The 71,265-nt window shown below is 49.6% G+C and overlaps 1 protein-coding gene across 3 annotated transcripts; it reads right to left on the minus strand.

The window, feature by feature from the left end:
- Positions 1 to 19,633: 19,633 nt before the first annotated feature.
- Positions 19,634 to 51,349, minus strand: SERINC2 (serine incorporator 2). Of its 3 annotated transcripts, XM_054555840.2 has the most exons (11): positions 51,262 to 51,349; positions 43,494 to 43,544; positions 30,118 to 30,279; positions 29,101 to 29,291; positions 28,563 to 28,642; positions 28,059 to 28,196; positions 27,148 to 27,317; positions 24,899 to 24,989; positions 24,434 to 24,575; positions 21,125 to 21,346; positions 19,634 to 20,248 (listed from the first exon to the last, which is right to left on the minus strand). In XM_054555840.2, exons 2-11 carry the CDS (start codon positions 43,542 to 43,544, stop codon positions 20,113 to 20,115), a joined length of 1,383 nt encoding a protein of 460 aa, XP_054411815.1. In that variant the 5' UTR covers positions 51,262 to 51,349; the 3' UTR covers positions 19,634 to 20,112. The 3 variants fall into 3 exon arrangements, with proteins under 3 accessions (XP_054411815.1, XP_024113442.2, XP_054411824.1); XM_024257674.3 differs by lacking the exons at positions 43,494 to 43,544; positions 51,262 to 51,349 and adding an exon at positions 40,620 to 40,747; XM_054555849.2 differs by lacking the exons at positions 43,494 to 43,544; positions 51,262 to 51,349 and adding an exon at positions 39,874 to 40,058.
- Between the last annotated feature and the right edge of the window lie 19,916 nt (positions 51,350 to 71,265).

A 71,265-nucleotide genomic window follows, 5' to 3' on the forward strand; every position in this document is an offset into this window, starting at 1 on the left:
ACTCTTTCACTGCTATTCCCTGAGGTTAAGAGCCCTGCAGGTCAGCCCCTGAGGGCCATCTGGCCTCCAGCCCCTGGTGTTTACTTCACCTCCTGCCTTTCATGGCAGAGGAAAAAGTTAGCATTCATTGGAGACTTAACAGGGTGCAGTGAAACCAAACCTTTTCAAGAGCTTACCCATCAGTCTGCCCTTGTTCATCCCCGAGCAGATGCGTAGTGGTATTGCAGGGGACTATTGCTGGGTACTCTGCCAAGTAATTAGAACAGCACTCATGCTCTAGTCCAATTGGCCATCCTTTTCACCCTAGCATTCTGTCAACACGATTGAAAAAAAAAAGAAAATCATAAAAGGAGTGCCTCACATGCGTCCTTTGACCCCCATGTTTACATAAATGCTATTGGAGTTCCACCAGGAGTACCAGATAAATTTAAAGCCTGAAATCAAATAGCTGCAGGATGTAAGCCAATATTTTGGTGGGTAACAATTAATAAAAACGTAGATTGGATAAATTACATTTATTACAACCAACAGCAGTTTATTATAAACTACACTAGAGATGCTATTAAAGAAATAGCTGAGCAATTAGGGGCTACTAGCCAAATGGCTTGGGAAAATAGAATAGCCTTAGACACAATGTTAGCAGAAAAAGGAGAAGTGTGCATCATGATTAAAACTCAATGTTGTACCTTCATCCCAAACAATATCACTCCTGATGGAAGTATAACAAAGGCATTGCAAAGTCTAATTGCTCTATCTAATGAGTTAGCCAAAAACTCAGGAGTAAATGACCCCTTCACAGGGTGGCTAGAAAAATGATTTGGTAAATGGAAAGGAATTATAGCCTCAATTCTTACTTCTCTTGCAGCTGTAGTAGTATAGTCATTCTTTTCGGGTGTTGTGTCATACCATGCATCCGTAGGCTGGTGCAGAGGCTCATAAAGGCAGCACTTACTAAAAGCTCCCTTAATTCTCCTCCACCTTATTCAGAGAAGCTTTTTCTTTTAGAGAATCAAGCAGAACAACTAAGCCAAGACATGTTAAAGAAGTTTGAAGAGAAATAACTGTAAAATTTCAAGATGGGGGATTGTTAAAGATAGTGAACTCCAAGTTTCTTTTCAAAGAATCAGTATGTTAGTATGTTCAGCTCATTTATTCTTTATTCTCCATTTTAAAGTCTAGCTTCCTGGTTCTCTTGCCCCCCCTTGCCTCTAGTTTCAGTAAAAAACTTTCCTGCCAGTTCTAATCAGCAGTTCACATCTGTTCCCCTGGTCACCTGCTTTGACCTGAGTCACCCCGGCCACCTGCTCCATCCTGAGTCACCCCTGTTACCTGCTCTGACCTGAATCATCCTGAGTCACCTGTTCTGTAACCGCCCTTCCTGCCAAACTACTCACACTGCCACTCTGGCTCATACCCCTGCTCTCTTTAAAATAGCCCATTGGAATTAGCTTAGACTGTGCAGTCCAATCCTAGCTAATAGGAGAATGACACAACAGCAGGGGTTACCTGCATCAAGAATAAGAACCACTTCCCTTCTCTTGTTTAGGCATGCTTTCACCATTACTCCATCTGTGAGTCACACCCTTCTGTAGAAGTAAAAATTGCCTTGCTGAGAAAATTAATGTTCAAGTGCTATTTCTTTGTGGCATCGAGGAACAAGCATTTGTTTCTAACACCCTGAACAGACCAAAAACAAGCAACAGGATTTAAATGGTAATAAAAAGTTACCTAAAAAAAAGTCCAGGATCAGACAGATTCACAGATGAATTCTACCAGACTTTCAAAGAAGAATTGGTACCAATCCTATTGACACTGTTCCACAAGATAAAGAAAGAGGGAATCCTACCTAAATCATTCTATGAAGCCAGTATTACCCTAATACTAAAACCAGGGAAGGACATAACCAAAAAAGAAAACTACAGACCAATATCCCTGATGAACATAGATGCATAAATCCTTAATGAAATACTAGCTAACCAAATCCAACAACATATCAAAAAGATAATCCACCATGATCAAGTGGGTTTCATATCAGGGATGCAGGGATGGTTTAAAATACGCAAGTCAATAAATGTAATACACCACATAAACAGAATTTAAAACAAAACTCACATGATCATCTCAATAGATGCAGAAAAAGCATTTGACAAAATTCAGTCTCCCTTTATGATTAAAACCCTCAGCAAAATCAGCATATAAGAGACATACCTCAATGTAATAAAAGCCATCTATGACAAACCCACAGCCAACATAATACTGAATGGGGAAAAGTTTAAAGCATTCCTTCTGAGAACTGGAACAAGACAAAGATGCCCACTCTCACCGCTGTTCTATTTAACATAGTACTGGAAGTGCTAACCAGATCAATCAGACAAGAGAAAGAAACAAAGGGCATCCAAATTGGTAAAGAGGAAGTCAAACTGTCCCTGTTTCCTGATGATATGATTATATACCTAGAAAACCCTAAAGACTCCTCCAAAAAGCTCCTAGATAAATGAATTCAGCAAAGTTTCGGGTTACAAAATCAATGTACACAAATCAGTAGCTCTCCTATACACCAACAGCAACTAAGCTGAGAATCAAATCAATAACTCAACCCCTTTTACAACAGCTGAAAAAAAACTCAGGAATATACCTAACCAAGGAGGTGAAAGGCCTCTATAAGGAAAATTACAAAACACTACTGGAAGAAATCATAGATGACACAAACAAATGGAAACACATCCCATGTTCATGGATGGGTAGAATCAATATTGTGAAAATGACCACACTGCCAAAAACAATATACAAACTCAATGCAATTTCCATCAAAATACCACCATCATTCTTCACAGAACTAGAAAAAATAATTTTAAAATTCATATGGAACCAAAATTCATTTATAGCCAAAGCAAGACTAAGCAAAAAGAACAAATCTGGAGGCATCACATTACCTGATTTTAAACTATTCTATAAGGCCATAGTCACTAAAACAGCATGGTACTCGTATAAAAATAGGCACTTAGACAATAGAACAGAATAGAGAACCCAGAAATAAACCCAAATACTTACAGCCAACTGATCTTCAACAAAGCAAACAAAAGCAAAAAGTGAGGAAAGGACCCTCTCTTCAACAAATGATGCTGGGATAATTGGCAAGCCACATGTAGGAGAATGAAACTGGATCCTTGTCTCTCACCTTGTACAAAAATCAACTCAAGATGGATCAAGGAGTTAAATCTAAAATATGAAATTATGAAAATTTTAGAACATCAGAAAAATCTTTGTAGATATTGGCTTAGGCAAGGATTTAATGACCAAGAACCCAAAAGCAAATGCTATAAAAACAATGATAAATAGGTTGGACTTAATTAAACTAAAGAGCTTTAGAACAGCAAGAGGAACAATCAACAGAGTAAACAGACAACCCACAGAGTGAGAGAAAATCTTTACAATCTGTACATCTGACAAAGGACTGATACCCAGAATCCACAACAAACTCAAACAAATTAGCAAGAAAAAAACCAAACAATCCCATCAAAAAGTGGGCTAAGGACATGAATAGACAATTCTCAAAAGAAGATATACAAATGGCCAACAAACACATGAAAAAATGCTCAACAACACTAATGATCAGGGAAATGCAAATCAAAACCGCAATGCAATACCACCTTACTTCTGCAAGAATGGCCATAATAAAAAAATAACAGATGTTGGTGTGGTTGCAGTGAAAAGTAAACACTTCTACGTTGCTGATGGTAATGGAAACTAGTACAACCTCTATAGAAAACAGTGTGGAGATTTCTTAAAGAACTAAAAGTAGAACTACCATTTGATCCAGCAATCCCACAACTGGGTATCTACCCAGAGGAAAAGAAATCATTCTATGAAACAGATAACTTGCACACGCATGTTTAAAGCAGCACAGTTGCAAAAATGTGGAACCTACCCAAATGCCCACCAACCAATGAGTGGATAAAGAAACTGTGGTATATATATATGATGGAATACTACTCAGCCATATAGGAATGAATTAATGGCATTCACAGCAACCTGGATGGGATTGGAGACTATTATTCTAAGTGAAGTAACTCAGGAATGGAAAACCAAACATCGTGTGTTCTCACTCATAAGTGGGAGCTAAGCTATGAGGATGCAAAGGCAGAAAAATGACACAAGGACTTTGGGGACTCAGTGGGAAAGTGTAGGAAGTGCGTGAGGGATAAAAGACTACAAATTAAATTCAGTGTATACTGGGTGACACTGTCAAACAGCTTAATCAAGTCTCATCTGATGCCAGACCTACCTCTGACCTTCTTAGTCATATGAATTAATAAATTTTCTTTATTTTTTAAAGCAGTTTGAATTGGGCTTTGTGTTGGCTATACTTCAAAGCATCCTAAATGATACACGAGGTCATGAGCCAAAACACATGTTTAATCAATCCATACAACAAACATTTAATCAGCACCTACACTACACCAAGTCATTAGACAGACTCAAAGGTTAATAGAGGCCAGATGCAGTAGCTCATGCCTGTAATCCCAGCACTTTGGGAGGCCAAAGTGGGTAGATCACTTGAGGTCAAGAGTTACAGACCAGCCTGGCCAACATGGTGAAACTCTGTCTCTACTAAAAATGCAAAAATTAGCCAGGCGGGGTGGTGCACACCTGTAGTCCCAGCTACTTAGGAGGCTGAGGCAGGAGAATTGCTTGAACCTGGGAAGTGGAGGTTGCAGTGAGCCAAGATGCCAAGATCGTGCCACTGCACTCCAGCCTGGGTGACACAGAGAGACTCTGTCTTAAAAAAAAAAAAAAAAAAAAGAAGGTTAATAGAACTCTGCCCTCCTGGAACCCACTCCATCCAGTAAGAAAGACAGAAAAGAACATAATATCACCATACTTTGTGTGGTGTGATGTGATGTGATGGATACATTGGGTCAGCACCTTCTTCCAGCATGCTATGCCAGGATCCCTGGCAGCCAGGACTCTGGCAATTAAGACTCAGCCAATCAGATTCACTGACACAAGATGCAGAAAACGGAAGGAAGGTGAAGGCCATCTTCCTGTTACTTTTGCCATTTCTGCTAACAACACAGTTGTGGAGACATCTGGTTTTTCTGTCGTACAGTTGGTAAAGATGTGTTTTTCCTAGCTTAGTGGACATCAAGAATAAGACATGAACACGCATTTATTCTGCTGCCAAGGACTGTGGCAGGCGTGGTGTGACGGTGTGGCACATCAGTAGCAGCCTCCTGATAATGGCGGCTACCTAGTGGTAGCTGTGATGCATTCTGGAGCCGGTGGCTTTCTGATTACAGCGGTTTTCTTGATGGCCTAGTCCTGGGAGTTGTTCATGCAACTTCAACTCAAAGTCTGTTTCTTCAGCCTTTGGTGAAGTCTTTATTATTTAAACCAGTTTGAATTGAGCTTTCTGTTGGCTATACTTCAAAGCATCCTAAATGATACACAAAGCCATGAGCCAAAACACATGTTTAATCATTTAACACCCTAATAAACTCCTTTCTACCTAAACCAGCTAATGTGGATCATGTTGTATGACACCACCATTTAACCTTCCAAAGCCACACCATTGGATAAACTGTTGACACTCCCTTTCACCAGCTTACCTCCACTCATTTCCAATCCATCACCAACCCCTGTTGATTTCACCTCCATCCTCTTCCTCCACCACCACTACCCTCATCCAGGCCACCACCATCTCCTCTTGGATTGCCAGTATTCTCCTACACATTCCCCTGGATCCACTCCACCACCAATCCATCGTCCACAATGCATCCAGAGTGAGCATTTCTGAAAGAAAATCTGAGGCTTGTTGAAAACCCTCCAATAACCAAAACAGAGAGCCCGGACACAGTAATGCATATACAACCACCTGATTGATGACAGTTCTCCTGTGGGAGGGAAGGGATTGTCTTTTCCATAAGTAGTGCTGGGCCGATATGGAAAAATATGAACTTTGATTTCTACTTCACACTATAACAAGAAGTAATGAGATAGATCATAATCATATCCCTAAACGTAAAAAGCAAAACAATAAAGATTCCAGAAGAAAAAATAAAATAATATCTGACCTTGGAGGGAAGCAAAATTTTCTTAATAAGGGCAAAATAAGTATCATAAAAGAAAAGATTTAGGCCAGGTGCGGTGGCTCACGCCTGTAATCCCAATGCTTTGGAAGGCCAAGGCGGGAAGATCACCTGCGGTCAGGAGTTCAAGATCAGCCTGGCCAACATGGTGAAACCCCGACTCTAGTACAAATATAAAATTTAGGTGGGCGTGGTGGCATATGCCTGTAATCTCAGCTACTCGGGAGGCTGAGGCAAGAGAATTGCTTGAACCTGGGAGGCGGAGGTTTCAGTGAGCCGAGATCGCGCCATTGCACTCCAGCCTGGGCAACAAGAGCGAAACTCCATCTCAAAAAAAATAATAATAATAATAAATAATTTTAAAAACTAAAGAAAATATTTAAAAATTAGACTTCTTTGAAATTAAGAATCACTGTTCATCAGAAGACAACATAAAGAGGGTGAAAAGATAAGACAGAGACTATGAGAAGATATTTGCAAAATATATATCCACCAAGGATTCACTTCCCACATAACTGCTACAAATCAGCAGGGAAAAAACCTCCCAATTTAAAAATGGGCTAAAGAGTTAAATAGGCACTTTACACACAACAAAAAAGGATATTCAGTCCAATAAGCACATGAAACAGTGTCCAACGCCGGTGGTCATGAAGGAGATGCAAATTAAAATCACAAGATACTTCCATACCCCTGCTTTGGACCTCAGCTCACCCCTTCCGGAGTGCGTGACATTGGCAGTCTTTCTATCATGGCCCTTGACACATTTACAGTGTACACATGTTTGTGTGGCTACTGGATTTACGTCCATCTCCTCCACCAGATCTCAGCCCCCAAATGGCAAGCGTGACAGCTGCTGCTGATCCTTGTGTAAACAAGGCCTGCTATGGAATAGGTGTGTGACACACAGCTAGTGGATGAATGAATGAAGGAAGGAATGAAGAAATGAAAAAGGCACCATCATTGCCATTTTACAGGTCGGGAAACTGAGTCTCCTTTGTTTGAGAAATTTGTCCAAAGTCCCATTACTCGCCTGTGGTTACTAATGCACTTCAGGGTTCAGATCCTACTAGGGAGCAGATGAGTTGTCCTGCCTTGGTTATTGAAAGTTCTAAAGACTCTCAGTGGGGGAGGCATCTTATTCAGACGTTCCTAGGTGATCTGAACAGAAAAGCCTTATAAGTACAGTAAGATGAGGGTGTGGCTCAGGCTGATCTGTCCTAGGCACAAGCCAAGTTAAGATTTTGTTGTTTGGTCCAATTCAGGAAGAGACCTGCCTAGTGGACATTCTGGTTTTCTGCTCAGGGGAGAGTTAGGATGAAGGAGGTCACAGTGTCCTCCTTTGCACCTCTCTGAGCAGCCAGTGGCATGGTGTAGCCTGATTTCCATGTGAGACATCCACACATTCAAAAACACAATTTTAGATACCACTCCTAGGTATATACCCAAGAGACATGAAAACAGCTGTTCAAATAAAAACCTGTGCATGCATGTGTACAGCAGCATTTTTCATAACAGTTAAAAAGTGAAACAACCCAATAATTTATCAAAGGATGATGAATGAACAAACAAAATGTGGATATTCACACAATGAAATATTATGCAGCCATAGAAAGGAATGAAGTAGGCTGGGCGCAGTGGCTTATGCCTGTAATCCTAGCACTTTGGGAGGCTGAGGCAGGCGGATCGTGAGGTCAGAGATCGGGGCCATCCTGGCTAACAAGGTGAAACCCCGTCTCTACTGAAAATACAAAAAAAAAAAAAAAAAAAAAAAAAATTAGCCGGGTGTGGCGGCAGGTGCCTGTAGTCCCAGCTACTCGGGAGGCTGAGGTGGGAGAATGGTGTGAACCTGGGAGGCAGAGCTTGCAGTGAGCCGAGATCACACCACTGCTCTCCAGCCTGGGCAACAGAGCAAGACTCTGTCTCAAAAAAAAAAAATTAAAAAAAAAAAAAGAAAGGAATGAAGTAGTGCAATATGGATGAACCTTAAAAACATTATGCTAAGTGAAAGAAGTCAGACACAAAAAAGGTCACAGAGTGTATGATTCCATTCATATACAATATCCAGAATAGACAAACCCACAGAAACAGGAAGCAGATTAGTAGTTGCAAAGGCTGAGGGGAGGGGGAACGGGGAGTGATTGCTTCATGGATATGAGGTTTCCTTCTGGGGTGAGGAGAATGTTTTGGAACTGGATAGAGGCGATGGCTGCTTAACATTGTGAATGTACTCAATACCACTGAATTGTATCTTTAAAATGGTAAATTTTGTATGTGAGGGGAACCCTGGCTCTAACTCAGAACCCCCTGCAGCATGGAGCAAAGGCACAGAAAAGTGGGGTGAATGGATATTGAATGTCAGCCCGTTGAATGCATTGCTGTGTGCAAGTATGCTCATGTCCGTGTGTGTACACATGCTATGTGCACGTGTGTGCATATGTGTATGCATGCATGTGTGTGTGAATCTGTGTGTGTATGTGTGTGTGTGTGTGTGTGTGGTGGGAGGGCACTTGGGCCAGTAATAGGCCATTGAGACCAGAGGGAAAGAGGCATTCTCAAAGAGACCACCACAGACTCTTCTTCTGTGAGGACCTGGACCAGAGCTCCTAAGAGCCATTGGGCCAAGACAGGAAACAGACGTTAGCTGTCAAATTGCCTAAAACTACCCCTTATTTTACTAATGAGAAAAGCCAGGCCAGAAGAGTTCTACCCCTTGCCCAGGGCCACACTGCAAGTCAGTGGCACTGACTTAAACCCCAGCCAGGTCTCCAGGATTAGGGTCCATGTTTTCCACTTGAGGTGTGACTAGGGTCCTAGGTTTTACCCGGCTTGGGGGGGGGGGGTCCTCCCACTTTGGGCACCCAGCCCTGAAGACACCCAACAGTGCCAGGCCTCCACCACCCTCTGGCTGCTCAGCAGATCCTGGATCCTGGTGGTTCGGGGGCATGTTCCAATGTACTTCAACAACAGCAACATTTACAGATGTCTGCTCTCTGCCAGTCCCCAGGGAGTGGAAGGTGACAGAATGCAGCAGTTATGATTCCTCCCCCCATTTGAGCAATCTCTAGGCTTGTGGGGGCATTAGGTAAACAATCTCATCAGAGTCAAGAGGCCAACAAGGAGGCAAAGGCCCCTGAGAGGGCATCTCGACTGCTATCAAAGAGGAAACTGAGTCTCAGAAGACCCCTGACCTGGCTGAGGCCACCCAACCCAGATGCAGCTGAGCCTAGAATTTGAACCTGATAACCTACAGGTCACATTTGGCAGGCTTCCAAATCCAGGGGAAGGTCTTGTGATTCATGGCAATACCCTGTCCCTGAATAAAGAATCTTATCACAAGTCCCTCAAATCTTACGTGACTTCCTCCAACTGTTGACATGCTGATTAATATGTAACCTACTGACATGGAAAAGGACACTGATTTGTGTCTGAATCACGAAGTTTACTGCCTTACATATAGAGCATTTTCATCCGTGTGATATGACCTGTGGTCAATCATTGTAACCTCTGTATCGTGCCCTCCAATGAGAAAGGGCAAATCTGAAATGAGGAACCCCCTGCCCCTTTTCCTAAACTTTCCTATAAAAGCAATCCTGCTTGTTACAGACTTGGGAAGATGCCTAATTGTGTTGGTGTGTCTTCCAGGTCAATCTTCACATTTGGTTTCTGACAAACTTTTACCAAATTACTTCTGCCTCAACAGCCTTAATTTCGGTCAACAAACCCAATATATTTGAGTCCAAACCCATGCTTTTAGAATATAGAAGGTAGCAGAGCAGAGAGTGTGGACTTAGGTGTCACCTAGACTTGTGTCCAAATCCTAGGCTCAGCACCTTATTGGCTGTGTGCCTTGGGTGACACTTCTCCTTGCCTTAGTTTTCTCATACATGAAATAGAACCATGAATATGTCTACTTCAGCGGGTGGGTGGGAGAGTTAGTTGAGATAACACATGGAAGTGGTTGAGCCACTGTCTGGCACATAGCAAGTGCTCAGTAAGTATGAACCATTTACCTTATGCCCTCAACCCGCCAGCCCCAGACTTTTCAGACAGTAAGAGAGGGTAGAGGCCAGGTGGCTCCTCTGGGATCTTCCAAGGGGCACAAGTCCCTCTTCCAGGCTGACCTTATGTACAGGAAAGACTTTAAGCTTGCCAAAAAGAGGTCTGGCCTTTGTCCTTGGTAAGTAATCTCTGTTTGTCTGGGGATCTTGGGCTAGCCAGATAGCAACAGTTTGATGTAGAGTGGGAAGACCAACCACATGATTTAGGGTAGGAGCTCTGGGTCACACTATCTCAGTTGACCTGGAGACTGAAATCAACCACATGGGCAATCAATCAATGATGCCTGCGTAATGGAGGCCCAATAAAAACTCTGAACTCCAGAGCTCAGGAGAGCCTCCATGGTTGACAATACTCCATGCACATCATCATACATGGATGCTGGGAAGTAATGCATCCTGGCTTCAGGGAGAGAGGACAGTGGGAACTCTGCATCTGATACTTCCCTAGACTCTGTTCTATGCACGTCTTGCCATAACTGATCTTAATCTTTATCCTTTCCCTGTAATAAACCATAACTCTGAGCCCAATAACTTTCAGTGGATTCTGTGAGTCCTTCTAGTGAATAATAAAATTTAAGGATGGTTTGGAAATTCCTGGACTTGCAATTGGTGTCAGAAGTGAGGGTGGGCCTGGCCAACATGGTGAAACCCCGTCTCTATTAAAGATACTAAAAATTAGCCTAATATTAGCTGGGTGTGGTGGTGGGCACCTGTAATCCCAGCTACTCGGGAGGCTGAGGCAGGAGAATCACTTGGAAACAGAAGGTGGAGGTTGCAGTGAGCCCAGATCGCACCACTGCACTCCAGCCTGGGCAACAGGGCAAGACTCCGTCTCAAAAAAAAAGAAGTGAGGGTGGTTGGCTGGGCATGGTGGCTTATGCCCATAATCCTAGCATTTTGGAAGGCCAAGGTGGGTGGATTGCTTGAGCCCAGGAGTCGGGGATCAGCCTGGGCAACATGGCAGATCCCATCTGGGCAACATCTCTAGCTAAAAAAAAAGGAGGAGAAGAAGAAGTGAGGGTGATCTTGTGGACTGTGTTCCCTCTCAGCTATAGTTGGCCAAACGCTCACACCCTGGCATGTTAAACAAATAAGAAAGTGACTGGGTTGTCCAGAACAGCTCATGGTCAAAGAAAATGTATCCAAACCCTGCACGGAGTGCTTTAAGTGCAGGGTGTCTCTATGTCTCTCCAGCAAGTCTGTGGGGTAGGAGCTCATCATCCCTTTTTACAGACAAGGAAGCTGGGGCTCAAAGAGGTGAGGTAAGGGGAGGAGCCGGATGTGAGCCCGGGCCTGCCTGACTCCACACTCAGGATCTGACCACCATATGGTACTGCCCTCTCCCAAGGGCCCTTCTACACTCACAAGCTAAGATGTCACTAGTCTGGGACCTCTTGAGAAGTCAGATGGAGAAAGGCTGAGCCTTTTCAGAGCAGGGTGGTATCAGGCCTCTTTGGTGACCCCATGACAACATCTTCATCACTCTCAACAGCCCTGATCACAGTACTTGGCCCTGCATCAGGGCGTGCAAACACAAATGTCTTCACGGGCCAGACAGGTCCCTTAAAGGATGAAACACCAGGTGAACACTGAGGAGGAGCAGTGGGAAGTGGGGCGGATGGAGAAGGTGCTCCGTGGCCAGGTATCACAGTCTGTGTTGAGTTCTTGTTCGATTTTTTTTTTTTCAGAAGCAGAGTCTGTTGTCCAGGCTGGAGTGCAGTGGCACAATCATAGCTCACTGCGGCCTTGAACTCCTGGGCTCAAGCGACCCTCCCACCTCAGCCTTTCGAGTAGCTGGGACTACAGGCACACGCCACCATGCCCAGCTAATTTTGGCATTTTTTGGTAGAGGTGGGGTTTTGCTATGTTGCCCAGGCTGGTCTCAAGCCCCTGGCCTCAAACAATCCTCCCATCTTGGCCTCCACAAGTGTGGGGATTACAGGCGTGAGCCACCGCACCCTGCCTGTTCTTGTTTTTTTATACACAGTGAGGGCCAAACCAGACATGCCTTTGGGGCCCAGCCTGTGACCTCTGAACCACATAACCCTGCCCTTCTCCCTTCTGCAGCTTCACCCCAAACCGCAGAGCTCCAGCCCCTACCCTTCGCACAGCCGCTGTCCTCTCCCTGCAGAGCCTCTACAGGTGCTGTTCCCTGCCTGCACTCTCCCCAGCCTCTGTGCCCCTCTGGGTTCTCACCATTTCTGCAAGTCTCAGCTTCACAGTCATTTCTCAGAATTGTCCTCTGACCCTGCACACCTCAGTAAATAGAGCTCAGGCCTCTTGACCCAGCCCAGGGCTCCTCCTCTCCCACCTCCTTTATAAACTCACCACTCCTGCCCCCAGGCCTTCCCATGGCTGCTGCAGAATCAACTAATGTTCATTCAGATGGTCAGCCAATCAAGGAAGCTGGCGCTTGCTGAATAACTTCTCTTTATCAGGCTCTGTTCTAGGCACTGGGAAACTATAAACAACAAAGATAGATTCTCATCCTCATTGACCACATGAGGAGTCAGAGAATATAAATAGATACATGATTACAGCCAGTAACAAAGGCCATGCAGACCTGGGCAACATAGTGAAACCTCATCTGTACTAAAAATAAAAATAAAAAAATTAGCTGGGCATGGTGGTGTGTGCCTGTAGTCCTAGCTACTCAGGAGACCAAGGCAAGAGGATCGCTTGAGCCTGGGAGGTTGAGGCTGCAATGAGCTATGATACCACCACTGCACTCCAGCCTGGGTGACAGGAGGATTCTATCTCAAAACAAGAAGGAAAAAAGGCTATGCAGAGAATATGGAATGGGCTAATTAGACTAGGGGTCAGGGTCTCCATCTCTGTCTTCTGTTTCGAATTACTTTCTCTGTACACTAGCAGGCTTGCTATAGGGATTAAAGCTCCTTGCTCCAAGTGGGGGCACACGGAACTGTTCCATAAACAATGGCTCCTGTTATCATTTTCCCCCCACATCCTGCCATCTGTCATTCACAGCCACCTCCAGAGGGGCAAAAGGCAGGTGTCCCTGGAGGGAAAGGAAAGACTAAGGTGACCTCATCAGTCAGCCTAGCCTTCTCTCTTAGTACCTAAGGACTGATAGCCGGGGAAAGGAAGGGACTATATCTTCTTTGGCCCCCACTCTCCCCAGCATGGTGCTAGGCCCTTTACAGATGTGCTCTCACTGACACAGGCAGCATGCCATGGGGTGGATGCTACTACAATCTCCATTCTGCAGATGGAGAAACTGAGGCCCAGAGAGTCCCTAGAAGCTGGGGGGCAAAGCTGAGAGATGAGAACGTAGAGGATCTTGGCTCTGAAGCCCATGTTCTTCCTGGAGCCCAGCAAGCTCCTAGAATCACCACAGCCGCAGATGGTAGCAATAACAAAACAGAACTACAAAACACTGAAGGCAGCATAGGTGCCCATCAATTGAGGATTAGTTACATAAATGATGGAATATTCATTCCATAGAATCCTATGCTGCTGCTTGAAAAAAGTCAAGTAGATAAATGCTTTTCATACTCCTGTACTGTTTAAATGGGGCTTTATTTAAAAACCATAAACTTGCAGCCAGGTGCGGTGGTTCACACCTGTAATCCCAACGCTTTGGGAGGCCGAGGTGGGCAGATCACTTGAGGTCAGGAGTTTGAGACCAGCCTGGCCAACATGGCAAAACCCTGTCTCTACTAAAAATACAAAAAGTAGCCGGGCATTGTGGCCCATGCCTGTAATCCCAGCTACTCGGGAGGCTGAGGCATAAGAATCACTTGCACCTGGGATGCAGAGGATGCAGTGAGCCAAGATCGCACCATTGCACTCCAGCCTGGGCAAGAGTGAGACTCTGTCTCAAAAAAGAAAAAGTAAAAACAAACAAACCATAAACTTGCATTATATCTAAAATTATTTTAAAGTGGATATGAGGCCTGGCGCAGTGGCTCATGACTGTAATCCCAGCACTTTGGGAGGCTGATGTGAGTGGATCACCTGAGGTCAGGAGTTTGAGACCAGCCTGACTAACATGGTGAAACCCGGTCTCTACCAAAGAAAAATAATAATAATACAAAAGTTAGCCAGGCATGATGGCATGCGCCTGTAGTCCCGGCTACTCGGGGGGCTGAGGCATAAGAATCGCTTGAACCTGGGAGGCAGAGGTTGCAGTGAGTGGAGATCGCACCACTGCACTCCAGCCTGGGCAACAGAGCGAGAGCCTGTCTAAAAATAAAATAAAATTAAAAATAAATAAATAAAGTGGATATGACACTCAATTCACAGGTGTGCAAGAAACAGCATCATTCATTTGCTTTATATCAACGTTTTCTCTCCCTTTTTTTGGAAACAGTCTCACTGTGACGCCCAGGCTAGAGTGCAGTGGCACAATCTTGGCCCACTGCAGCTTCGACCTCCTGGGCTCAAAGGACCCTCCCACCTCAGCCTCCCAAGTAGCTGGGACTACAGATGCATGCCACTACACTTGGCTAATTTTTTTGTGTTTAATAGAGATGAAGTCTCGCTATGTTGCCCAGACTGGTCTCAAGCTCTTGGGCTCAACTGATCCTCCTGCCCCTGCCTCCCAAAGTGCTGGCATTACTGGCGTGAGCCACTGCACCTGGCCCATTTGCTTTGCATCAACTTTCTATCCAAATTTTCCATCCCACCATGCTGGTGGGAAATTCAACCTCAGCCCATTCATCATTCTCTCTGACACACACACATCCCTCACTAGGACAGAGCAGAAGTCCTGGGGTCACCTGTGGGAAGAACCCAGCACCATTGGACACCAATCCACACTGGTTACTGCCAAAATACCCACTGTCCCAGCCCACCAGGGCGCACTGCAGGGCTGGGCTGGAGACTATGCTTCTCTCTCTCAAGGTCTCCAGCTGTGCTTCACTCTCTCCTCTCCCTCCAGGAAGCCCCTGTGCTGCCTCCATCACTGCCCCGTCCCTCACTACCCAGGAGCTCCTCAGTGAACCCAGGCTTTTGGAAACCAAAGTCAGGAGAGGAGTTATATTTTGCAGGTAACTCTCTCCTGCTTGCTGCGCCCCCACAAACTTCCTCCAAAAGGGGGAAGAAGGCCCAAAACCTTCAAAAAACTATCTTGTCATAATTTATCCTACTGGTAAACACATATGTATATTATACAAACATATATAATACATGTTTATAAATATACACATTGATATGGGGAGGTTGTGCACACAGAGTACACTATTGGCAGCCAATGTCCCTGAGTAATGGAGACAGGTTTCTCCTGTTTGTTATTTTTATTTTCACTAAAATGAATGACCATCTCACAAGTCATATCAGTTAGCAACACATTCAGTTGCAAGGAACGTAATACTCAACTAACAGGGCTTACATGTATTGGAGTTTGTTTTCCTCCTCACATAACAGGCATCTGGAGTCAAGGACAGCAGAGATGATGTAATGACTTAAAGATGCATCAAAGACCCAGAGTCTTCCTTTTTTTTTTCGAGACAGGATCTGGCTCTGTTGCCCAGGCTGGAGTGCAGTGGCACAATCACAGCTCACTGCAGCCTCGACCTGCCAGGCTCAAGCGATCCTCCCACCTCAGCCTCCTAAGTAGTTGGAACTACAGGCACATGCCACCATGCCTGGCTAATTTTTTTTTTTTTTTTTTTGAGACAGAGTCTCACTCTGTCGCCCAGGCTAGAGTGCAGTGGCACAATCTCGGCTCACTGCAAGTTCCGCCTCCCAGGTTCACGCCATTCTCCTGCCTCAGCCTCCCAAGAAGCTGGGACTACAGGCGCCCGCCACCATGCCCAGCTAATATTTTGTATTTTTAGTAGAGACGGGGTTTCACCATGTTAGCCAGGATGGTCTCGATCTCCTGACCTCGTGATCCGCCTGCCTCGGCCTCCCAAAGTGCTGGGATTACAAGTGTTTTGTTTCTTTTTTGTTTGTTTGTTTGTTTTTGAGATGGAGTCTTGCTCTGTCGCCAGGCTGGAGTGCAGTAGCACAATCTCGGATCATTACAAACTCCGCCTCCTGGTTTCAAGCGATTTTCCTACTTCAGCCTCCTGAGTAGCTGGGATTACAGGTGCGCACGACCACAGCCAGCTAATTTTTGTATTTTTAGTAGAGATGGGGTTTCACCATGTTGGTCAGGCTGGTTTCAAACTCCTGACCTCGTGATCCACCCACCTCGGCCTCCCAAAGTGCTGGGATTACAGGCGTGAGCCACCGCGCCCAGCCTAAATTTTTAATTTTTTGTAGAGATGGGGGTCTCACTGTTGTCCAGGCTGGTCTTGAATTCCTGAACTCCTGAACTCAAGTGATCCTCCTGCCTCTGCCCCCAAAGTGTTGGGGTTACAGGCATGGGGTTACAGGGGAAGGAGGTTCAGGCTGCTCTGAAGGTTACAGGCATGAGCCACCGCGCCCAGCCAACTTCCTATTTTTCCGAACACCATCTTCTCTAGGTTGGTTTCTCATCCTCAGACTTGTTGCCTCATTGTCCCAAGACAGCTGCTGCAGCCCCAGGCACTGTGGTTGTGTCCAAAGAGGAGACGGAAGAAGCAGTGCTGTGTAATACGAAAGCAAAAACTTCTGGAAATATCCATGAACATTTCCACTTAGATCTAATTAGCCTGAAGGCTTCTAACTCTGAGGGAAGCTGCAAAGTGACCACCTGGCTTTTCCAGCCTCGGTGATGGAGGCAGAAAAGGGCACGGGGGTTGGGAATGGCAGGCTCCTCGCATGCACCACACTGCCTCTGTTCCTGACATGATCTATAAGCTTTGCACTCACTCTGCCCAGATACTTATTCCACAGCCTGGGTCCAAAGATGCGCCAGGACTGGTATTTCTGCAGTGACAGCAGCCCAGTCCCGGGGACTGCGGCACAGTGTCCAGGGGCACAGCATGGGCCCTCAGGGCTGAGGGCAGCATTTTCTCCATTACCAGTCCAGCAGGGAAGTCCAATGTGTCAGGGGCTGGCAGACAAAAAGAGTGGGATCCTACGGGCCTCTCCCACCTATTGACAAAGGAGGGGAGGTGACCAAGGAGAGTAAAGGAAAGAGAAGTGACAGAGAGGATGATGGAGAAGAGGAGGTGACTGAGAAAGAGAAGGTGATGGAGAACAGGAGGCGGAGGAAAGATGAGGGTGAGGGAGGAGAAGGGAAGACAGGAGGATATATGGAAACCACAATGCTAGGCAGCAGGAGACAAGGGAGCACCCAGCAGACAGGCTAAGTGGACGTCCTGGGTCCTGGGTGGGCAGCTGGTCAGGCCTGACATCGACCAGCAGGTTCATGAGCATAGCCAATGCCTGGAGGGAAGAACAGGGGCTGAGGAGACACAGGGGGAAGCCCTACCTGTGGGATTAGAGGTGGCTTCCCAAAGGTGGTGACCTCCACACTGGGGACCTGCAGCTCCCTAGCCAGGCATTCCAGCTCCTCGGCCTGGCCCCTGACCCTTCCCAGCCAGTCCCGCTCCAGCCCAGCCCAGCAAAGAACTCGTGCTCAGTACATTTGTTGAATGAATAATTTAAAACCTATAGAGCAACAAGGCTACAAAAGCTGGACAAAATTGCCCACTTAGGCTGGGTGCGGTGGCTCATGCCTGTAATCCTAGCACTCTGGGAGGCCGAGGCAGGTGCATCTCCTGAGGTCAAGAGTTTGAGACCAGCCTGGCCAACATGGTGAACCCCTGTCTCTACTAAAAATACCAAAAAAACAAAAAAATATATATATAGCTGGGCGTGGAGGTGCATCCCTGTAATCCCAGCTACCCAGGAGGCTGAGGCAGGAGAATCACTGAAACCTGGGAGGCCGAGGTTGCAGTGAGCTGAGATCATGCCACTGCACTCCAGCCTGGGTGACAGAGTGAGACTCAGTCTCAAAAAAAGAAAAAAAAATTGCCCACTTGCACAAATGCAAAGAAAATGTTATCAAGAGCACAACATGGGCTTTTTCTCCCAAGGGTGAAATAAGAAAAGCAGCAAAATCTGTGGTTAGGGGAAGGAGGTTCAGGCTGCTCTGAAGACAGGGGTCTCAGATGAAAGGCACCAGGGACAAGAGCATCTGCAAGATCCATCCCAGCGGCGAGAGAAGCCCTCCTCGGCCCCTGCCCCAGCAGGCCCCGACTCCCTCTGCCCTGAGCCTTGGCACCTGCCCCCAGCTGCTGCACTCCCCTCTATCTCATCTAGGGAAACCTTTCTAAAATGGCAATCTTAAAATGACATGCCCCTGCTGTGTTCGAAATCATGTAGGGCCTTTCCATGGTCAGCCCACACCTTCACTTCTCCCCTGCTCTAAAACCCTCCATGGTTCCCCACTACCAGCAAGATTAGGTCTGGTCTCCCCACCATGACTCTCAAGGGCCTGTGTGATTTGGTCTGGCCCATGTCTCCAAGCTCATACTAACCTCGCCACCCCACCCCTCTCTGTGCCCTGGCCATCTTGGCTTCTCCCTGGTCCTTGAACCCCACACCCTCCAGCTCCTGTGTTGTCCCCCCGCCTTCAGCGCTGTGGCTCCTCTTGGCCCAGCTGACTCCTACACATCCTCCAGAGGCCTGTCCTGCCTCCTCGGTGACCCCACAGGTCCCTGTGCAGCCCCGCCAGTCACTCACCCCAGAACCCAGGAGAGCCTTAGAGACAGGCTGTGTCCCCAGCACCCATCCCCAGCACCTTCATACCTATTTTTTATCCCCACAAATGGAAGGGATGAATGGCCTACAGTCCATCATCGTAACAAGACCAGGCCTTGGGGCCCTAGCCAGAAGCCTGTCAGTCTCCCTCACATCTCTCTGCCCTTGTGAGATGGGGGCTGATGTTATTTCTCAAGAACTTGCTGTGCCAGGCAGGTTGCATGGGCTGCTTCCTCTGATCCTCACAACGGCCTAGGAGGGGGTGGCATTGTTCCCATTGAATGAATGAGGAACCAGGGCCCAGAGAAGACAAGGACCCATCCGATGCCGGACAGCAGCCCCACGGCTTCCGTGGTACAGAGGGATCTGGGCCAGCCTGGCTGACTCAAGAGCACATGCTCCTCCCCACAGCACCCTGAGGCCTGGGGCTTGACTGGTCAGGGCAGGTACCAAGGGTGGCAACAATTCCAGGCAGGTCAGAAGTGGGTGGGACCTTGAGACAGGCCCTGGTGAGAGGGGACCTGAAGACCACCTTCTGGTCCCGTCATCTCCCCCTCCTCCCCACCGTGACTCTCTCTCACTGCCCTCCCTCGGATGGTCGGGCAGCCTTCTGCTGGCCCCACTGCCTCTAGGGTCTCCTTTTCTGACCACCAAACACACCCCACTTTCCCAAAACCCTGGTCTTCCCCTCCTTCCTCATTGGCCCCCTCCCCTCAGGTGCTCCATGACCCAGAAGACAGAGCCCAGGCCATTCTGTCTGCCTTTGAGGCTCCTCCTGGTCTGGCCCTGATGTCCCAGACTCCTCAGCCCTAACATTCTATTCCCAAACCCCACACTGGCCCCCATGCAGTGGGGCTCCGTGCTGAGGGTGAGGGGCACAGAACATGGTACACGCACTGGCTTGTTTATTAGAAAAAGTCTTAGAGACTCAGTAAGGCACGAAGTCCAGGAAGGGGGCAGGGTCCCCTGGGGGATGTGACCAGGAACACCAGGGCCTCAGTGCCAGATGCCCCACTGTGGTGGGAGTTCCCCGCTCTCTCCAGCAGCCCCACTCCCTTGGAGCCTGAGGACAAGGGAGCCCTTTCATCCGAGATGCTGAGTATGGGCAACAGGGCGGAGGGGAAGGAAGAGGCAGCTCCACTGTGTGGGTGTGGCGGGGGGATGGGGCTCTGCAGGAGCCTGATGCTCCTCGGACCCTGAAGGCACTAAGACTAGAGGGCCCGGCTCAGGGGCAGGTCCTGGAGCTGGGGCAGGGGTGGGGGCTCAGCCTGGCTGATTGGTGTGGGGAGGGGGCAGGTTGGCTGTCACTGAGCCGAGAGGCACCAAGTGGCAGGAGGCACCAGGTGGCAGGCTGTGAGGCTGCCTCAGCTGAAGTCGCGGTTGCGCAGGAGGAGTGGGGCTACGAGGGTCCACAGGTAGAGGAGCAGCCCTGCCCAGCTGGCACAGATCTTCACCCACACGGCGGTCCACGTGCTGATCATCTTCCGGGTCTCGCCGGGTCTGGAACACACCATCTTCCCCATGAGCCCGGTGCCCAGTCTGGTGACTTCCATCTTGGCCCCTGGCCTTATGACCCAGTTGTGACCCCTGACTTCAACTCTGGCTCTTACCCTGTAACTCCAGTCCGTCTCTGACATTTTTAACACCCGGCCTTGTGACCGTGGACATAGCTCCTGACCTCGATTCCCATCTTGAGCCCAGTGTTAGTCCATGAGGTCATGACCTGACTCCTGGTCTCCAACCTAGTGATCCTAATTCTGGGACCTCAATCCTAGCCTCTGAACGTGGGACCCTGGAGCTCCTGACCTTAGTCCTGACTGCTACCCTTGATTCTGACCTTTGATCCTGTAACTTAGGGGTGGCCCCTGACCTTATTACTGTCATTTAGCTCCTTGACCTTGCCACTTCAGTCCTGGCTTTATGGCCTTCTACTCTCAATTTTAACTTTAACCAAATGACCAAATTTGTGACACTAAATGACCACAATCTCAGCCCCAGACCTCATGACTTCTATCCTTGACCTTGTAACTTTGGTTCTGAACTCCTCACCCTGATCCTAACCCTCCAACCATGAAGCCCAAATCTGACCCCATGACCCCTGATTTGTAAACACCGCCTGCCCTGTATAGGCCCAGCCCCAGCTGCTGTGCCTTCCCCGGTTCAGCCTCCTAGTGAAGGTGCGGGAGCTGAGCAGATGAAGGCACTGGTGGGGAAACTGTAGCAGGGTGGGCAGGCTCTATGGAGGGTCCTTGATACACACCCCCACTCCCAAGCCTTAAACAGACATCAGGAAAACCCAGTGAGGGGCCGCAGGAGAGATGTGTGGACCTGCACTCTGCACCCCCGGGCTCTGTCCATGCCCCACCGGCTACGCACTTGTACCAGTTGGTGAGCGTCATCATGACGTGCAGTGAGGCCAGCACCAGGCAGAAGTGGAAGAAGGAGTAGCTGTAGGTGACGCCGTCCTGCTCGTTGTCAAAGGCCCGGCCCTCACAGGCCGCCACCTGCTGCTGCTGCTGCTGTGTGGCGTCTAGCATAGGTGGGCACTTCTCGGTCTGCATCAGGCTGTTCACCTGCCGGTGGTCTGAGGAGCGCAGACTGCAGGGGAGGGAGGAAGGTGGGCAAATACATAGCCCCAGCATTGGTCATAACACTGGACACAAATGGTCCCAGAGCCTCAGAGGCTAGTAACCCGGTTACTGGGCCTGGGAGTTAACAAACTGCTTTGCCTCTCAACTCTACCCCTACCCCCACTCCCATTTTCTGTGTGACCTTGAGCAAAACACTTAACCTCTCTGAGCCTCTGATTCCTTGTCTGTAAAATAAGAGCTAATCGTACCTCCTCTAGAGGGCTGCTGGGGGGACTAGATGGAATAATGATGTAAGGTCTCTAGCATAGTGCTTGGCACAGAATATAAATTCAATCAACAGTCACTATTGTTAGGATCGTTCCTTTGCCATTTCCATAAACACGTATCAAGTACCTAATACTATAAAGCACCATACCAGGTACTACATCCGTTAAGAATGTTAATAATTAATCATGCTCATTTGCCATTAATTTTAAGTTTCCATTTTATTAGTGTCAGGTGGTTTTACCAATGGCCTCCCTTTCCTTCATGCTTACACTAAAAAAAGAACAACAGTAATGATTGTATGTCATGCTTTTCTGTGATGAGCCTTGATGTTTTTAACAGAATTTGATAGTTTGAGACATAAAAATTTTTGAAAAACCAACTCGCGTTTCCAAACAAAAGTGAAAAGAAGGAGAGCTGGATTCCAGCCCCGCCACCCCAGCAAATTGAGAAATCACCCCTTGCTGTGAGTCGGTGGGTCCCTATCCACCCTCTCCACCCTCTCCACTCTCTCCACCCTCTCCACCCGCTCCACCCTCTCCACCCTCTCCACCCTGTCCACTGTAACCACTCTATCCACCCTATTCACCCTAACCACCCTATCCACCCTATCTACCAAATACCGTATGGGTATCATGCATGGGAGCCCAGATTGGGTGGTCCCGGCCCTCATGGGTTGCATATGCTTCTTTGCTGCCTGTGCTGTAAGAACCATGCTAAGAACAGACCTGTGCCCCTGGGTGCTCAGCAGTGCATGTGCCAGGGAGCTGTGGGTGTGGAAGCAGCAGGAAAAACAGCTGTGCCAGGTCGGGGAGGGGAAGGGACAGAGAACCAGGGGCAGGGAAAGAGTTCCAAGCTCCTCGGCCGCCAGCCACCTGTGCTCAAGGCCTCCTCCCTGGCTCTCAGTTTCCCTATCTGTAAAATGAAGGTAATCAGGCCAGGAGCGGTGCATTCCTGTAATCCAAACACTTTGGCAGGCTGAGGTAGGAGGATTGCTTGGGCCAGGAGTTCAAGGTCATCCTGGGCAACATAGTGTCTCTACAAAAAAAAAAAAATGTTTTTTTAAGTAGCCAGGGATGCTGGTATGCACCTGTAGTCTCAGTGACTCAGGAGGCTGAGGTGGGAGGATCACTTGAGCCCAGGAGTTTAAGGCTACAGTGAGCTGTGATTGTGCCATTGCACTCCAGCCTGGGTGACAGAGGAAGACCCTGTCTCAAAAAAGAAAAGGGAGAGGAGCGGGGAGGGGAAGGGAGGGGACGGGAGAGGAGAGGACACAGAGGTAATTCAAGCCTTTCCAGCTTGAAAAGGAATCAAATGTGACAAAGAAGACAGATGTTTATGAACTGTACAGAACTGACTTGGAGAACATGTTTTGAAAAAGGCCAAAACAGAAGAAAATGTGAAAAAGCCTTAAAATGTTCTAGCCCAGGGGCCTGGAGGCAGGGGTGCTGTTGGAACTGGGGTGGATGGATGGGGGAGATCAGAGGAGCAGAGCCAAGATTCCCTCTAGAGTTAAGGGCAGATGGAAAGTGGTGCTTGGAGAAATGCAGGGCCACAGGGAGGCAAACTCAGGGTCTGCCTGATCCGGTGTAAACAATAATTAAACCTAATCTTATGATCTAGTGACTCATAAGAACAGCCACCACCCACGGCTACCTAGTTGTGCAAATGTTCACAATATTATGTTCATACTAATATACAAATGTTTACAATATTATGCAAATGTTCACAATAATATGCAACACTTAATTTGGCAAACTCCCAGGCTCAAGCAATCCTCCCACCTCAGCCTCCTCAGTCACTGGGACTAGAAGGTGCACACCACCATGCCTGACTAATTACAAAACCTTTTTTTTTTTAGAGACACCATGTTGCCCAGGCTGGCCTTGAACTCCTGGGACCAAGCAATCCTCCTGCTTCAGTCTGGCAAAGTGTTTGGATTACAAATAACTTACTACTTGCCAAGTTCCTTTCTGAGTGTTTTTGTTTTGTTTTGTTAATTTTTAAAAAGAGACAGGGTCTTACTATGTTGCCCAGGCTGGTCTCAATCTCCTGGGCCCAAGAGATCCTCCCACCTTGGCCTCCCAAAGTGCTGGGGATTACAGGTGTGAGCCACCACACCTGGCCCCTTTCTAAGTGTTTTACACATACTGATTCATCTATAGCCCTTCAACAATCCAGTGAGGAAGGTACTATTTTTATCTCTATTTTACAGACAAGGAAATGGAGGCCTAGAGAGGTTAAGTGACTTGCCCAGGATCACATAGCTAGTAAGTGGCAATGCCAGGCTCAAATGCAGGCAGTCTGGCTGCAGAGTCCACACGGATAAGCACCTACTAAGATGCCCCTTTGAAAAGAGCCGCTATGTGACCTTCAGCATGAGCTGCCTTCTCGCAGGGGAGAGAGTGGCGTCACAGCCACATCCACTACAATGGAGGTTGTCATCCTCTTCTTACTGAGGAGGAAACAGGAGCTCAGAAAGGTTAAGCCACTTACTCCAAGCCACACAGCAGGCGAGAAACAGACCCTGGACCCACTGACCCCAGTCCATGCTCTTTCCCTGACCCCACAGCTGTCTGCACCCAACTGAACTGGCCCAGTATGCAGGAAAGGGCCGTGAGCCAGGAGGCAAGGTCACGCCTGCCTCTGTTGCCCACTCATGCCATGCCCTCTGAGGGACTCAGTTTCCCCTCCCGCACAATGCAAGAGCTGGACACATTGAAGGTGAAAAGCGCGTTCCAGCTTGGTATCCTGGCTCCCACACCCTCCCCTCCCTCTGGCTCAGGGCCCCTAATCATGATCCTTCCCCAGAATCCAGACCTGGCCATACCTGATGAAGAGGGTGCACAGGAGGAAGATGATGAGGCCCACAATGCTCGGGGCATCCCACCACTGGGTCTCATAGCCCTCGGGGCCTGCCACGACTGTCTCGTTGCCCAGCTGGGTTGGCAAGTGGGGGTTGCATTTCTGTTCTGCAGATGGGAGCACAATCACCCTCAGCCCATGCAGGCCAGGCCTAGGTAGCCAAGCGGCCCTGAGGATGGCTAGAGAGCCACCCCTAACAGACAGATACACAGCCAACCACTCAAGTCCCAGCAACAGAGCGCTCAGCAGTCACAAGGGCAGAGAGACAACTCAGGAACAGACGGGGCCCTCCCATCTCATGGGAGGACTGAGTCTCAGAATGGGCTGGAGCAGGGGTGTCCCTGTCACCTGTGAGGCTCCCCAGCCCCACAGTAGACTGATACTGACCCAGGAACGAGGCCAGGCCTCCTTGAGCCTGGCCCATACTTACCAGGGACACTGGATAGGGCTGACCAGGTGACAAACATGGTGTAGAGGGTGATGACTGAGGCCTGCAGCAGACCCGAGTTGGGCTGGGCGTCCTGGCAAGAGCCATTCACTGGTAAGACCCCTGCCAGACCAGAGACACCCCACCCCACCCAGCCCACTCACACCAGCCAAGGGACCTCAGAAACTCCCACCCACCTAGGATACCCCATCACACCCCACTTAGGGAAAACACCAACCAGGCCACCTACCACCCACCTCACTAACCAAAGGCTGATTCCTAATTCTTCTTTCTCTTAACACCCCTCAGATTACTTGCCCTCCTCCCCTGCTGAAACCCCATCTCATCACACTGAATTCCTTCATCTCCACCTGGCCCGCTGACCCCTCCTCCCTGCTCTCTGTCTGGAGAGCCTGCCCAGCCTTTCCCACAGCAAGGCCTTTGCCCTCACTGTGCCCTCCCTCTGACATGTTCCTTCCCAGCATCTCCGCACAGGCAGCCCCTCTTCAGTATTCAGACAGGACTCCCGCGGGAGCCCTAGGAACCTGACTACGGCAGCCCTGCGCCTGCCAGCCACCTACCTTTCAGCCCACACTCTCTCTCATGTTCCACATTGCACATATTACCCAAAATCTCCTCATTGGGCCTAGTCCCCTGTTGCCTGTCCTTCCCCACCCCTCACCACACATGCACGTAAAAACATGAACCTAAACTCTGTGATTAAGAGCACAGGCAGCTAGGCATGGCGGCTGATGCCTGTAATCCCAGCGCTTTGGGAGGCTGAGGCGGGCAGATGGTTTGAAGTCAGAAGTTCAAGACCAGTCTGGCCAACATGGCAAGACCCTGTCTCTACTAAAAATACAAAAATTAGCTGGGTGTGGTGGTGGGTGCCTGTAATCCCAGCTACTCGGGAGGCTGAGGCAGGAGAATTGCTTGAACCTGGGAGGTGAAGGTTGGTTGCAGTAAGCCGAGGTCACACCACTGCACTCCAGCCTAAGTGACAGAGTAAGATTCTGTCTCAAAAAAACAAAAACAAAAAAAATTTTAGGCTGGGTGTGGTGGCTTATGCCTGTAATTCCAGCACTTCGGGAGCCTGAGGTGAGCAGATCACTGGTTACTTGGGAGGCTGAAGCACAAGAATCGCTTGAACCCAGGAGGCAGAGCTTGCAGTGAGCCGAGATTACACCACTGCACTCCAGCCTGGGCAACAGAGCCAGACCCTGTCTCATAAAAAAAAAAAAAAGAAAAGAAAAGAAAGAAAGAAAAAAGAAAACCAGAGCACAGACTCTGGAGCCAGCCTGCTTGGGTTTGAATCCCAGCTCCCCATGTGACCTTGGCTAGGCCTCTTCTCTAAGCCTTCGTTTCCTCATCTATAAAGTGAGGATGAGGATGGTGTGAGGATCAAATAACATGTCTGAGGCCACTAACTACTGGCTATCATCATTACTCCTCCTCCCCTTCCTCACAGCCATATCCCCAACATCTAGAAGAGGGCTTGGTACACAGGAAGTGCTCAAGAGGTATTTGCTGGATAAATACTGATTGCTGTGTGACCTGGGACACAGACATCACCTTCTCTGGGCTTCAACTTTTCTTACTGGGATATGAGGCTCTGACCAGAAGGCAGGTTCCCAGCCTTTCTGCTAAAGACCCCTGAAGACTACCTAAGCCCCCTGAAGCCGCTGGTATGCTGAGATCTCAAACCGCAAAGCACCACTGGACTCACAAGGGGCTCCAGCGGTACTTTCTGAAGAACAAGCAGTTCCTCTGGGAGCTCCTGCCCATTATTCCAGATGGTCTTGATTGGAGATGTGAAACTGCACCTTCCTACACTACTTCCAGAGGTGTCTAGGAATCACCACTCACGGACTCCCCCTAATGTTCTACTGATTTGCATAAAAACAAAATGACAACAATAATAACTATAATAATACCTAATGTCTGAGGGAAATCTACAGGCCAGGCATGGAGTGTTTACAAATAGGATCTCAATCCTGAGAATAACTCCAATAGTAGGTCTTATTATCTCCATTTAATATTTGAGAGGCAGAGAGAGGTTAGGGCACCTCCTAAAGACACCCAGCATGAAGTCGTGAGAGCCTGACTATAACCTGGGGAGGCTGACCTGGAAGCCCACGCACTCGGGCTGAGCCTCTGTGATGACAGCCCTAGCCCCAGGACCCAGGTTCCTACAAGAAGTCCCACCCACTAAGGGGCCGGGCCTCAGGCCGGGGAGGGACAGGCAGGCTCACCTGGACCTTGGGCAGGACAGCAGCGATGGACACGCAGACACAGAAGGTGAGGTTGAGGCTGATGAAGACCTTGCCCTCGTGGCAGCCGCTGGGCTCAGTGTAGTAGATGAACATCAGCGCCACGGCCGCGATCGACAGCAAGTAGAAGAGGAGAGTGAAGAAGAGGAGGCCTGGGCCAGAGGGATAGTGAGAGGCTAGGCAGGGGAGGGGCAGGAGGAATAGGGACCCCTAATCCTTCGAGGGACCCTGTTGGCAGCTCTCCCCCTCTCCAGCTCTCAGTTTCCCCACTTGAAGAATGACGTCACTGCCTTTTACCAACACCTCTGTGAGTCATTGCCCCACCCTGAGCTAACATGATTCACTTGCTACCTTGTAATAAGGGAACTGTAACAATAAATACAATGAACTCAAAACAGTCTTGCAAAAACTGAACGAGGTACGGGCTGTTGACCTGCCCTCCCTGTCTGAGAGAGACCGGCAAGTTTAGGGAGGTGTGGAAACCAAACAGCACCCAGGTGAGCCTTTCTCCTCGTTGTGTTCAGAACTGAAAGAACCTGGGACTCACCCTGCTACTGGGGTTTCAGGGACCAGGTGTCACTTGAAGTTCAGCCTGGGCACCACCAAAAGGGCTTCACACACTACTGGCTGTGTGTGGCCCACCCTGCAGGAACCCCCAAACAAGACCCCTCCAAGGCCTCTCCAGGTCAGCTCTCCTCGGATCCCCCGGAAGTCACCCCAGGATCAGCTGGCACCCCCCCATCTCCCTGAGACAACTGGAATCTTGCCCCAAGGCAGTGGCTGCTAGAGATGCCCCCCAGTTTTATCTAGCTTCAGGGACCCTCGATTTCTCAGGCAGCCCCAGCCCTGCCCAGGCTCGAGTCCCCACACGGAGGCAGGGTGGCAGCACTGACCTGCGTACCAGGCGCGGGAATCGCACTCCTCGGCCTTGCCCAGCCACCGCTGGTTCCAGGAGTGCGCAAAGTCGATGAGCAGCACCAGCTGGATGAGGATAAAGAGGAAGGAGCCCACGACGCCAAAGTAGAACCAGACTGGGTGGGGAGAGGGGAGTGAGGCGAGGAGGGTCCCTCTCTCGCATCTACTCGTTCAACAAGCGTTTTCTGCTATGCCCTGGACCGGGGACACTGAGAAGAACAGAGTCCCTGCCCTCAGGGAGCCCCTAGCTACGCACAGAGGGCAGGATATGGGTTGGGGCAAGGCAGCTCCCCCTACCCCTGGGTTGCACAAAGGCCATGTGGCCAAGCACCACAGTGCTGTCTCACGGGTGGGGAGCGAGGACCCAGCCAGCAGCCTGGGGTCTGTGCGCCCCAGCAAAGAGCAGCCCCACCACATTCCTCCAACCTGCTGCCCCGCCTCCCTCCCCACAGCCCCCCATGCCTCCTGCCAAGTCCGCTTACTGTTGGTGAAGGAGCCGTCAGGGATGTAGAAGGCACCCACGGTGAGGCCCACCAGGATCAGGAACTTAAAGAACCAAAACCTATGGAAGGGGTGGGGGAATGGACAAGGAAGTTGAGTGCAGGCAGGGAAACTGGAAGCCAGACTGCGCCTGGCCCCAGAGCCCCCACCCACAAAAAGCAGGTGCTGGGAGGGGTGAGGGTGGGCTTTCTGGTGGTCTGATGGGCACAGGAAGTCTCTCCTGGCCCTGGAAAAAACCCTAAGGGGCAGGAGGAAGGACCAAGCAGTGGTGAGGGTGGTCACCCAGGTCCAGCCCCAGCTGTGTCACTGAAGTGCTGCGGGGCCTGAGGCTTGCTGCCACCCTTTCTGAGCCTTACTCTTCATCTGAGAAATGGATATAACTCAGAGCTGTTCTCCATGCTGTGCCCTCCCACGGCTCCTGAGTCTGAAGGTAGGATCTGCAGATCCCTGGACAGGCAGAGGAGTGGGCAAGGCACTGGGGGGAAGGTCCCAGGGTGCAGGCAGGGACCCCTCTCTCACCCGTTCTGGATGGCAGCCCGGGGGTCCCGGCTGCTGCTCACACAGAGCATGAGCAGGGTGAAAAAGAAGAAGAAGGCCGCTGTGGCGAAGCACATGCGGTAGACAGCGCGGTAGCCAAGCAGGGAGCCACAGTCGATGTGGCCCTGCAGGACGGTGGGGATCCCGGCCCCCTCCTCACACACCCAGGGCAGCTGTGGAGACAGACAGAGCAGCATCAAAGCCCCACCCGACACAGAACGCTGGCAGCTCCCTTTATAAACCAGAGCCCTGGTCTCCCAAGGCCGGCCAGGAAGGCTCTCCCAGCAGGGGCTGGACCAGGCAGGGAAGGGAGCCCCCCACCTCTGTCTCCACTGCCTCCACCTCCATTTCTAGCCCTCTCTGGGGCTGAAGCCCTGGGAGGGAGCTCCCCAGTTACATCTTGTTATTGTTTATTTCCCACAGCCTCAGTAACTATTGCACTGTCTAAAGCAGGGGTTCCCAAAGTGTTCTCCACCCACCACCTACATCAGAACCACCTGAGATGCTTGGGAAAACAGAGATTCCGTGGCCCCTCTCCCATGCAATAGAGCCTCAAGGTGGGGTCTGAGGATCTGCATTTCTACAAACTCCCCAGGGAATCTCATCTTTATACACACTACAATGTGCATAAGGCACCTACAGTGATGCCCACGTCCTCCTGGGTCTGTGCTAGGCTGTAAAACACTGAGATGAAGGGAAGAGTTAGGAGCCCCAACCTGAGCTTAAGCACTAAGAGGGAGAAGAGCATCCCCCAGGCCAGTGTCCAGGGGAGCAATAATGATTAATAAGATTTTCCAAGGAGACTGTGGCCTAAGAGAAAGAAGAATCCCCCCAAGAGGCTCAAGCCCTCCTCCTCTCATTTCCAACCTCAGATCATCAGTGCACCCAAACACCCTGCCTCCTCTTCTGGATGAGCTGTGACCCCAAGCCTGGGCCCTCTATCCTGGAGCCACTGAGGCCCCTCACTGGAGGCCGCCCTGCCTCCCCTGGGGCACTCACCTTGTAGAGCTGACTCTCCACGCCCGGGCTTAGCATAATGATGGACACCAGCACCCCCAAGAAGAGGAAGAATGTGAAGATGAGGCGGCTCACGGTGGAGTTGCGGCTGGCGGGGCAGCAGCTGCACAGGATGCAGGGGGCAGAGCCGCAGAGGCAGGACGCCTGCAGGACAGCATTGTCACTCTCCCCTCTCCCCTTGACCGCCCAAGCGCACACCTCTCACCACCTGCCCAGAGGTCGGCTCATCTGTGCTGCGCTAGGCAGGAGCACACTGTTCCCCAGACACCAGCCCATTGAACTTTCAGGTCCGAGAGGGAGGCTGGGTCATATAGGACTACAGAGCCAGTAACCATAGAACCCAGATTCATACCTGGGTCTATCTCAAGTGATACTGTGGCTTGAAAGCGAGAGCCAGCCGAGGTCACACTGTTTCTTTCTTACAGAGAGGGAGAGTAGTTTAAAAAAAAAATCACAAGGCCAGCTGTCACCGATTACCTTTGTGACCTTATACAACTCACTCAATTTCTCTGTACCTCAGTGTCCTCTTCTGTAACATAGTGGTATGTACTCCTCACAAAGCAGTTGTGAGAATGAAATAGAAATTCCAAATTGTAGCCCCCTTGGGCTCCCTTTCCCCTTGCCCGCTTAATTTTTCCCCGCGGGACTTCCTGCTGTCAGCGAGGCTTTATGTTTTGTCGGCCTCCGCTTTCCAGCAGGGCAGGAATTTTTGCGTTTTGTTCATTGTGGTATTCCTAGAAATTGGAACAGTGCCTGTCACACAGCAGGAGCTTACAGGCTATCTGTTGAAGGAATACGAAGTGTTTGGCATAGTACCAGTCACATGTTAAGACCTCAAAAAACAGCAAGTGCATAATAAACATCAGTTGGATGAACGGAATGATTTTCGGCTCTGATGCTATACCAGCACTAGACAGCAGGTGGCGGTCTAACCCTTTCCCTCTCCAGGGTCCTCTGCCCTAGTTGCGGTCAGCCCTTCCTCTGGGCTGGCTGAAATCATTCAGGGGCTGGTGATGACACACTATGCCACACCTGAAAAGGAGACTCACCCTCCTGGGAGCCCAGTCCACAGCCCAGCCTTTAAGGAAACAGGCCCCACATCCAGATACCTCTGGTAAACTTTATCTTCCCCCAAACAGCCCCTACTCCTCACCCAGGGATTTAAGAGCCTGGAGATAGGCCTCGACTTCCTGGAGCTTACACAAGCAGGAAAAACACTAAACAAATCATGACTCACATCGTGACGAGCGCTAAGAAGGACACGTACCCACTGCCAGAAGAGTGCTAATGCGGCCTAGGTTTGATTGAGGGTGGCATGTCAGGGAAGCCCTCCTTGAAGAAGTGACTTTTAAGCTGAGAGCAGGCCAGGTGCGGTGACTCACACCTGTAATCCCAGCATTTTAGGAGGCCAAGGCAGGAGGATCGCTTGAGTCCAGGAGTTGGAGAATAGCCTGGACAGCATAGCGAGACCATATCTTTTAAAAAGAAGGGTTTTCTTCTTTTTTTTTTTTTTTTTTTGAGATAGGGTCTTGCCCTGTCACCCAGGCTGAAGTGCAGTGGCGTAATCTCAGCTCACTACAACCTCTGCCTCCTGGGCTCAAGCCATCCTCCCACCTCAGCCTCCTGAGTAGCTGGGACTACAAGCACCCACCACCATGCCTGGTTAATTTTTGTATTTTTTGTAGAGACGGAGTTTCACATGTTGCCCAGCCTGGTCTCAAACTCCTGGGCTCAAGCAATCCACCAGCCTCAGCCTCCCAAAGTGCTGGGATTACAGGCGTGAGCCACTGCACCTGGCCTTTTAAAAAGAAATATTTTAAAATAAAATAATAAGCTGAGAGCAGAGGGATGAGGAGACACTGCTAGACCAAAGGGAGGAAAGAAAGTTCCAGACAGGTGGCTCTGTGGGGGGTAGGGGCTGGGCATTTGAGGAATTTAAGAAGGCCCTCGTGGCCAAAGCTTGGTGGGCAGACTAGTCAGCGGTGAGTATGAGGTCAGACAGGCTGGCAAGGCCAGACCACATAGGCACCAGCAGTCAGGAACAGGACCCTGGTTTTCATCCTAAGAGCAGTGGGCACCCACTCGAGGGGCTGGAGCCAAGGGTCAGGAATTGAAAGATGAGCTTTGAAGAGAGCAGGCTGGCAGGGGCCCCTTGCTCCTCAGAGACCTTCGCTCTTCTTTCTGGACTGATCACAACGCACACAGCACACCCTGCTGGGGGGTATCTGCCTCCCCTCTTACTCTCCCCCAGACTAGAAATGCTCCTTGCCTATCTCTCATTCACACAGATGCTAAACAAAATGCTTTGGCAACAAAACTATTCCTCATGGTCTAAATCAAAACAGTCCACCTGTCCAGCAACTTCTAGTTACATCTTGCAGCTGCCACCCCAAGACCTGCCTCCTATCCATGGCTGTCCTTGGTGGGTGAGAGGATAAGAAAAGCCTGAAAAATGTTTTAGAGGCCATAAAGCAGTGGTCCCAAACCTTTCTGGCACCAAGAGCCAATTTCAGGGAAGACACTTTTTCCACAGATGGCAGCAGGGGTGCTGGCAGGGGGCAGATATGGTTTTGGGATGAAACTGTTCCACCTCTGATCATCAGGCATTAGATTCTCATAAGGAGCATGCAACTTAGATCCCTCACATGCACAGTTCACAATAGGGTTCACACTCGTATGAGAATCTAATGCTGCTGCTGATCTGACAGGAGGCGGAGCTCAGGCGGTAATGCTTGTTCACCTGCTGTTTACGTCCTGCTGTGTGGCCCAGTTCTTAACAGGCCATGGATAGATACTGGTCCATGGCCCAGGGGTTGGGGACCCCTGCTATAAAGAACATTCTGGGTATCAGTTAGAGCAGCTTATTAGTCCCATTTTACAGACGTGGAAATTGAGACCAGAGGGACTAAGAGACTTACCAGAGGTCACACAGCAAGTTGATAACAGCACTGAGATTCAAGTAGTATTAGTGACAGCTACCATTTATGAAGGGTTACTCAGTCCCAGGCACTGTGATAAGCACTTTATCTACATTAAGCTTCACTGATGCTATGAATTGTGTGGTAACTTTCCATTTTCAAATGGGAAAACTGGGACAGAGAGGTGGCATGACCAAGGTCACACAGCAAGTAAGCTGAGGAGCTGGGATGCAAATTCAGATCTGTGTGCACCAAGGGCCAGGCTCTGCCTACAGGACTACACTAGTTCCCAGCTTGCTAATTCACTGATAGTCACCTCATTTAATTTAAATACATCCCAGTGATTAAAAAACAAACAAACAAACAAAAAACCCAAGACCAGAAAACCAAGGGAGGTCAGTGGGTACTGATCTCAGGAGCCAGGTGCCTGGGTGCCCTGTCAGGTCCTGACGCTGGCTGGTTACCATTTAATTTCAATTTGAAACATCTGAGACACAAGAAAGCTGTTTCGCTTTCAGAGAGCTTGGCCTTTCAGTTCGCTCCGGTTCTTAAAGATCAAAATCCAGGTGTTCCTGATGCCTGAAACCTCAGGATTTCCACGGGCCTGATCAGCAGCCAGAGAGACCAGGTCAAAGAGAAAAACACACACTGCTTCCAGAGGATCCTTGGAAATGTTTATCCACCTTGGTCCATTCACCCCCACCCCAGAATGGCTCCTACAAGAACCTCTTCCATTTGACCAAAATGTCATTTTATATATATTTAAATCTCTTCCTACAGAAATGCCAGACCACTGGAGTAAGGGCAGATGTGTGCACATATATACAAACACACGGAAATTCATTGTGGCACTGATCGTAATAGAAAAATAATGGGGGAAAAAATTTTTTTTGAGACAGGGTCTCGTTCTGTCACCCAAGCTAGAGTGCAATGGTACCATCTCAGCTCACCGCAACCTCCACCTCCGGGGCTCAAGCAATCCTCCCACCTCAGCCTCCTGAGTAGCTGGGACCACAGGCACCAGCCACAATGCCCAGCTAATTCTTGTTTTTGGTTTCTTGGTTTTTGTTTCAAGAAAGGGTCTGGCTCTGTCACCCAGGCTGGAGTGCAGTGGTGTGATCTCAGCTCACTGAAGCCTCAACCTCCTGGGCTCAAGTGATCCTCCTACCTCAGCCTCCCAAGTAGCTGGGACCACAGGCATGCACCACCACACCCAGCTAATTTTTGTATTTTTTGGTAGAGACAGGGTTTTCTCATGTTGGCCAGGCTGGTCTTGAACTCCTGGGCTCAAGGGATCCTCCCACCTTGGCATCCCAAAGTGCTGGGATTATAGGCATGAGCCACCATGCCTGGCCATTAGGGGAAAATTGAAAATAACAAAACGCCCATCAATACATCATGGTACTCCATAAAATGGATTTCTCTGCTGAATGGGGCAAATATGTAGGTAACACTTAACTTGGGTACATTTCATTGTATATAAATAATACTTCAGTTAAGTTAAATTTACAAATATAAAAAAGATTTTTATATAAAGAAAAAACTTAAATACGCTTTAGGTTTTGTGGGCCTATTGGAGTCTCAAGAAACTACAAATAACCTAAATGTCTAACACCTGGGGACAGCCGTGGCCCTTTCACTCCATGGAATGCTACAGAGCCAGAAAGATGAATTACCTGGCTACAGAGCAACAAGGAATAATGCTCGTGATGCAGTGTAAAAGGAAGACAGACTAGAAAGCTGTTCCCACACTACGATTACAACCACTCCCCTCTTCCTGCAGATGCACTCAAGGGCAGCAACAGAAAAGCCCCAGAACACTTACAGTGGCTGAATCTTAGTACCAGCCCAGGTTCTCAGAATGGAGAACTCAGAATTTAAGAAGCCCCGGGCCTTAGAGTCTTACATCTGCAAGGTTCCTTGGCATTCAACCAATCCATTCTCTTTCCAATGAAGAAACACCCAGAAAGCATCTGGCCATCCTCTGCTGCTTGCACACTACCAATGACAAGGAACTCACTACCTCTCAAGGCAAGGCAGATAGCTCTGCAGCCGTGAGTGGTTTGGCATTATGTGAACAGGCCGTCACTGAGTCATTCACATTGTCTCCTGGTTGTCCTCAGAGCCAGGGACAGAAGTTCTTAGAACCACTCGTAGGGTGTTTGGTGGGTAGGGGAGGCAGCTGAGAGCTGGATGAATTTTTCTATTTAAAACAAACTGGCCATCTGGGCGTGGTGGTTCATGCCTGTAATCCCAGCACTTTGAGAAGCCGACACAGGCAGATTACTTGAGATCAGGAGTTTGAGACCATCCTGCCAACATGGTGAAACCCCGTCTCTACTAAAAATACAAAAACTAGCCAGGCATGGTGGCAGGCACTTGTAATCCCAGCTACTCAGGAGGTTGAGGCAGCAGACTCGCTTGAACCCGGGAGGCAGAAGTTGCAGTGAGCTGAATCGCGCCATTGCACTCCAGCCTGGGTGACAGAGCATGAGTTTGTCTCAAAAAACAATAAAATAAAATAAAACAAAGTGGCCCTCCACTTCTGGATATATATCCAAAAGAAATGAAGCAGGGACTCACATATTTACACACCCATGTTCATAGCAGAATTATTCACAGTAGCCATAAGGTCAAAACAAGCTAAATGTCCATTGGTGGATGAGATGAATGGATAAACAAAATGTGGTATATCCATATCCATACAATAGAATATTATTCGTTCTTAAAAAGGAATGAGGCCAGGCACGGAGGCTCATGCCTGTAATCCCTGCACTTTGGGAGGCCAAGGCGGGCGGATCACCTGAGGTCAAGAGTTCGAGACCAGCCTGGCCAACATGGTGAAACCCTATCTCTACTAAAAATACAAAAAAATTAGCCGGGCATGGTGGTGTATGCCTGTAGTCCCAGCTACTTGGGAGGCTGAGGCAAGAGAATTGCTTGAACCCGGGAGGTGGAAGTTGCAATGAGCTGAGATGCCATTGCACTCCAGCCTGGGCAACAGAGCAGGACTCCATCTCAAAAAAAAAAAAAAAAAAAAAAAAGAATGAAATTTTGACACATGCTATAACATGGATGAACCCTCAGGGCATTATACTAAGTGAAATAAGCCAGACATCAATCAACAAATATTGTATGACTCCACTTAGATGGAGAGAGTAGCCAAACTCATAGAGAAAAGCAGTGAATTGGTGGTTACGAGGGGCTGGGGAGTTACTGTTTAGTGGGAGTTTCGGTCTGGGAAGATGAAAAAGTTCTGGAGAAGGATGGTGGTGATGGTTGCATAACAGTGTCAATGTACTTAATGCTACACTTAAAAATTGTTAAAATGGTACATTTTATGTTATGCATCTTTTACCTCAATTTTTTTAAAAGGGAGGGGGCAGGGAGTTTTCAAAGAAGAGCAGGAAGAGGGGAGAAGGGTATTCCCAGCAAACAGAATGACACGTGCAGAGCTACAGGGACACTGTATTTTCAGGGCAGCTGAAAGGGTGAGAAAAGCTGCAGAGGTCATGGAAGTGGTGGCCAATGTCCCTGTACGCCATGCCAGGGAGTCTGGACTTCACCCTGAAAGCAATGGGGAATGATTGCGAAAGAAGAGGAATGACAGCAGATTTGCATTTTAGAAATATCACTTTGATCACAAAAAGACAGGTCAGGGGGTGGTGTGTGGTATCTTTGGGGGAAGGCAGGAGAGTCAGGGGCTGTTGTCAGTAATCTAGATGAGGGCTGACAGTAAGAAGATGTTCTAGAGTTACTGTGTGCCTTAGCTGGCACTACTCCTTCTGACAATGCCATTCATTTGGGATTAATTTTTATTAGGGTTGTATTTATTAGATCTCCATTTTAATATACATGTCTTCTAAAATAAATTACAGGCTGGGTGTGGTGGCTCATGCCTGTAATCCCAGCACTTTGGGAGGCCGAGGCTGGTGGATAACTTGAGATCAGGAGTTCGAGACCAGCCTGGCCAACATGGTGAAACCCGGTCTCTATTAAAAACACAAAAATTAGCCAGGCGTAGTGGCGCACGCCTGTAATCCCAGCTACTCAGGAGGCTGAGGCAGGAGAATCACCTGAACCTGGAGGCAGAGGTTGCAGTGAGCCAGAATGGTGCCACTGCACTCCAGCCTGGACAACAGAGCAAGACTTCATCTCAAAAAAATAAAGTAAAATAAAATAAAATAACATACAAACTCCTTGAAGACTAAAATAAAAGGTTAAAAGAGTAAATTTTTTAACATATATTTCGTCACAATTTAAAAAATGCAAAACTGGCCCAGGCAAGCATGCACCTTGCCGCCTTCATGAACAACTCCGTAACTGGCTGAGCCGCCCCAGGGCTAGTCAAAACACAGCAGAGAAGAGGTCAGCCGGAAATGTCCCAAGGTGCACTTACTTCCCCCATGCAGCGCCAAGAATGCAGGTCCTAATGCTGGCTCTGCCACAGCTTGTAATCTGACCTCAGGCAAGTCTCCCCTCCCCTCCACGGGACTCAGTTTCCTCATCTGTGAAATGGTCTCCTGGGGCAGGAGAGTACAGTGGCTCCGAGCCCAGGCTCTATAGTTAGGCAGCCCTGGGTCTCACTGGCTTCAGCACTTCCTTGCATGTAGTCTTGAGTCATGTACTACTGTGGGGTGTTGATGGACCAGCCACTGCACACCAGCTTGGTGCTAAATATGCAGCTGTGCTAACCTCAGTCCCATTTAATCTTCACAACAGGCTAAGGGGCAGACACCATTGTTTTCTCCACTTTACAGACAAGGGAATGGGCAAAGTGACTGCCCACAGTCACAGAGATGCGAAGAGGCAAAGCTAGGATCCGAGTCCAGTGGTCTGACCCAAAGGCCTTTCACACTCCCTAGGATGTACAAGACCCTCCTGAAATCTTTGCAGACAGCCGAGTCATCATGTGCCGGCGGCTTGCCTGGTGGCCGCATCCCCTGTGGACCCATCTTACCTCCCCATCCAAAGCAGGACCCACCTTCAGCCCATTTCACCTTCAGCCCAGTTCCAATGCTGAGAAGCACAATCAGCAGATGAATCACACCCGGCAGGGTACAAAAATCTTCCCCACTGACCCATGCATGCAAAAAAATCCCTCCTGAAGTTGCCCAGAAACCCCACATGGAACTTCACTCCTGTGCAGCAACTCTTCACTGCAACAGGATGGTACCGGTGTCCAGTAGTGCCCAACCACACCACTTAATGTTGTGTGGCTGTGGAGAAGTCACCTTCACTCTCTGAGCCAGTTTCCTGATCTGTGAAATGGGAACAATATTAACTGCCCCAGTGGGGTCTTTGTGAGGATTAAATGGAAGGAGATATATATATACACACACACACATACTGCTCACTACTGTATGGGGCCTAGGCCACTCCTGGACAGCTGCACGCCGCGAGTGTTGGGATAGTTATCTGAAAATGGGCTAACGATTTCATAGGGTGGAGGAGGTGGGGAGAGCCAATGAGACGGCATGGTGAGGGGCTTGGAACAGTACCTGGCTCAGTAAATGTCAGAGGCCAGAACCTCAGTAAATGTCGGAGGCCAGAACCCCAAGGGGATGGCACTGAAGGGAGGGCTGGGTCCCTTGCTGATATTACTCACTAAGTTATCTCCCAATTCTTCCCTGGACCAGCCCTGTGCCTCAGGCAGCCAGAAGGTGGGGAAGGGAGGGAAGGTGTGGGCAGAAGCCTGGACCAGGAATCAGATGTTGATCCCAGCTACGCAGTTCTCCATCCTTTCCCTGTGCAACGTTAGGCAAGTCAGCTATCTTCTCCGGGCCGCAGTCTTATCTGTAAACAGACGGTTTGAGCAGGCCTATCTGCTCTCAGCATTGTAGAATGCTGTGACTCAGAGACCAGCACTTGACTTTGCATTGTCTCCAAATGGAATTCTCCACCCACCTTTCCTTGATGTTAGCAATAATTCCCACAGGGAGCACTCACGATGTGCCAGGAGCTGTGCCTCATCTCTCAACAGCATTGTGAGAAAGACCCTGTTATTGTCAACTGCCAGATGGGGTGACCAAGGCACACAGGGCTGGCAGGCTGCCCCTCAACATCTCCACCCCCAGGCCAGCCCAGCAGGGCCTGTGCCTCACCAGGTGCAACCGATGGAAATCAGGTCCACTGTGGAAGCTCTGCCTCCCTCACCAGGAAGCAAACCCTTGTTGGCAGAGACCTGGCCCAAACCTTGCATTCTTTGGGCTGGGAGGGATTTCAGGCACCAGCTTGATTCCTCCTCCTGCACACGCACATGCACACGCACACACACACACGAAAAATGGAGGCCTAGTGAGGCGAGAGGCTCTCTTGCCTCTCTGTGCTGTCTATGCTGATCTCATTCTCAGAAAATGGCTGTGAAGTAAATCTCTAGACCCCCAGCTCTCCCCTACACCCCCTCCTCTCTCTCTCTCTCTCTCACACACACACACACACACACATACCCACACCCACACACACCCGTCAGGGACAAAGGAAAGCGAGTCCCGAGATTCAGCAGCCGCTGGAGCCCCTTCTCCCTCTCAGGGCCTCTTTGTGTGGGGCCAGAGGGGGAGGGGGCTGCCTGAATGAACCTCAGATTTAATGAGGGGAAGAGGGAAGGAGAGGGGGGCTGGGGAAAGGGAAGGGAGAACGGGCCTCCCAGCCAGGGTCTTGCTGGAGCCCCTCCCCTCTGCAGCTGCAGCTACAGAACAGAGGTTGGCCTCCCCCCAGGTCCCGAACCCGCGACCGCGCACTCCCCGCGCACACCCGAACCTCCCTCGATTCCTGCTCCCCCAACCCAGAGTTCCGCCCGGTGGTCCGTGACGACCCGCACCCGCCTCACTCGAGGGCAGCTAAGAAAGTCCGGGGCTCCCTCCCCTCCCATCCCAGTCTCCGCGCTGGGGCCCAGATGGTCCGGGGCGAGCTGGGGAAGTGCCTGGGAGGCAGCGCGAGCCAGACTGAGGACGGTAACGGGACCGCAGAGAGACTGAGGGATGGACGGGCAGACGGACAGAAGACAGCAGACGGACAAAGTCGGACGAACGACGGACAGAGACAGGAACCAGACAAATATGAACGGACAGGCGGAGCCCGAGCGACAGGAACAGGCGGACTGGCAGGCGGCCAGAGGGGTAAGGCAAGGCACTCGCCAGGAGGGACGGGGCCCGGCCGACCCACACACAACCAGGGCGTCCGGGACGGGGACAGAGGCCACCCCGAGGACCGCCCCAAGTGGGGCGACGAGGGCCCACAGAGCTGCCCCGATCCCGGGATCCAGGCTCAGTCTCTCCAGGTCCCAGGAAGGCGCCCGCCGAGGGCACTCCCCTCCTGCCCGCGGAAACCCGAGCCGGGACCGCAGCTGCCCGGCGCCTGCCGGCCAGGACTGAGCAGGGCGACGTGTGCAGCAGGATCCGGGTGCCGAGTGAAGGTCCGGGAGGGCGAGCAGGAGGGGCACCGGCCCAGAAAGACAAGTTTGCAGGAAGGAAAAAGAAGAAACTACTCGGAGCAGAACAGAAGAAAGTGAGGGCCCGCAGCAGGAACGGGCGGCGCGCGCGGGCGGGCGCCGGGGTCGGGACTCACGCAGCTGAGCAGGGAGCAGGCTCCCAGGCAGGCCCCCATGGCGGCGGCTCCGGGCTCCGGGCGCCCGGCGCTGGGCGCTGGGCGCGGACCTCGGGATCCGGGTGCCGGGCCTGGCCCCTCCCCGGCCCCGGCCCCGGCCCCGCCCCGGCCCCGCCCCGCCTACCGAAGCCGCTCGACGCTTTCCGGCGGCGCTCGGGGCCTCCCCAGACTCACCTGGGGCAGGTGCGCCGGGAGGGACCCTGGGGGAATGGGGTGGTCGGGGATTCCCGCGGCCACGCGGGCTGCGCAACCTGACCCAACCCTGGCCCGGGCTCGCATCCTGCTCCAAAGTGAGCGTTCGGAAATCGACCTCGGTTTGAGCCCGTGTGACCTCAGGACACTGTCACCCTTGGGAACAGAAGCCAAGAGGTGGTCACCGCTGACTCCTCAGTGCTTGGCGCAGGGCCTCTGCTCAATACGTAGATGCTGAGGTTGAATGCTGAATGACTGGATAAAGAAACTTCGGTAAGTCACTGCAACTCTCTGAGCCTCAGTTTCCCGGTCTGTAAAGTGAGGATACATACCTCACAGGGTGGTTACAACACATGGTAGGTGCTTGACAAATGTAAGCCCCCATCGTCACTGTTTTCTTCTTCCTTTTTAAGAGACAGGGTCTTGCTCTGTCACCCAGGCTGGAGTGCAGTGGTGCAAACATAGCTCACTGCAGCCTCGACCTCCTGGGCTCAAGTGATCCTCCTGCTTCAGGCTCCTGAGTAGCTGGGACTACAGGTGCATGCCACCATGCCCACCTACTGCTTCTTCTAAGACCCCAGCCTCTCACTCTAAACCCATCCTCCCTTCTCTCCATCTGTTCTTCAAACTCCGCTGACTCCCAACAGCCTGCTGGGAGCTACACACTTCCTACAGCCACCCCTGCTTGATGGCTTATCACTCCCTAGGGATGCCCAAACTGGTCCCTAGCTAAGGAGGTCAGAAGGCGGGGAGGGGTGGCCACATTCCTGACAGATGGCTCTCCAGGGGTAGGTGTGAGAGACCCAGAAGTAGGGCTCTGTAATTAGTCTCCCTTCACACTTAGCCCTGTCCTCAGCCACCTCTGGACAAGATAATGTTAGGGAAAGAAGTCTCTGTGCCTCGAAGCTGGCCCCAGGGCCAAAGAGCTGGTTGACTGCATCCTTGGGTGATTCACTGGGCGCCAGGCTTAGCCATTAATTGCACCAGGACTGTTCCACAAACACACCCTACACTTTCCCTCCTCCACACTTTTGCCCCACAATGCCTTCCTCTTTTTTTTTTTTTTTTTTTTTTGAGACAGTGTCTCACTCTGTCACCCAGGCTGGAACACAGTAGCCCAATCACTCACTGCAGCTTCAACCTCCTGGACCCAAGTTATCCTCCCACCTCAGCCTCCCAAGTAGCTGGGACCACCAGTGTGTACTACCACACCCGGCTAATTTTTTAAAAATTTCGTGTAGAGATGAGGTCTCCTTATGTTGCCTAGGCTGGTCTCGAACTCCTGGGCTTAAGCAATCCTCCTGCCTTGGCCTCCCAAAGTGCTGGTATTACAGATGTGAGGCACTGCACCTGGCAGATGCCCTCCTCTTGAAGGTCCTTCTCCTTATCCCTCTTTCTCCCCTTTGAAGCTTGCTCACATGCCATACCTCTCAGTGAAGAGAGCCACCACCATCACCCCCAACCCACTACCTGGCTCCATTAGGAATGAACATCCTCCCGATTCCCCCAAGCCTCCAAACAATATGGGCCTCCCTTATGGCCTCACAAACAACCTGAGCACATGCCCAACTTTCCCCCATGGTACCATTTGAGCCCCACAACAACCCTGAGAAGTCGATTAATTCCCCCACCCACTCCAGTTTACAGATGAGGAAACCAAGGAACAAAGAAGTAGTGACATGCTAAATGTAAACCAAGCATTGAATAAACGTTGACTGTGATCACTGTGGTTGTTGTTACTGTTGCTGAAGGCCACACGGCTCAGAAGAAGCAGAGCTGGAAGGCCACCTGGCCTGGCTTTCACCCTGATGTCCTACTGCTTCCCTTGAAAAAGTAGACGTGACAATATCTAGTCTTCCTATTTTTCTGTCCAGTAATATTTCAGTCCTTCCCTAACCCGAGGCCTTTAGGGAACTGTGAGCCACCCAAGAACAGTCTGCTCTCTGGCCACCCCTCTCCTACCCACAGCACAGTACAGGGCCTGGCACACAGTCAGGCAGTGAATGCTTGCTGGATGAATGTCTGACATTTTACCATCCTTTAAGTCCACTTTCCTCCTTCTGCTGTGACTGACAGTCTGATCCAAAAACAGCCCCTACACAGTCATCTTCTGCACAGAAATCCTTTAGACTGAAATGCCACCAAGCAGTCTCAAGTGAGCCCTCCTCACATGCTCCCGTCCCAGGGTCAGCTCCCTTGGACACTTCTGCTCCAAGAGCTGAACTTTTCACCCCCAACCCCTCCCTATCCATGACCTAGAACAGTAGAAAGCACCCAAGACCAAGAGGAACAACCCCTGGGATTCTTGTTCTGCCACAGATGACCATGCCTCATGCCATCCTTGGGGGGCCACTTCACCCCACAAGGGGTGTCCGTCCATCCCCTGCCCTGAAATAGGGAGGGTTATTCTGTTTAACCTCACAGAGCAAGTGTGAGCATCTGCGAAAACATTCTCAGAAATAAGCAGTTATTTGCAAGGAACAAGGGATTAAGATGACTGTAGGTGTAAAGGGACAACCACTCTGGCTTCAGGCTAAAATTTTCCAGAGCAAGGTAAAATGCTGCCACTGTCCTGGCCTCCTGCCTGCCCAAGACCAAGGCCGGCTGGGCTATCACATGCCCGGCATGGAGGGCATAACTCACTGTGTGGCTGGGTCCCGGTGACTCCTCCTCTCTCAGCCTCATGCTTCTCATCTGTAAAATAAAGATAAGTTTTTTACCCCAGCTCTCTGAGCAGACTACTGAGGAGATGAAATGAGGACATAGATAAAGAGCTTCATTTCTTGGTGTCCCGGCCAGCCCGTCAGCCTTTACTCCCAGATTTGAACCTCCTGCATGGGGCCAGAGTAGCTCTGTCTCTTGAACCCCCAAAAGCACAGTCACAGTCAGCAGCTATGTGATACTGGCAAGTCACCCAACCACTCTGAGCCTCACTGGAGGGTTGGAATTCAGGATTCAGCTTCTCCACCCAATGCTATGTAAACCATGTCCCTTGAAATAAACATGTAGGGGTCATTTGGTCCATTGCCCTGTGCCCATCCCTCAACCCAGACAGATGCTCAACTCCAGTTCCCAAAGGAAGCAGGCTCTGACTTCTTGGACCACCCACCCCAAGCTTCTCTAATCTGATCTCAATGGGCCTGAGTTTTCAAATCTGCAACACAGGAACAAACTCCTGCCCTGACCCCAGTGCACCCAATCCATTCTCACCCCATCCCCACTTACCATCCTCCCATCCATGAGGACTCAGATGTGTGCCGGCTTTGAGCCTCCTATCCCTCGGGCTTCGCTGTCTGTACTGGCCTCTATTTCCTGCTTCTGACCCATTTACAGAGCAGGGCTGAGGCCATCCCTTATGAATATGCATATAGGATAATGAGAGCTTGGGATTGGGGGAGCATCTAGGGAGAGGTATTCACATAGGCACCATCCACTCTGCTCTCCCCATAAACACCCCCCAACCAAGGCTGTCCTTCCTCACAAAGCATGCATGGGATTTCGGAGCAAAGGCTAAAGTAACAATAATCATATTCACAGCAAGCATTTTTAAGAGCTTACAACATGCCAGGTACTCTGCTGAGATTATCTCCTTTAAGATGCATTTAAGGTAGGAACTATTGCCCCCATTTAGCAAATAAGGAAATTGATGCTCCAAGAAGTTAGGTAACTTGTACATAAATCATATGGGGAACGTGCACAGTGATCATGTGCAGAGCCAGGGTGGAACCCAGGTTTTCTCAGGAGAATGGAATTCCAAAGCTGGTGCTCTAAACCCCTGCTGCCCAGATATTCAGGGCCAAGCCAGGAGCCCTGAGCGGTCATGGGGCCACATCTGGATCTCACGTGCCAGCAGATGAGCCCACAGTGGTCTTAGGTGATTTTGTGAAAGGACCCAGGTCCTGGCAGGGACTCTATCTGGAAAGTATGGAGACAGGCAGACACGATGCGTGTTCACACGCGTGCAGGCACACAGTGATGCAAGCTTGAGCATGCACACACACACAGGGTGTTCTGCGTGCATGGATGTAACTGTGTGGGGTGGAGGTACCCCTGTGGCTGCCCAGTGTATGTGCCTCTGTGCTGCTCTGGTGACTTTTTTCCAATCAACACTTAGAGAGAGCCACAGTGGGCCAGGAGCTGGGAATGCAGTGTGGGTAGGGCAGACACAGTCCCAGCCTGCGTGGAGTGGATGGTCTGTGGGATTTGCTTCCCATACTCAGTAATACTCTGGAAGGAATCCACTTCCTTTGTGGGAAGCGACTAGGGGTTGAGAGAGAAGATGGGTAAGAGTGGAAAAGGTAGGACATCTGAGGTAGGTAGCTCAAAGGAGCCTCTGGCACTTGCCAGAAATGTGTGGAGGAGAGAGCCAGGGCCTGGCACCGGCTCCACGAGAGTCACAGGTCTGAGGATTCCCAAAGGTCTCCAGTTGCTTTCCTTACAGATGTCCAGGGTCTTCTGTGAGTGCACATGTGGGCAGTGTGTGTGTGTTGGGGAGGGGGGGAGTGTTTAGGTATATGTGCACAGATGAGCATGTGTGGTTATGTGAATATGTGCATGGAATGTACACGTATAAATGTGGGGACATGGGTAAGTCATATATGGTGTGTACACATGTGGGGTTTACATGTAGAGGTAGGGGTGTGCTTGTGTGTGTGGCAGGGCATGTTACTGCAAAGGAGAGAAGAGAGTGCCATTTGGCCCAGGCCTCACATTCAGAAGTCTCAAAAATGCATCCAAAAATGAGATGGAATGAAAGGAGGGAGGGAGGGAGGGATGGCTAGGTAGATGGATAGGCAGAAGGCTGGCTGCGCAGAGAGATGGACAGAGGGTTGGACAGAGGAATGGATATGTGATAAAGCAGATACTGCAAAATGTTCATTGTAGCCCCCAGGTGCTGAGTATATGGGTGCTCACTGTACCATTCTTTCAACCCTTCTGGATGCTTGATACTTTTCATAATACAACGAGCACACAAAGTGGGCTGGATGTCTAGCCCCAGATAATCATGGATGAGATGGGAAGAACAGAATGCTCTTCATGCCATTTGAAACTTACATCCCATCACTGGACCACACAGCAATGTGAAATCACATTTTTTATAATTCTTGTGATGATCTTGTGTCTCTCAGTTGCATTGCATTGGATGTGTGTGGGTGCATGTGTGTGTTAAAAAACATTAATTTGTTAAATAAAAACATACCACAATTGTGAACATCCTATTTAGGACTTTCTTCATTTTTAAATTAGCAGGAGCCTTAAAAGACAGAAGTGGTCTGGCTCAGCCGGGCGCGGTGGCTCGCGCCTGTAATCCCAGCACTTCGGGAGGCCAAGGCGGGCAGATCACCTGAGGTCGGGAGTTTGAGACCAGCCTGACCAACATGGAGAAACCCCACCTCTACTAAAAAATACAAAATTAGCCGGGCATGGTGGCGCATGCCTGTAATCCCAGCTACTCGGGAGGCTGAGGCAGGAGAATCACTTGAACCCGGGAGGTGGAGGCTGCAGTGAGCTGAGATCAGACCATTGTACTCCAGCCTGGGCAACAAGAGCGAAACTCCATCCTAAAAAAAAAAAAAAAAAAAAGAAGAAGTGGCCTGGCTCTTTCCGTCTGTGAGCCCCTACTATGCAGGCTGTGTGTGTGTGGGTTTGCATGTATGTGCACATGTCAGGGATGTGAGCACACGTAGGTGGGTCAGGCTGACACCCATGTGAATGCCCACACAGAGAGTTCAGCCTCATCCAAGCCCCGCTGGGGTCAGCACCACTCTGAGGTGAGGAGGACGTCTTAGGACCGAGGAAGGGCAGCCACCAGCCCCAGGGCAGCATAGGCGACCAGGAACTCTGTCATCTGAGGCTTGGACACGCTCAGGCCAAGCGGCGTCCTCCGGCCAGCAGCGAGAGTGTGGGAGGCTGTTTCCTGAAGGAGGATGGGGCAAAGGCAGGATGTCCACAGCCCTCCTGGGCCCAGTGGCTCCTTTCTTCCTCCCCATACATTTATATCTCCTGTCGGGACCATTCATCCTCCCCTGCTCCGTGCCCGTGGGCCGAAGTGGTCAATACCCCGTCATTGGACAGATGGCGAAATGGAGGCCTGGAGAGAATGCAGCCACTCAGGCCACACAACAAGTCAGCCCAGAGCCAGCCTGAGATCCAGCCTGGGTTCTAATCTCCGCCCCTACTGCCTGCCATCTCCACATCTCCCTCCTTCAGTCATTTGTCCACCAGCCAAGGCCTGCAGGGGTCCTACAGAATGGGCTCCAGACCCAGCAGACCCAGCAGGAGAGGCCCCAGAGTGCCCTCCTGCCTAGGGAGGTCACATACAAAATCCAGGAAGACAGGTAGGCACCAGAAACAGCAGGTGTCTGAGAGGCAGGGCCTGGCTCAGCCACCAACCCTGTTAGAATGACCCTAGACAGCTCCCTGCCCCTTTCTGGGCCTCAGTTTCTCCATCTGTAAAATAAATGGGTTGAGGCCGGGAGCGGTGGCTCACACCTGAAATCCCAGCACTTTGGAAGGCCTAGGTAGGCAGATCACTTGAGCTCAGAAGTTCGAGACCAGCCTGGGCAACATGGCAAGACCCCCAGCTCTACTAAAAATACAAAGAAATAGCCAGGCATGGTGGTGCACACCTGTGGTCCCGGCTACTCGGGAGGGTGAGGTGGGAGGATCGCTTGAGCCTGGGGAGTAGAGGTTGCAGTGAGACAAGATTGCACCACTGCACTCCAGCCTGGGCATAGAGTGAGACCCTATCTCAAAAAAAAAAATACATAAATTAAAATAAATAGGTTGAACTATTAACAGTGGCTTTCAAATAATGTTTTGAAGCAGAATCCCTAAGTAGCTACAAGAGGAGTTCTCCTGGCCCATGTGGGGAAGGCAGGTGGATTTTGGCCCCTCGCCCACTCTCCACTAAGAAGCTGGCCAAAGAATGTCCCACTGAATCACAGAAGCAGTGGACAAGAAACCAGCCTTCAGCACATAACCAGGGCCCAATTCCAGCTGGGCCATTTACCAACTGCATAGACCTAGGCAAGGCTCTCCAAGCCTCAGCTTGCTCATCTGTAAAATGGGGGCAATGATACCAACCTCCTACAGCTGTGTGACAATTAACTGAGATAATTCATGCCCAGTGTTTGGTATGCAGTGAACATATTAAAACTTGAAGCAACAGTGACTGTTACTACTAGTTAGCCCTCAGATGAGAACCAACATGAATTTGCTGGCTTCACCATGAGTTGTATCTCTTGTGCCAGACCCCAAAGCCAGTGCATTTTGGCAGCTGCTATCCCAAATTCCTCAGCTCCACCTACCTCTGCAGCTGCTCCAGAACAGCTGGGCATGCAGGGGCTGCTGCAAGGCCAGGCGTGGGCCCTGGGGAGGGCAAGCGCAGGGCCCCTGTAATCAGGCCAGGCCTCACAGCAAGGCCCGTTTCATCTGGACAACCAAGCCCCTGGCAGGCCATCATTAACTTCCCCACCCTTGCTCAGCACCCAACCCTGACCCAGCTGCTGAAGCCTCAGAGAGAAGGCAATAGGCGTTTAGCCAAAGCCTTTCATTCCTAGGATCCCTCCCCAGGGTCTCCCAGGACCCCTGGGCTCAGGGAAGATTCTGGTGACATAAGCAGGAAGGAAAGTCTTTCTGAAGCCAGGACCTCCACTTACCCTACAGGCAGCAGTCCACCCTGAGGAACAACGGAGACCCGGCATTGAGACTCCTACAACCTCAAAGTTGAAGAAAGCTCTAAAGCCATCTCATGTACATACATACAATACAATAGTATTCAGCCTTAAAAAGACAGGAAATTCTGACACATGCTGCAACATGGCTGAACTTTGAGGATGTTATGCTAAGTAAATAAGCCAGACACAAAAGGACAAAAATTGTATGATTTCACTTATACAAGGTACCCAGAGTACTCTAATTTGTAGAGACAGAACGTACAATGGTAGTTGCCAGGGACTGGGAAGAGAGCAGAATGGAGAGTTATTAAAAAATACAAGATGGGCCGGGTACGGTGGTTCATGCCTGTAATCCCAGCTACTCAGGAGGCTGAGGCAGGAGAATTGCTTGAACCCGAGAGGCAGAGGTTGCAGTGAATTGAGATCTCGCCATTGCACTCCAGCCTGGGCAACAAGAGTGAAACTCCGTCTCAAAAAAAAAAAAAAAAAAAGATGAAAGACAAGTGTTGGCTGGGTGCAGTGGCTCATGCCTATAATCCCAGCACTTTGGGAGGCTGAGGCAGGAGGACTGTTTGAGCCCAGGAGTTCAAGACCAGCCTGGACAACATGGCGAGGCCTCCATTTCTACAAAACATTTAAATTTTTCTTTTTTTTTTTTTGAGACGGAGTTTCGCTCTTGTCGCCCAGGCTGGAGTGCAATGGCACGATCTCGGCTCACTGCAACCTCCACCTCCCAGGTTCAAGCGATTCTCCTGCCTCAGCTTCCTGAGTAGCTGGGATTACAAGCACCCGCCATCATGCCTGGTCAATTTTTGTAATTTTAGTAAAGACAGGGTTTCACCATGTTGGCCAGGCTGGTCTCGAACTCCTGACCTGAGGTAATCTGCCCGCCTCAGCCTCCCAAAGTGCTGGGATTACAGGCATGAGCCACCACACCCAGCCTCATAAAAAGTAATTCTTTTACTTTTTGCAAGTGTTTATACTTTTTACAAGTGTTGGTGAGGATGTAGAGAAAAGAGAACACTTGTACACTTCTGGTGGGAATGTAAACTGGTGCAACCACAGTATGGAGGTTCCTGAAAAACTAAAAATAGAACTACCACACGATCCAGCAATCCCACTTTTGGTTATGTATCCAAAAGCAATGAAATCAGTAAGTGAAAGAGATATCTACACTCCCATGTTCACTGCAGTATTATCCACAATAGCCAAGATATGGAAACAATCTAACTGTCCATCACCGAATGAATGGATAAAGAAATTGTGATGGCTAGGCACAGTGGCTCACGCCTGTAATCCCAGCACTCTGGGAGGCCAAGGCAGGTGGATCACCTCAGATCAGAAGTTCAAGACCAGCCTGGCCAACATGGTGAAACCCTGTCTCTACTAAAAACACAAAAATTAGCCAGGCATGGTGGCAGGTATCTGTAATCCCAGCTACTTGGGAGGCTGAGACAGAAGGACTGCTTGAACCTGGGAAGTGGAGGTTGCAGTGAGCCAAGACCGTACCATTGCACTCTAGCCTGGGGAACAAGAGCAAAACTCTATCTCAAACAAACAACAACAACAAAAAAATTGTGATATATACACAACAGAATACTATACAGCCTTTAAAAAGAAGGACATCCTGTCATTTTCGACAACATAGACGAACCTGGAGAACATTATGTTAAGTGAAGTAAGCCAGGCACAGAAAGATTAATACTGCATGATCTCACTTACGTGAAATTTTAAAAGTTGGACTCATGGAAGCAGAGAGCACAACAGTGGTTAACAGAGGCTGGGGCCAGGCCCAGGAGAAGCGGGATTGAGGAGATGTTGGTCAACGGATACAAAATTGCAGTTAGACAGGAGGAATACATTCAAGAGATTTATTGTACAACATAGTCACTATAGTTATTAACAATGTATTGTATACTTCAAAATCACTAAGTAAATTTTAATTGTTCTCATTGCAAAAAAAATTAGTATGTGAGGTAATGCATACTTAGCCCAATTAGCCATTCCACAACATATATATATTTATTTATTTATTTATTTATTATTTTTTGACAGGGTCTTACTCTGTCACGTAGGCTAGAGTGCAGTGGTGTGATCCCAGCTCACTTCAACCTCCACCTCCCGGGCTCAAGCCATCCTCCCATCTCAGCCTCCCGAGTAACTGGGACTACAGGTGTGCACCACCACATCTAGATAATTTTTGTGTTTTTTGTAGAGAGAGGGTCGCATCGTGTTGCCCAGGTTGGTCTCGAACTCCTGGGCTCATGTGATCTGCCCACCTCAGCCTCACAAAGTGCTGGGATTACAGGCATGTGCCGCCGTGCCTGGCCAATATATACATATTTCAAAACATTATATTGCACGCTATAAATGTATAAATTTGTATTTTTCAATTAAATTTTTAAAGTTCTCTGATTTGAATAATAAAGAGACAAACACACACATCTAGTGCCTTCTCTCAGTTAACAGATGGAAAAACTGAGGCCAAGACAGAAGAAGGGACTTACCAGAGTACACACAATGGGTGTGTGTTGAGAGGCATTCTCTGGCTTCCTGCTTCTTCCTAAACAAGCCCTCACCCCCACTCCCTAGTCTGCCCTACTGCTGGAACAGCCCCCTAACTACAAGCTTCCAGCTGGTTCTTCAGCACATCTGGAATTTCATCAGTCTTTTAAAAAAATAACTTTGCTCCTTTACTCTAGGTTTCATTTCCTCCAATTATAAAATCCTACCTGTCCCACGATAGCAGGGATCTTATCTGCCTGGTTCACCACAGGATCTCAACTCCCAGAGTTGCATCTGGCAGGGCATCGCAGAGGCTGAATAAAAAATGAAAAATGAATTTTAGGCTGGGTGCGGTGGCTCATGCCTGTAATCCCAGCACTTTGGGAGGCTGAAGTGGGTGAATCACTTGAGGTCAGGAGTTCCAGACAAGCCTGGCCAACATGGTGAAACCCTGCCTCTACTAAAAATGGAAAAATTAGCCGGGCATGGTGGCGCACACCTATAATCCCAGCTCCTTGAGAAGCTGAGGTGGGAGAATCGCTTGAACCCAGGAGGTGGAGGTTGCAGTGAGCTGAGATCACGCCATTGCACTCCAGCCTGGGCAACAAAGTGAGACTGCATCTCAAAAAACAAAACAAAAAAAAAGAATTTAAAAATTCAAAAGAATTCACCAATGGATTCCCACCTTCGACATACTTTATGTCCCATTCTCATCTATTCTAATGCTTAAATGCTTTTTTAAAATTAATTTAAAAAAATTTTTTGAGACAGAATCTTGCTCCGTCACCCAGGTCAGAGTACAGTGACGTGATCTAGGCTTACTGCAACCTCCATCTCCCGGGGTTCAAGCGATTCTCCTGCCTCAGCCGCCTGAGTAGCTGGGATTACAGGCATGCACCACCACCTCAAACTACTTTTTGTATTTTTAGTAGAGACGGGGGTTTCACCATCTTGGCAAGGCTGGTGTTGAACTGCTGACCTCAAGTGATCCACCCACCTCGGCCTCCCAACATGCTGGGATTACAGGTGAAAGCCACCACGCCTGACCACTTAAACACTGTTAAACAACCTGGACTCACACTACCTACATAATTTTGTGTCCCATCTTTTTCACATAACATTCCATCATGAGCATTTTTCCTTGCCATTAAAATATTTTCTTAACAGCACTGAGATGGCCCCATACTCGCTGTCAGTGGATGTCCTCCACCCAGAAGCCGCCTTCTCAGCCAGACTTCTGGGACCACTCAAGATGGGGCAAAAGAGAACAATGTACTGCTGGATTCCAGCACACAGTCCCCCTCAACAAACATCTACAGAACATCTGATGTGCCAGGCACAATTCTAGGCCCCGGGAGGACAGCAGTGAATCAAATAGACAAAAGCCTTTGCTTTCATAGAGCTTGCACTCTAATGGGGAGTGAATGAATGAATGAACCAACGAAACTACTTCCTGTGGTTGGACGTTGAAGTCAGTGCTCCTTAAACGTTCCCTCTGCAGTAGCACTAGTGAACTGCAAGCAGAAAATCCCTTTAAAGTCTTATATATTATTATTAATATGAATGTAAAGTCTGCATTCTATGTGGGGTGGCCAACTCATCCTGCTTTGCCTGGGACCTTTCTGGTTTGGGTACTGAAAGTCTCATGTCCTGGAAAAACTTTCTTTTTGAAACGAAGTTTCATTCTTGTTGACCAGCCTGGGAGGCAGAGGTTGCAGTGAGCCGAGATCGCGCCATTGCACTCCAGCCTGGGCTCACTGCAACCTCTGCCTCCTGGGTTCAGGTGATTCTCCTGCCTCAGCCTCCTGAGTAGCTGGGACTGCAGGCATGCACCACCACGCCCAGCTAATTTTGTATTTTTAGTAGAGACGGGATTTCACCATGTTGGCCTCTGCCTCCCGGGTTCAGGTGATTCTCCTGCCTCAGCCTCCCAACTAGCTGGGACTGCAGGCATGCACTACCATGCCTGGCTAATTTTATATTTTTAGTAGAGATAGGGTTTTGCCATGTTGGTCTTGAACCCCTGACCTCAGGTGATCCGGTCGCCTCGGCATCCCAAAATGCTGGGATTACAATACGCATGAGCCATTGCGCCCAGCCCCTGGGAAAACTTTTTGTACGGGCCAACTAGAACAATTGGTCACTCTAATTCTATGCCATATCATATCCATTAAAAAAAAACTTTATTGAAATATATTTCACATACCATAAAATCCACCTGTGTTAAGAAACCATTCAGTGGTTTTTAGTACATTCACAAGGTTGTGCAATCACCACCACTAATTCCAGAACATTTTCATCACCTCAGAAGGAAACCCCATGCTCGTTTAGCAGTCACCCCTCATTCACACTTCTCCTAGGTCCCAGCAACCACTCATCTACTTCCTGTCTCCATGGATTTGCCTATTCTAGCCATTTCTTTTATGACTGTCTTCTTTCACTTAACATAATGTTTGCAAGGCTCATCCATGTTGTAGCAGGTATCACTGTATCAGTGCCTCATTCTTTTTACTTGCCAAACAAGATTCCATTGTACAAATATAAACCATACTTTGTTTATCCACTCATCAATTGTTAGATGTTTAGGTTGCTTCCACTTTTTGACTCTTATGAATAATGCTGCTATGAACATTCATATGCAAGTTTTTATATGAACATATGTTTTCATTTCTCTTGGGTATATGCGTGGAGTTGAATTACTGGGTCATATGGTAGCTCAATGTTTAACTTTTTGAGGAACTGCCAAACGGTTTTCCAAAGTGACCACATCATTTTACTTCTTACTAGCAATGTAAGAGGGCTTCAATTTCTCCACATCCTTAGCTATACTTGTTATCATCTGTCTTTTTTATTTTAGTCATCCTAGTGGTGTGACCTGCTATATTGGTTTAATATAAAGTTTTTGTTCTAAATTAGTCACTATCAAGTAAAACCAACCCCCTTTGAATGTGCACCGTGTCTACCATATTGCTTAGAGCACCCTAACACACGACTCAGTACCTCTGAGGGCAAAGGTGCCAGCCTGAAGCATGTGAGTTAAAGCCATTTGTAATGTTTTTATATTATAAATGACACTGTGATAACCAGCCTTGTACAGATTTGTGCACCTCTATTATTTTTTTTCCTTAGGAAAAATGCATAGGGATGGAACAATTTGGTTAAGGGATACACATTGAAAATGTAAACATGTGGCACAAAATTTCAAAGGGTATACAGAGAAAAGTAAAGTTTCTTTCTTCCCCTGCCCTCAGGTCCCCTCCCCAGAAACAACCACAGGCACCAATTTCTTAAGTATCCTTCCCAAAATATCTTAGGGTGCACATTTTTGAGGTTTTCCAAACAAATTGCCACCAGAAATTTGCACTCATTGATAGACCCACTGCTAGTGGGAAAGTTTTCTTTTCACCATTTTGCCTACATTGTTCTTTTTATTTTTCTTTTGAGACAAAGTCTCGCTCTTGTTCCCCGGGCTGGAGTATAGTGGCCTGATCTCAGCTCACTGCAACCTCCGCCTCCCAGGTTCAAGTGATTCTCCTGCTTCGGCCTGCCGAGTAGCTGGGATTGCAGGCACACACCACCATGCCCAGCTAATTTTTATATTTTTAGTAGAGACAGAGTTTCACCATGTTGAACAGGCTGGTCTTGAACTCCTGACCTCAAGTGATCCACCCACCTTGGCCTCCCAGAGTGCTGGAATTACAGGCGTGAGCCACAGCACCTGGCCTTGCCTACATTGTTCTTTTTTGTCTTTTTGCCACATTAATCTTTAATTTTTTTAAATTGCTAATGAAGTTGAACTTCTTTCCATTGTATTTGTTGTATTAGTCATATATATTATTATTTGTCTTTTTTATATGTTTATTATTTGTATTTCATATCTGGTGCCAGAATGATATTTAAAAAAAAATCTGGCCGGGCACAGTGGCTCACATGTGTAATCCCAGCACTCTGGGAGGCCGAGGAGAGTGGATCACTTGAGGTCAGAAGTTTGAAACCAGCCTGGCTGGTTTCATGGTGAAACCCCATCTCTACTAAAAATACAAAAATTAGCCGGGCATGGTGGCACATGATTGTAGTCCCAGCTACTCAGGAGGCTGAGGCAGGAGAATTGCTTGAACCCTGGAGGTGGAGGTTGCAGTGAGCCTAAATCGCGCCACTCTACTCCAGTCTGGGCAACAGAGGGGAACTCTGTCTCAAAAATAAATAAATAAATTTTTTTAAAAAAATCTAATAATGCTCTTGGTTAAAAATTATTAGATTTTTTTTAAAAAATCTAATAATGCTTCCCCACTGCCTGGGAATAAAGACCCAGCTCCCTAACGGGTCCACAAAGTCCCACATAGCCTGACTCCAGCTGCTCCTGGCCCTTTTGTTTGGACAACTTGCAGTTTCCAGAAACAGCCATGTGGCTTCTCTCCTCCTGGCCCTGGCAGTTATAGACATCACCTCCTCTCTGATGACTTTCAGGCTCACCTCCATCACACATCTCTCATGAAATCACTTGCTTACAGGGCCAGCTTGTATGGCCAGCTTGTATGGGTGTAAGACCTCTGCAGAGGGACCCTACGGTTAAGAAGGGCCCCTGGACTGGTTTGATGCTCTGCTGTCACTGTTTTGAAATTCATAGTACATTTTGGACAAGGTGCTCTGCATTTTCATCTGCACTGGGACCTCCTGGTCCCATGTAGCAGGTCCTGCTGGTTTACCTTGTGCTTCTCACAGAGGATGAGACACCCCTTGACCTCAGGGTCAGTCCCACCCCCTCTTGCATCCCCAGTGCCTGGCAGGAACCAAATGAATGCCTAAATTTTATGAATGAAATGAATGAATGGATGAAAACAAAGAAAGAATGATGGCATGAATTAAAGGAAGGAGTCTGTTATTCTTTGAAGAGTAAGGTAGATGGAATTGTCAATGTAAACAAAAGTCAAAAAGGCATTCCAAGTAGAGGGAATGAACCCGTGGGCAAGAATTCACTGTGGGCAGGGCTAGGAGGCCCTGGGATTGTGGTTGTACCAGCCTCAGTGGAACCGCCAGAATCTGGAGGAAGTGGGAGGGGTAGGGCCATGGCTGATCTCTGGAAGGAGCTGTTTCCCTGACCGCAGTCAGGGAGAAAGCCCTGGAATCTAGAAGAGGAAGTTCTAATTAGTGCCCTCAAAGGGACTTCTCCTGTCACTGGGGGTAGCAAGCAGTGAGGCCAGGAAGTTGAGGGGGGTCAACGGGACGGCTTGACTCAGGGTTGGGGCATCAAATCTTGGTGATCTTAATGACCCCAATTAAAGTGCCTTTGCACTACCTGGCCTCTGACTCACGGGTCAACACCTCCTGCCCACCCTGCATTTAGTTTAAAGGGTTTCTCTGGGCCCTAGGCCCTCCCTTGGCATCCTCCCCAACATTCCAGAAAGTGGATGGTCATCAGGGTCCCAGGACCAGTGGGAGATTAGAGGCAGCCCCTCAATGGATGCCCTAGCCACCCATGGAGACAGAAAGATAATGACATCTTGGGGTTTATGGGCATAGGGCTCGGCCTTGCCCGAGCAAGGGAAGAAGCCCAATGGCTGCAAACCCCTTAAAGGGTTTTATATGGCCAACCGGGGTCCATCCACCTTTCCCCTCACCTCCTTCCACTCTCTCCTCTTCATTCCTGCCCTCCTAGCCATAGAGGCTTCCTTTCCAGCTCTTGACCACATCAAGTTCATTCTTGTCTCAGCCTTTGCACTTGCTGTAGTAATTTTACTGCTTGCAACACTCATCCCCCAGATCTAGGCATGGCTGCTTCTCATTAGGCAGGTCTCAGCTAGAAGACCACTTCCTCCCTGAGGAAATCAACCCTTCTGCACCCCATGTCCTTGCTTAATTTTCAGACTGTCTGAATTGGAATCCTACCTCTATTAGCGACTAGCTTGGGCAAGATACAGAGCCTCCCTGTGTCTCTGTTTCCTCGCCTATGCAATGAAGATAACAGAAGCATTTATATCATTATGCTGTTGAAAGCAGTAAATGAGTTGACACAGGGCCCGGCACATAGTAGGGCTCCATGCATATTAAGCATTATGACAATCACTGTCTGCCCCCTGGAGGTCACTTTGGGAGAAGAGACTGTCTCAGCCTGCACAGAGCTGTTACCCCAGGGCCTAAAACAGTGCTACATAAAAGGCACTCCAGAAACAGGTATCTAAATCATTGATTCATCTGTTTCTCTCTGGGTATTTTCCCTTTTGCTATTCTCCCTCTCCCAATTCAAGCAGATTGTTGGTTAGGCAGACAAGAGGCTTCCGAGGCTGGCAGGGGAGGCAAGATGGAGTGAATGGTAAGTGCAGAGACACCTCTGGCTCTGCAGATGGTGGCCAGAGCCCAGTGACCAAATGACCCCGAGCAGCACTGTGAACTCAACTCCGCAGAACAATTCTTGCCTTGCTAGTAATGCCCAGAAGAAGCAGAGAGAGAGAGATGTCAGCCCCAGAAGGGCCACTCAGAGCAAAAAGGACAATGGGTGTTGCAAGGTGACCCATTTAGAAAACATGCCTGGGAACACACATGGACCTACCAAGCCTTAGCTGCACATACATTTATCTCCCATCCCAGCTTAGACACAGCTCCGGATTGAAGAGAAAGAAAGTTCTACTTCTTATACCCCTAAGTCAATCACACCTGGCGCTCAAATAAAAAGTTCCCTTATGACCCCTCACTGAGAGCCTCTCAGAGCCTCAGTTCTGCCAGTGTAAGGTGAAGGCAGTTCCATCTCTCCTACAATGCTTGTGCAGGTTTCAATCATGATAAAACGTTCCTAAGGGCCAGACGAGGTGGCTTACACCTGTAATTCCAGCACTTCGAGAGGACGAGATGGGAGGATCGCTTGAGCCCAGGAGTTGGAGACCAGCCTGGGCAACAAAGTAAAACCCTGCCTCTACAAAACAATAAAAAATTAGCCATGGTGGAGCCGCATGTGGTCCCAGCTACATGGAGGCTGAGGCAGGAGGATTGCTTGAGGCCAGGAAGTGGAGGCTGCAGTGAGCCACGATCGCGATACTGCACTTCAGCCTGGGATACAGAGCAAGACCCTGTCTCAAAAAGAAAAGTTCCCAAGGACTTGCTGTGCTACCTCTTTTAATCCTCTCAACAACCCTGTGAGATAAGAACTATGATCTCTGCTTTAAAATAAGGAAACCGAGGCACAAAGTGATTGTGTAACGAGGTGAGTTTGAGTAGCTGGTCCAAGACTGAAGTTCAGGTCTAACCCCAGCCCCCGCCACCCTTCCTCTCTACGCAGAAAAAGAAGGTAATCAGAGGGTGTGACAATGTTTGGTAAACGGCAAAGACTTGTGCTGATACGGGGTGACAGAAGGCGGGGCGGGCGCGGTGACTCACGCCTGTAATCCCAGCACTTTGGGAGGCCGAGATAGGCGGATCACCTGAGGTCAGGAGTTCAAGACCAGCCTGGCCAACATGTTGAAACCCCGTCTCTACTAAAAATACAAAAATTAGCTGGGCTTGGTGGCGGGCGCCTGTAATCCCAGGTACTCTCGGGAGGCTGAGGCAGAAGAATGGCTTGGACCCGGGAGGCAGAAGAATGGCTTGGACCCGGGAGGCAGAAGAATGGCTTGGACCCGGGAGGCAGAGGTTGCAGTGAGCCGAGGTCGCGCCACTACACTCCAGCCTGGGTGACACAGCGAGACTCCGTCTCAAAAAAAAAAAAAAAAAAAAAAAGAAGAAGAAGAAGAAGAAGGCGGGGCAAGGAGCGGCCCTGGACAGAGAGGGAATGAGGCATGTGTCGCTCAGCACCAGCCACTGTCCAGTGGAGGTGCAATGCCATGCCAGACAGAGCTGTGGCTCTGCACAGCCTGGCCCAGGAGGGCCTTCGCTTACCCCGGTTGACAGGGAAAGAAGCAGCAGCCCGGCCCCCGGAAGAGGGGGAGGGACGCGCTTAGACGCCGGGAGAGTGCACCTGACTGGTGTCAGGAGGTCCGCGTCAAGTGCCAGCTCTGTCTCTAGTTCTCAGGGTGACCTCCGGCTAGTTCCTTTCCTCTCGGGACGCCTGTTTTCCCGCCTGGCTCAAGTGCGGATGAATCAGGGCTGGGAGGCTCCGGGAGCCCGCGCGCTCTCCTAGCTCGGCTCCGTAGTGCCCCCCGGTGGACAAACTGGTGCGTGCCGACCTCAGCTCCGAGAGGAACACCTGCAGGAATCGCCCCTTCAGTCTTCACGCCTGGCCCTGGGTGCACGGAGGAGGCGCGCACATGCCTCATTTCCAGGGCCCAAGAGGAAGGTGAAGGTTCCGAGGAGATCTGGGTAGGCGAGGAGAATCCCCAGGCTCTGGCTCTGACGCTTGTTTGCTGTGTGAATTTGCGCTCACCTTCCTCTCTCTGGGCCGGCTTCCCTATCCCTAAGAAAGGAGTTAATAGGATGAGTCCTGACCTGGGAGCCATAAGACTTGGTTTTCAATGTTAATGAGCTTAAGCAAGTCCCTGCCCTACCCTGGGCCTCAGTTTCCCCATCTTCACAAGTTGAAGGCACCAAATGGCCTCAGGACCCTTCTGGCTCTGATATTCAGTAGTCTAAATGGGAACGATGTGTTTGGGAGAACTAAGAGGCGGTGCAAGTGACCCCAAGAAGAGTTTCTTGAGGTCTGGGAGATGATTTTGACTGGGTCAAAAAGTATTAATATTTATAATTATAAATATTATATCATGGGGCCTCTTTTGTTGACAATGCCCCGTGGGATGCCTTTGGCTGGGGACAAGTCCATCAGTGTATAAGAGCTGCTCACACCAGCTAGCAAGAGCAAATTGCTAAAGTTTCAGGCATTTTGCAAGCGGGCTGTTGAACAGTCATTGTTAAAAATTAAACTGTATACTGGGCACAGCAGCTCACACCAGTAATCCCAGCACTTTGGGAGGCTGAGGTGAGAGGAGGATCACTTGAGGCCAGGAGTTCCAGATCAGCCTGGGCAAAATAGTGAGACTTCCATCTCTATTAAAAAATCATAATACCAGGCTAGGCAACATAGTGAGACCCTGTCTCTACAAAAAATTTTAAACATTAACGGGGTGCGGTGGCGCATGCCTATATTCTCAGCTACTCAAGAGGCTGAGGTGGGAGGATTGCTTGAGCCCAGGAGGTCAAGGCTGCAGTGAGCTGTCATCATGCCACTGCACTCCAGCCTGGATGACAGAGTGAGACCCTGTCCCCAAAAAAGATATACCATCATAATAAAAATTTTAAAATTAAATTGTATACTTTTATAATTAAATAAATTATATTAAAACAAAGATATTAAAAATCATCACTTCCTAATTATTTTACTATATTTCACTATTATCTATTCTCTTGAGTTTACCTACATCTATTTTTTTTCATTTTTATTTATTTATTTATTTTTGAGACAGAGTCTTGCTATTGCCTGAGTGGCACCATCTCAGGTCACTACATGGAGCTGAGTGGTACCATCTCAGCTCACTACAACCTCTGCCTCCCAGGTTCAAGCAATTCCCCTACCTCAGCCTCCCAAGTAGCTGGGATTACAGGCGCACACCACCATGCTGGGCTAATTTTTGTATTTTTAGTAGAGACAGGGTTTCACCATGTTGGCCAGGCTGGTCTCGAACTCCTGACCTCAAGTGATCCACCCACCTCGGCCTCCTAAAGTGCTGGGATTACAGGCGTGAGCCCCCGCACCCGGCCCTACATCTGTTGTTATCTGTGTAGCAGAATTATGACATAATGATGTGCTTCTGCACATCTCATCCTAACTCTTGGCTCCATAACGTCACGGCAGCAGCTTGAATCAGCCGAGTGGGGGTATTTACACCACAGAAATTGGTAAACAGTATATGGGGGCCAGGGGAAATTTTCCCTTTTGCCCTCTGAAGGTTCATGGAAAAATCAACTCACAAAAAGCAGAAAATTGGAGACAAAGCATACAAAAGTTATTATTAACATGTACGTGGGAGCCTTCAGCATGAAGACCTGAAGAAAAACAGAAAACTATTCATTTTTATGCTTAGGTTCAACAAAGTATGGACAGCCATGTAGAAATATGACTGGATGAAAAGGCTATGATCAAATGCTAATAGACTGAGTGAGGAAGCCCAGCAAGGACTTCTGCCTAGGTTCTTCCTGGCCTCTCTGAGCGTACATTCCTTCCTTCTGAATATGGGGCAGGACCCACTCTGGTATGAGGATCTTATGACCTAGAGTCAAGGTAGGTAAGATAACTTCTTTTCACACAGAAAGGTGGAGGAAAATCCAGAGTAATTCTTTTAGGTTTTACGGTGGCTTCGGGGGAAAAGGGGTTTGTTTTCCATGAACTGTCTTGGGGAAAAGGGATGCTAGCCTTGGGGAAGAGAGATTCTAGTTTCTATGGCTAGCCTCAGGGGAGAATGGGACAGAAAGACAAGAGGACAGGAGAAGGTCAAAGAAAAACTTTTGCTTCTGAGGCCTTCATTTTGGGGTATTGTTGTCTGAGTCCTGATAGGTACAAATAAGGAACTGATTTGTTGTTTTGTTGACTTTCAAGACTAAAGAAAGTGATATACAAAATGTTAAAAGTGCAAATTAAACTTTATAGTTTGTCAAGTCTGGTGCTAAAGCTGAAAGAAGTTTCTGTTTAATGAATATATCTGTAGAAGGGTGAAAAATATTACAACAGTAGGTTGGGTGCAGTGGCTCACGCCTGTAATCCCAGCATTTTGGGAGGACGAGGCGGGTGGATCACTTGAGGTCAGGAGTTCGAGAGCAGCCTGGCCAAGGTGGTGAAACCCTGTCTCTACTAAAAATACAAAAAAAATTAGCTGGGGGTGGTGACGCACGCCTATAATCCCAGCTACTCGGGAGGCTGAGGCATGAGAATCACTTGAACCTGGGAGGTGGAGGTTGCAGTGAGCCAAGATCAAGCCATTGCTGCCTGGGTGACAGAGCGAGAGTCCGTCTCAAAAAAAAAAAAGAAAAATATTTTAATAGTAGATCCTGTAGCACGTTTAACGACAATAAATTTATTAGGAAAATAATTAGCAGATTGGTATGCAATTCAATTTCAAATTTTGGTTGAATTGCAACCATAGGTTGGCTACAGATATGAGTTCAGCAAAAAATTAACGAAAGCATTCTGCGAGAATCAATTGGCTGTATGGAATTTACTATCAAGTGTTTGTATATGGACCAGCATGGTGCCTCCCATCCATAATGCTAGTGCTTTGGAGACCCATGAGAGAGGTTTGCTTGGGGTCAGGAGTTTGAGGACAGCCTGGGCAACATAGCAAGACCTTGTCTAAAAAACTAAACAAAACAAAACAAACAAACAAACAAAAAAACTGTTTAAATGATCTGGGTGTCATGGTATGAGCCTATAATCCCAGCAGTCAAGAGGCTGAGGCAGGAGGATCACTTGAGGCCAGTAGCTCAAGGCTGCAGTGAGCCATGATCGCCCTACTGCATACCAGCCTGGGTGACAGGGTGAGACCCTGTCTCAAAAAAAAAAAAAAAAAGGAGTTTGCATATTGTGTCATTTGTAAGTTAAGCTGTGTGCTACACAGCCTTTATTTATTTTTTTGAGACAGAGTCTCACTCTGTTACCCAGGCTGGAATGCAGTGGCGTGATCTCAGCTCGTTGCAACCTCCATCTCCCGGGTTCAAGAGATTCTCCTGCCTCAGCTTCCTGAGTAGCTGGGATTACAGGTGTGTGCCATAATGCCTAGCTAATTTTTGTTTTTTTAGTAGAGACTGGGTTTTATCATGTTGGCCAGGCTGGTCTCGAACTCCTGATCTCAAGCCATCTGCCCGCCTTGGCCTCCCAAAGAAAGGGCTAGGATTACAGGCATAGGCCACTGTGCCCGGCCTACACAGCCTTTATATCAGTAAAATTTATAATAAATATATGTCCATATATAACCTATATATTTGGATTTTTGAGAAACATTCTCTTTGATGTTTTCTAATTCAAGTGCCTTAAATAAGGCCCTTTGACTACAAGGAACAGAAACTGTCTCAGGCTAACGGAAAGAAAAAGCAGGCATTATCGTAAGGATTAGGGGAGCAATTGTGGCCCCTTGTGGAGCTGGATGGCTTCTGGAGCTCAGCACTTTCCCCCTTCACTGCCTCATTCTCCTCTACTCCTGTGGATAGCTTTCTGCTTCTTTTCTTCTGTGTAAACGGCAGTGAATGTGAAGGTGGCTGCTTTACAGTTCTCAAGATTACCTGTTCTTAGTTCAGGGGCCAGTCCCAGCCAGTGGAATGCAGATTCCCAAGCCCCAGACAAAGGACCTGATTGGCCTACCTGGATCAGGTAGGCATTCCTGGATCAGTCAGTTGCTTCTGAGGCCTTCATTTTGGAGTATCCCCTCCGGGAAGCTGGAGGGGCAGGAGTCAAAGCATACAAACACGGCCTTAGGGGCCATACCTAGTGGGGAGCGGCAACTCTCAGAGAAGGAGGGTGGGGCTCCCGAAGGTTTGTAATATTGAGCTAAGTCATAAATGAGGCCCGCTGCATGCCCAGAACACACTGGCAGAGCAGGTTTCCTTGCATTCCCACCATTGAGAAAGCCCTCTATCTAGGCTGGGTAACCAGCCGCCGTGTGGACTGTCCATTATCTGACAGTGTACGCTATCAGTGAAAATGCCTTTATTACATATTTGACAATTTTGTCTGTAAAAAGGTAAAAAGGACTATGTCTCTCATGCAGACATCTTCCAAATATTGTGACTGTAGTGAAAGAAAATCATCTCTGTTCCTCCAGCCAAGTGACCATCCTGGGGACTCCTGGAACTGACCATGGACCCCAGTCAAAAAGACGCTGCATCATAATCATCTTTTTTCATCATTTCACAGAGGACCTGAGCTCCTCAGGGGCAGGCCCTGGAACCACTGGGTTCACAGTGCCTGACATGCCCAGTACAGTCACATCAACAACTGGCAGAGCATGCTGTCTGCAGCAGGTTAAAATCCCGGCTTCCTCTCCTATTAGCTGTGATCTTGCTCAAGTGACTTAACTTTTCTGTGCCTCAGCTTCCTTACCTATAAAATGGGGATAAAAAAATATTACCTACTTCAGGGCCGGGCATGATGGTTCACGCCTGTGATCCCAGCACTTTGGGAAGCCGAGGACGGTGGATCGCCTGAGGTCAGGAGTTTGAGACCAGCCTGGCCAACACAGTGAAACCCTGTCTCTACTAAAAATACAGAAAATTAGCTGGGCGTGGTGGCAGGCACCTGTAATTCCAGCTACTCTGGAGGCTGAGGCAGGAGAATTGCTTGAACCTGAGAGGCAGAAGTTGCGGTGAGCCGAGATCCCGCCACTGCACTCCAGCCTGGGCAACAAGAGCAAACTCTGTCTCAAAAAAAAAAAAAAAAAAAAAAAAAAATTACCTACTTCATAGGGTTGTGGGATTAAATGAGTTAGTATTTATAAAGTGTTGGAACAGTGCCTGGCACATGGTAAATGTTCAAAAAGTGTTAGGTTTTTGGTTTTTGGTTTTTTTTTTTTTTGAGACAGAGTTTCGCTCTTATTGCCCAGGCTGGAGTGCAATGGCGTGATTTCGGCTCACTGCAACCTCCCTGCCTCCCGAGTTCAAGCGATTCTCCTGCCTCAGCCTCCTGAGTAGCTGGGATTACAGGCATGCGCCACCACTCCCAGCTAATTTTTGTATTTTTAGTAGAGACGGGGTTTCACCATGTTCATCAGGCTGGTCTTGAATTCCTGACCTCAGGTGATCTGCCCACCTCGGCCTCCCAAAGTGTTGGGATTACAGGTGTGAGCCACCGTGCCCAGCCAGGTATTATTATTGGCATCTTATCCCCAGCTGGGTCCCTGCAGGCTGGCTGCAGAGTGGGTGGAAGAGCTGGCATTGCCCTCTCCTCTATCGTCCACGGCCAGCCCAGCAGGTAGGCTAGTGTGCGTTTGGGGGAGGGACTGTGTGGAGCAAGAGGGTGGAGGAGACCCTGGCAGCCCGAGGGAGGGGTGAGTGTAATGGCCCTGTGCCCTGGTGGGATGCCTGGACCCACCCAGCTGGGAGGAACTCTGGCTCTAGGTGAGGCTCTGTGGTACTGGGGCTGATGTGACTCTATGTGTCTGGGGTGGAGAGGTGGGTGTGCCCTCAGTGGTGATGGGTCTAGGGGTGTGAATGTTTGTCCCTGGGTGAGCATGTCTCTCTAGCAGGATGGTGTCTGTGGGACTGTGAGTCCCCAAGGGAATGGCTGGAATGTGTTAGGAGCAGAGCTAGCATCATTGGTGTGAAACCAACCTGTGCAGTCACACAGAGCCCTCAGAAGGGCCCTGCTCTTGGTTTAATGATCTGCTGTCATCATCTTGAAATTCTTTTTTTTTTCTTTTTTTTTTTTTTGAGACGGAGTCTTGCTCTGTAGCCCAGGCTGGAGTGCAGTGGCATGATCTCGGTTCACTGCAAGCTCCGCCTCCCGGGTTCAAGCGATTCTCCTGCCTCAGCCTCCTGAGTAGCTAGGATTACAGGTGCACCGCTATGCCTGGCTAATCTGTATATTTTTAGTAGAGACAGGGTTTCTCCATGTTGGCCAGGCTGGTCTTGAACTCCTGACCTCAAGTGATCCACCTACCTTGGCCTCCCAAAGTGCTAGGATTACAGGCGTGGGCCACTGCCCCCGGCCTTATCTTGAAATTCTTAATAATTGTTGAACAAGGGCTCACATTTTCACTTTGCACTGGATCCTGCCAATTTGGTAGCCAGTTCTGTGTAGGCGCTGTGTGTGTATGGTCCACCATGGGCCAGGTGCAGGCCTCTGCCCCAGTCTCTGATGCCAGGTATGTGGTGAGGATATGTGGGTGAGGTTGTCTGCATGGATGTGTCTGGGGGTGTGGGTGAGGTCGTCTGTGTGGATGTGTCTGGGGGTGTGGATGGTGAGGTCATCTGTGTGGATGTGTCTAGGGGTGTGGATGGTGAGGTCATCCGTGTGGATGTGTCTAGGGGTGTGGATGGTGAGATCATCTGTGTGGATGTGTCTGGGGATGTGGATGGTGAGGTTGTCCGTGTGGATGTGTCTGGGGGTGTGGGTGATGTCATCTGTGTGGATGTGTCTGGGGGTGTGGATGGTGAGGTCGTCCGTGTGGATGTGTCTCGGGGTGTGGGTGATGTCATCTGTGTGGATGTGTCTGGGGGTGTGGATGGTGAGGTCGTCCACGTGGATGCGTCTGGGGGTGTGGATGGTGAGGTCGTCCGTGTGGATGTGTCTGGGGGTGTGGATGGTGTGGTCGTCCGTGTGGATGTGTCTGGGGGTGTGGATGGTGAGGTCGTCTGTGTGGATGTGTCTGGGGGTGTGGATGGTGAGGTCGTCTGGGGATGTGTCTGGGGGTGTGGATGGTGTGGTCGTCTGTGGGGATGTGTCTGGGGGTGTGGATGGTGAGGTCGTCTGTGGGGATGTGTCTGGGGGTGTGGATGTTGTGGTCGTCTGTGTGGATGTGTCTGGGGGTGTGGATGGTGTGGTCGTCTGTGGGGATGTGTCTGGGGGTGTGGATGGTGTGGTCGTCTGTGGGGATGTGTCTGGGGGTGTGGATGGTGTGGTCGTCTGTGTGGATGTGTCTGGGTATGTGCATGTCTGGGATGTCTCTTCTGGACTTGAGAACCAGAAAACCATCGTCTCTGAAGGGGTTCCAGAAATATTAGAGAAACCTTACCTCACCCCAACCCCAGACACAGGGGAAAGCTCTGTGCTCAGTTCCTCCCTGCACATCCTAGCCCAATCTCATGCCCCTACACCTGGACCTCTTTGTCACTGCAAAATCCCAACCCCCTTTTCTGCTGCTCCTGTTCGACTGCACCGCTATCCTGTCCTTGTGGAAAAGATGAGATGGTTAACTGGAGACTTCTCAGATTAACAAGTCCTGAGCAGAGTGCAGGACAAGCAGAGAGAAAAAAGGAAAGGGAACACAAGCCAGCTGAGCTCCCATTGTGTTATCTGTTTCCGCACCTCGCAGGGATGTGGAGGGGCCATCTCCCTGCTCCCCAGACAAGGCTACTCCCTGTACCTTCCATCAGAGCTTCCTGTGAGGAGAAGCTGGAATAGATGGTCAGCAGTCCCAGTTTTCATCGTGTCTCTGTCCACAACCCATTCTGGGACCCTCGACAACTGGTCTCCCCACATCCAGCCTGTTTCCCCATCTATAAACCAAAAAAGTTGGAGGTTCCTTCAGCACTCCCACCTGACTCTTGGTTTTCTACACTACCTCTGACAACCACTCCTGGCTCTGCACAATGAGACCATGACCCTCACCTGGGCCAGCTGCAGGCCTCTGCCCCAGTCTCTGATGCCAGGTGCAGTCACTGACTCCTGGGTCTGGGAGCATCTAGTCCCATTAGACAGATGGAGAAAGTGTGGCCCCAGGAGGGGACAACACGCACTAACTTAGTGGCAGGGCCCAGGTTCAACCAAGTCTTCCTACCAAACCTCCCTCCAAGGCTCAGCTGCTGCAGCCACCATCACTGGCTCTGAACTATAAGCAAGATGCTCTCTCGGGAAACTCAGCACCCACAACACAATCTCTGCCCCCATCCCCACTCCTATCATTCTGCCAGTCACAAATGAAAGGGCATTCATCCCTCATTGTACTGATGGAGAAACTGAGATCCAGAGAGATGCAGTGGCTACTCTAGATCACTTAGCCAGGAGCCTCCTGGCTCCAATCTCGTGGTCCCCCCGAAACACATTTCTTCTCTTCCCAACCCCCTACTAAAGACCCCAATCCCTGCTAAGCATCCAGAGTCTCTGGAATCTGAGGGCTCTCTCTGGGCCCCTCCCCCAGCCCAAGGGACCCAGGGCGAGACCACTGTGTCTGTGTGGGGTGGGGCTGGGGTGAGTGGTGCTATTTCCCAGAGATTGAAAGACAACCTCAAGAGGGGTACTGCTTGCTCTTTGCAAGTTGACTGGCCCCCCATTCCCACCCAGGCTGCAGAAAGGACATGTGGAGGTAGTGGGGATGGGATAGCAGGCAGGGGTGGGATAGCCAGGCCTGCTTGAGGCCCAGAGAGCACAGCTTCCATTCTTTAAACTGGCCTCCGCAGATCCCCCAGGACCATATAAGTGGGTTCCAACACCCTTCCTGGCTTCCACCGGTGAAGATCCCTTTTATCTCCTGGACTTCCAACTAAGAATTTGTGGTTTTTTGAGACACAGTCTCACTCTGCTGCCCAGGCTGGAGTGCAGTGGCATGATCATGGCTCACTGCAACCTCTACCTGGGCTCAAGTGATCCTCCCGCTCTGCCTCCCAAGCAGCTGCGACTACAGGCATGTGCCACCACGCCCAGCTAATTACTGAATTTTTTTTTTTGTAGAGATGAGGGTCTCACTTTGTTGCCCAGGCAGGTCTCAAACTCCTGGACTCAAGCAATCCTCCCACCTCAGCCTTCCAAAGTGTTGGAAATACAGGCATGAGCCACCACACCTGGCCTAAGAATTTGTTTGAAGATAGGATTTAATGGAGTAAAAATAGCTCTCAAACCACAGCCATGGACTCACATTACTCAGATGGGGAAAGAGCTTTAGAGGATAAGCGGTTTGCCCCAAGTAGCACAGCAAGGCACTGAGGGAGCCCTAGCAGGACCCGCACTCCTGTCTCCCAGCTGCCCTTCCTTCTCAAGGCTGCCTTTCAGATCCTCCCGTAAGCAGGGCCTGGGTGGGGAGGCTTCATGAAGGCTCGGTGGGGGACCAAGTCTGGGGTTCAGTCAACAAACTCTGACAGCAGAACTGTTTTCAGTGGAGGCTTACACTGTGCCCCGCCCTGAGAAGAGGACAGAGAGATGAATAAGGCACAGCGCCTACCCTCAGCAAGCTCCCCATCTGCGCCTGAATATGGGGAGAGTGGGTTCCCACAAAGCTAATTCTAGACACCTCCCCCTTCACTGTAAGTTTTCATTTTCCTCAGCCGTGAGCCCTCAATCTTACCATCCTGCCTTTCTCCTGATGTTGCTATCCTCCTCCCTCTTGTTTCCTTCCACCCATCCTTTCCCTCCCACATTACTGTCTTATCCCATCCTATTTTACAACCAGTAGCCTAGGGAAAAGAGCATAGCTCAAATGAGGAAGAAGGCAGGACAGGCAGTCATGGCTTAGCTGGACTGAGCTGCAGTGCTTCTCCTTCTGGGGAAGGGGGTGCACTGTCATCTGCTACTGACACATCCCTCCAAGGCACTCAGCCCTGCAGGGAGCAACCTGATTCTATGACTGACATCTAATCTTCACACTCACCTTGCAGGAAGTCAAGGAGAAGTAATCCCAGCCTCCAGATGGAAAGATCAAGGCCCAGAGAAGGTCAGTGGTGGTTGGAGGCCTGAGGTCACACAGCAGCCAAGTCTGGAGTCACTAGTCAAGGTGACCTTGACTAGCCACCCCACCTCCCCTTCCCTGCCCCACCATGGCCCTGGGAGATCTGTTGTCCTGTGAGGGAAAGGGGCTCCAGGCTGGACTGCATCTGAAGCCCCTAGATCCAGAGACATCATTTCTTGGGCTATCTATCCTTGAATTATCTCTAAAATCCACCTTCCTTTCTTTTCTCAGGACCCCCATACCCTGCTCCCAGCATCGTCTGCCTCAGCTAAGCCATGGGGATTGAGAGAATGGGGCTAAAGGGCACAGCTCATAGTCCTGGCTGCCCTAGCCAGACATCTGCCCCACTGTGGGTGCCTCAGCGATTCCCGGGGAGTCAGGCAATACCTGTTACCAGAGCCCCCCACTTCTCTTAGAAACAGAAAACAGCTCTGGGCCTCACTATGTGCCAGGATCTATCTAAGCACTTGGTGTGTGTTAGCTCACTGTATCCTCAGAGGAGGCAATTGAGGCACAAGAGAGGGTGAGTAATCTGCCTGAACAGATGGTAAGTAGTTAAGGCAGGACTTAAACTCAGAAATCTAATTTCAGAGACTTTTTTTTTTTTTTTTTTGAGACAGAGTCTCGCTCTGTCACCCAGGCTGGAGCGCAGTGGCACGATCTTGGCTCACTGTGTAGCCTCTGCCTCCTGGGTTCAAGTGATTCTCCTGCCTTAGCCTCCCGAGTAGCTGGGATTACAGGCATGCACCACCATGCCCGGCTAATTTTTGTATTTTTAGTAGAGACGGGGTTTCGCCATGTTGGCCAGGCTGGTCTCGAACTTCTAACCTCAAGTGATCCGCCTGCCTCGGCCTCCCAAATGCTGGGATTACAGGTGTGAGCCACCATGCCTGGCTCAGAGACTTTTAACCACTGTATCAGAGACCTCCAGTACCCTGATATCTACTCTCTCCGTTTTCTAGAGTAAAAAGCAGTCCAGAATAATCACTATATTTCCTAGTCTCACTTGCATCTAGATGCAGCCAAGAGAGAAGAGACGTGTGCAGTGGCCAGGCCATGCCTTTAATTAGGAGGAGTGTGTCCTCTTCTCTTTCCCCCTCTCTCTAGTTGCAGTGTGGGCATGGGTGAGCCCTGCCGGACTGTGCAGTCTGGACAGCTGCCACAGCCTCCTAACCGATATCTTCCATGCAGCCTCCACACAGCAGACAGGGAACTCTTCCCATAATACAAATCAGATCATGAAGGTCCCCTGCCCGAAACCCTTCATTACTCTCAACTGCTTTCAGAAGGAAGGCCAGACTCCTGGATGATGAGCAAGTTCTTCTCCTGTGTGCCCTACATTATCTTTCCATTCTCATCACTTGCCATTTTTATCTTCTGCCGTCACCCTAGGGCAATCATCAGGAAAATCTCATCCTCTCTCAACGAATCCTTCTCCTCTGCCTTCCCAATTCCCCTCCCCACATCTAGTGGACTCCTATGTGCCTATCCTTCAAGACCCAGCCCAAAGAGTGCCTCCGTATGAAGCTTTCCCTGACTTTTCTGGCAGAGTGGGGGGCTCCCTCCCTCCATGGTATAGAGACAGCCCTATGTGATAGTAATAGCCTTTCTGTATTGTCATAGTCTGTAGACAAGTCCACCTCTCCCATCCCTCTATGAGGGCAGGGACCAAGTCTAGGTCATCTGTTGGTTATCCATACTCAGCACAAGGCCAGGCATCAGACTAGTGACAGTCAAGTTCAATGAGTGATTGACAGAGAAAATGTGTGTGTGCACACGCATGTGTGTGAATGGCCTAATCTGGCTAGAGGACCAGGCCAAGGAGACAGAAGACATCTATAAATAGCCCCATCCCCGGGCCCCACACCAGGCCTGGTGCCAGATAAACTGATCCTGGGTGAGGGGACAGGGGCCCAGAATGGGCGGGTAGAGACTGAATACTGAAGAAGA

Source organism: Pongo abelii, chromosome 1 (genome assembly GCF_028885655.2).
Source record: "Pongo abelii isolate AG06213 chromosome 1, NHGRI_mPonAbe1-v2.0_pri, whole genome shotgun sequence".
NCBI lineage: Eukaryota > Metazoa > Chordata > Mammalia > Primates > Hominidae > Pongo > Pongo abelii.

Excerpts from the sequence above, each read along its gene's own strand:
- SERINC2 (XM_054555840.2), bottom strand. The coding sequence starts at position 43,544 with ATGAGAAGCATGAGGCTGAGAGAGGAGGAGTCACCGGGACCCAGCCAC. Across the intron at positions 28,643-29,100 it reads CGGGCTGCCATCCAGAACGG|GTTTTGGTTCTTTAAGTTCC; the intron begins GTGAGAGAGGGG and ends CCCCTTCCATAG. Across the intron at positions 24,576-24,898 it reads AGCCCTATCCAGTGTCCCTG|AACAGAAATGCAACCCCCAC; the intron begins GTAAGTATGGGC and ends TCCCATCTGCAG.